General features: G+C 46.8%; 1 protein-coding gene and 1 pseudogene across 1 annotated transcript; both read left to right on the top strand.

The window, feature by feature from the left end:
* The first annotated feature begins 15731 nt into the window (after nucleotides 1-15731).
* On the top strand, nucleotides 15732-16604 carry LOC120848548 (annotated as a pseudogene).
* A 31654-nt stretch (nucleotides 16605-48258) lies between these two features.
* LOC120848552 lies at nucleotides 48259-49771 on the top strand. Its single transcript, XM_040504576.2, has one exon. It carries the CDS (start codon nucleotides 48291-48293, stop codon nucleotides 49485-49487), a length of 1197 nt encoding a protein of 398 aa, XP_040360510.1. The 5' UTR covers nucleotides 48259-48290; the 3' UTR covers nucleotides 49488-49771.
* The last annotated feature ends 22318 nt before the right edge of the window (nucleotides 49772-72089 follow it).

The raw sequence follows: 72089 nt of genomic DNA, 5'->3' as shown, positions 1-72089 counted from the left end.
TGACGTCACTGATGACGTCACCGGCATCCGCATCGTCATCATCATCACTGATGGCGTCATCAGTGACGCTACTGATGACGTCATCGGTATCGTCACGTGGCCCCAGGTCACGTGACCCCCCGACGTCACGTGACGCCCCAAGGTCACGTGACTCCCACAAGGTCACGTGACCCACAAGGTCACGTGACCCCCAAGGTCACGTGACCCCCCCCGCCCCCCGAGGTCACTTGACCCACCCCCCAGTACGCTTCCCTCCTCCTCCTCAAGAGCTGCGCTCTAATTCGGCGTTACAGGGAGTTGTAAACGGCTTTCATTTTTTCGAAGGAGAGATTGAATGAAAACACTCGGTTTTGTCCTCGAAATTACAGCGCAACAAAGGAGTTTCTTGGTCAGTGGCGGTGCGAGTATCCTTCAGTCCCACTAGTGCCACTAGTCCCGCTAGCTCGTGTAAAGTGAAAAACATTCCAATTGACTGTCATTGCACCTCCCCTTTAAGCTCCCGAATGAGAGAAATGAGGAGACTGCGTTAAACAGAAGACGTTGTTGAAGTGTGCACAACAGTGTATGCGGGGCTAAACGCACCTCCTGGAAATTTCAGACAGCATAACAACCAAGGCTCTATCTGCAATGTTAGAGGTTCGTTCAACACCGTCATCTGTGAACCCATGGACAATGTCGTGTGCAGGGTCATAAGTTACATTCTTTCTTTAAAACAATCTTATCGAAAATCAACATGCACACACATTCAAGTGCAGCCAGACAGCCCGGCAGAAACAACAGCGCGAGAAGCTGGAACCGATCGGCTCCACGAATTCACGCCGAGCATGCGAGCACGCGGGCGGCCATGCGTCACCTTGATTGATGCAAAGTCGACCGAACATGACGCAGCAGAAAGCACAGATGGACGGCACGCACGGCACAGACGAACGACGCAGGGACGAGCAGAGGCGACGGCGTGCAGGTAGGCAGCCATGGCAGGCGCCATTCATCACGTGGTTTTTGTGACGTAATCAATTTAAACTATTTAGTCGTTCTAAGTACTTTAAACAATTTTAACCAAATTACAGAAAAGCGCCACGTAGCGGAGGGTATTAAACGCACTATCTGGGCCGTGAATCGGCTCCTGTGTCCTCTCTTTACGTTTACTATATTACTCTATGCTCCGCTCGCCTTGCCGAATCCCTTATGTACCCTCGTGGGTTTCTGGATCGTTCGGCGAAGAAGGTTCGGCGCGTAGAACATTCTGACCTCGAACAAGCCCAACATGGTTCTCGAATTTACCAGAACATTACTTTACAGAGTCAACAAAAAATGCGCCTCCGCGGCCAGGAATCGAACCCTGGCTTTCAGCGTGGAAAGCACGCGCGATAATCGTTAGACCACGAGCGCGCTGCCTTCTTGGTCAGCTGCGCTCGCGGCAATATATTCCTGTGATGGTTTGGCCCTTACGGGCATAATTTGTCCTTAAAGGGCTACGGAAACGAAATTTTAGCGCCCATCTTTCTGCATAAATATGTTCGATGGACAGGCACCACCTCAAAAATATCAATATCGCGCTGTAAAACACAGGAGAACTAATTTTAAACCCAATTAAACGATTTCAAATTCACATCTGGTGGATGGTGGGATAGCTCTCGTGACATCACTTGTGGCATAGGAGCAGCTCCGTTCTGCGGCAATACGGCGTGCCGGCAGAATTAGCCTAGGCCTGAACGCGTTTGCAAAGCCTTGGCGGCGAGAGCCAAAGCGTAGTTGGCCACAGTGAGCTCGCTCTCGTTGCGGCTCTTTGCACGACACGACCCGAGCATGCTTCTGGCACGGCCGGTATTAGTTGCTGCGAGTCGCGAGCTGCGAGCTGACGTTAAAAAAGATAAGTTTGAACTACGAGAGTGTCAGCAAGAGCCACGCAAATTCCTGTTCACACTTGGAGCGGACGCGCGCGCGTTTAATCGAAGTGCTGGATTCGCTCTGTTAGACCGCGTTCCGGTAAGCGCTTCTGGACCGATCTTTTACAATTGCAACTCGATACTGACATGACACTCGGCAAAGAAAGGTTGGACCGACATCGCGTAGCTCCCACGAACTGCTATAGCTCGACAGTGACGTAGTGTCGTGTCAGAATAAAAATGGCATACTAATAACAAAGTGTACATACCGTGTTGCGAATGTAATCCGTATGGCGTTTATTTGAGCTCTACATCACACAAAACAAGGAGATAGAATCAATGAGAGTCCCTTTTCGACGACAACGTTCGTCACCGCTGCCTCGGAAAACAAGGAGATCGAGATGACAAGCGGAAAAGATTGACCTCTGAAATTTAGTTCAGGGATCAAACTACTCATCCGGGAAGGGTCCACAAGGGTAGCGCGGCCATATTCCATTCAGCAGGCCAGCCGGTCATGGGGAGACGGTCTTGGCCAAGGACCGCCGGAGCAACGGTGCGCCGAGTCGGTGTTGCTGCTAGGCCTACTATATTCTGCCGAGCTCGCTTGGTCGGTAGAATCGTGGCCGTTGTAGTCCTTCTCGGGTGTTTGTGGATCCTGCGTTCTTGATCGTCGTGGTCTGTTTCAAGTACTCCTTCCTTTTTTTCTTGCTGGCTGAAGTCGGGACGCACGAGAAGAGCACGTAGAAAAATAAATGTCCGTTGGCGTCGCTACCAAGTAACCGAGCGACGCTGTCGGCCATAATGATTTGGTCGTAAAAAGTGCGTAAGACAGCTGCGGAGCTGTCGTAGGATTTTGTCGTAACCTGCGCAAAAGTTACGACAATTTCGCTTCGAGAATACGGACTTTCTCCCAAATTTGTCGTATGCACTTTTTTCGTCGTAAGTTCGCTTTGAGAATCTGGCCTCAGACCTGGTTTTGTCAGTGGTGCCGTGGTTGCCGACTTGCCGTGGTGCAGCGTGCGTGCAGCCCTTGCACATCTCAAACGGCCACGTTGTCACAGGTCGTAAATCGTCGACGCGCCACCAAGTGGCAACGCTCGTAACCACAACATCCACGCCGTACCCTTTTCCGTCTGGCACAAGTGACGTCACGAATGCGCCCAATATCCCAAGACGTATCGCGCTCTCCGATGGCTGATTTTTGAGCGCGCGCCCAATCGGGCCCCTCAGGGTAAAAAATAAAGCCATCCGTTCAAAATACAAACGCTCGATTATGATTTACGGATATCATTGATCATATTAAACCTATTTCTGACCATCATAGGTGTATTTCAAGTTTCGCTTTAGTATCCCTTTAACATATCGCAGTAAAAAAAAAAAAAACAGAAAAAAAACGCTAATTATTACTTTTTGTAATAAAGCTCCATCTTCGCCTTTTTGGCAATGCTCAATCAGCGTGCTTCTACTGTTCGCTTTCTTCTTTCGCCTCGGGGTCGTAATAATGAGCACAGCCCTCATACATGGCAATCAAGCAATCAAAAGCCATAAACCTGACTCAGAAAAGCTGTACCATTACCCTTTTCGATGTCGTGTTTGAATGGGCTTGAGCAATCGCGAAATCCAGCGGGCACCGTGGGCTTGCGCAATGTGCAAGTCATTGAGCGTGTGCAAATATGTGGGCTGCGTATTGCGTATTAACGCAAAACTTCCTTGAAACTCAGATATAATATTGGTTAGTATGAATATGAAGTGAAAGATAAGTTGCAAAGGAAAGGAGGAGAACGACGTTTCGATCAAATGTTCTTCTTCAGGTAAAAGGGGAGATGACAGAACAGAATAAGAATACCATATATACAAAAGACATAAATAGCACGTGATAGATGTGACGTTGTGGAGAAAGAGAGGGGGGAGGAAAAGTCGTCAAGTACGGTGCGAGGTTTGAAGTCAACAAGGTGAGGAATGCGGGGGGGGAGGGGGGGGGAAAGCTTATAGCCCCCGCGTGACTGGTCAAATTATAAAAAAGGAAAAAAAAGGAAAGAGCGGGAGAAAGGGGAATGTTTGATAGCCGAAAGAAAGTTTCTTGTTCAGACCGGAAGGAAATTCCGTCTTTAAGTTAAAAATTAATCTGTTTTCTTCTTTTTCCCGTGAGGTGGGTGTATGGAAGCCTGATTTGATGACGCAAATTCGCATGTTACGTTCAGTGTGATTTGTGGTGTGGAGGACAAGTGTTTAGATACGTGTATGGAGAGGTCATGTTTGAGTTGGCCCGCTCTTTCCAGTGTGACGAGTCTGCGGTTTTCTCTGAAGCGTTCGTGGAGTCGGCGGTCAGTTTCGCCGATATAAAATAAGGTTGGACAGAGTGTGCAGGAAATGATGTATATCAGATTAGAAGATTTACAGGTGTGATTGTCAGGGATTCTCATTGGCAGGTTGGAAGGAGGGCCTGTGTGTTGGCACGTAAGGCATTTTGGGGCGCCGCACGGCGTGGTACCGGGAAGTAAAGTGTGATGTCTTATGGAACGGTTGCTGCGTACTAAAAGGGATCGTAAGTTGGGCTGTCGACAGTAAGTTAGCGCAGGTGCTTTAGAAAGAACTTTTGAACTCTATTCCCTTCTCACAATTTCTCCGCCTCCGTAGGATTTGCAGCGACGACATCGATTTCCGTCATCAGCCTAAGACGATGACCACCTTCTTTATTGAACGTGGTTACCCACTCGACCTTCTGCGCAATGCCAGCAGTCGCGTTTCTAACATTTCGCGTCTCGACGCCCAACTTTACTTCCCGGTACCATGCCGTGCGGCGCCCCAAAATGCCTTACGTGCCACCACACCGGCCCCCCTCCCAACCTGCCAATGAGAATCCCTCCCAGAATTCCTGCGCACTCTGTCCAACCTTATTTTATATCGGCGAAACTGACCGCCGACTCCACGAACGCTTCAGAGAACACCGCAGACTCGTCACACTGGAAAGAGCAGGCCAACTCAAACATGACCTCTCGGAACACGTATCTAAACACTTGTCCTCCTCACCACAAATCACACTGAACGTAACATGCGAATTTGCGTCATCAAATCAGGCTTCCATACACCCACCTCACGGAAAAAAGAAGAAAACAGATTAATTTTTAACTTAAAGACGGAATTTCCTTCCGGTCTGAACAAGAAACTTTCTTTCGGATATTAAACATTCCCCTTTCTCCAGCTCCTTCCTTTTTTTTTTCTTTTTATAATTTGACCAGTCACGCGGGGGCTGTAAGCTTCCCCCCCTCCCGCATTCCTCAGCTTGTTGACTTCAAACCTCGCACCCTACTTGACCACAGTTTCCCCCTCCCTCTCTTTCTCCAGAACGCCACATCTACCACGTGCTACCTATGCCTTTTTGTTTATATGGTATTCTTATTCTGTTCTGTCATCTCCCCTTTTACCTGAATAAGACCGTTTGGTCGATACGTCGTTCCCCTCCTTTCCTTTGGCACTTATCTTTCACTTCATATTCCTACTAATACACTAACAGTGCCCGGCAGAACCCCACATCTTCATAATATTGGTTGCTGACATGCGGAAAGATGTAATAAAAAAAAAAAAAACATTGAAGTACGTCTAAGAAGGGCGTGTCTAAATTCGAGCAAACGCGCAAACGTTTTCTTTTTTGTGCACGTACTTGTCTTTGCAGCTTCAAATTTTTGAAGACATTTTTTCAGCAAACTAAGAATGCAACCTTCTTGGGAGCTTGAGGTTAGCAGCCGAAATGTTTCTTAGACTTGACTTGCTTAGGATCCTAAAGGATATAGTTTTTACTTTATGTACGGCTGCAACCGAAAACAAATTAGCACAAGTCACCGATAACCGGAGCGGCAAAGTAGCGACACGCTGCGCTATCGTTTCCGAACGTGCCGATAGCCAGAGTGCCACGCACGCTCTATGCTGCAAAGTTGAGGTGGCCGGCAGAAAGTAGTCCATTCGAAAGCCCGCATTTCGAGTGCAATCTTATCCCTCACTTTTCAGCCGAGCGATGCGCCAACGTGTTACGCACCTCAAGCCCCGTTTATTTATTTGCTTGAATTTTTTTTTTTCGCGCTTGTTGTGAGCAGCGGTGTTTCCTTTATTGCTGTTTTCCCTTAAACCGACAATAGACTCCTTTCGAAAAATTCTCCTCTATTGGCAGCCGTGGAATCCCTGCACAATGACGAACTAAAACCGCAACGTTACGGCAAACTTTATGCGTTTGGTGGAATTAGAAGGCAAAAACACTCCCACATAAAAAGGTGATGAGCGCACTGACGTTTCACTTTCGACGCTATTTGATTGGCTTGTCGGCTCCTAACCAATCACAACGCCCGCTCAAAAAAAAAAGTAAATAAACGGACTTATGTGGGCAATAACGTGGAGGCATCGGTCGCCGGAAAAGTAAGGAACAAGATAGCTTTCATTTAGGAAAAACAGCGCGAATAACGCAGGGACAAAAATGGGAGAACACACAGGGCGAGGCACTGACTATCAACTATCTATTCAGAACACATACAGAGAAATTCACGCGAGGACGGCTTCTGCTTTTTCCTCTTCCACCAGTCATTCGCCATTAAGCACGCCACATTGAGAAACATATCAAATTAAAACACACCAGTACATAAAAGCACACCAGCACAGGTATAAGTCATCGCGTCTTCTTCCTCCCTTCTTTCTTCGATCTTCATTCTCGATCTTCAATTCTCTGGTCAACCCATGTCCAAAAAAACTATCTCACTGTCCATTAGGCTAATGGATAGTTGGCTCACGCACCCGGGTTTTCGTTTTGCTATATGGTAAGCTTCAACAACCTCCCTCGATAGCTGGTCTTTGTGCTTAAACAGCACTTTTATGTGACTAAATCTTGGCTCACATCCACAATCACGGCAGTGGACAGCTAAATGGGAGTACGCGTTACCTTTTAATGAACTGTAGTGTTCGCGTAGACGAATGTTGAGGCAACGTCCCGTCTGACCTATATATGAGTGACCGCGTGAGAAAGGTATTTCAGCAACGGTCCTCTGTTTACAGCACACGAACTTCATGCAATGCTTGACGCGACATCCAAAAAGTTCTGGCTCACTTTTCCTGTCAGCACGCTTATTGACCACATTTATAATCGTGGTGACAGGAAAAGTAAGCCAGAACTTTTTGGATGTCGCGTCAAGCATGGCATGAAGTTCGTGTCCTGTGCACAGAGGACCGTTTATGAAATACCTTTCTCACGCGGTCACTCATATATAGGTCAGACGGGACGCGAACACCACAGTTCATTAAAAGGTAACGCGTACTCCCATTTAGCTGTCCACTGCCGTGATTGTGGATATGAGCCAAAATTTAGTCACACAAAAGTGCTGTTTAAGCACAAAGACCAGCTATCGAGGGAGGTTGTTGAAGCATACCATATAGCAAAATGAAAACCCGGGTGCGTGAGCCAACCATCCATTAGCCTAGTGGACAGTGAGATAGTTTTTTTGGACATGGGTCGACCAGAGAATTGAAGATCGATATTGAAGATCGAAGAAAGAAGAAGGGAGGAAAAAGACGCGATAACTTATACCTGTGCTGGTGTTCTTTAATGTACTGGTGTGTTTTAATTTTATATGTTTCACAATGTGGCGTGCTTAATGGCGAATGACTGGTGGAAGTGGAAAAAGCAGAAGCCGTCCTCGCGTGAATTTCTCTGTATGTCTTCTGAATAGATAGTTGATAGTCAGCGCCTCGTCCTGTATGTTCTCTTATTTTTGTCCGTGCGTTATTCGCGCTTTTTTTTCAAAATGGATTCATACCAACTCGCCCAACTTTTCATTCTAGTTAGATAGCTTTCGATATGCAGGCTTTGTGATGGGCTGCTTTCTGCCGGCCACCCCCGTTTTGGAGCGGATGTATCTCAAAACGTCCTATTCGCATTTCAACCTAGCACATTTCGACCCATTCTCATTTGGTCCTTCTCATTTGAACCTCCTCATAAGATCCGAATCGTGTTTTTCTCAACTGGACTCATTCTCATATCGCCCGTTCGCGCTACGACCGAGTGGCACTAGTTCGGCATGGTTCTAACGTCGTTATGCCTCCGCGGCAATACTGATGAGCTTTACCTTGCTTGGGCCCCCAACCTACCATCAGATATATGTTATGTGTAGAGGTACGCGCTGAGAATCGTACATTGACGCCTGCTTTCTTTTCTCTAAGCAAATGAGAAAAAAAGCGACGAACATTTAATTTGGAAACTTCGTTTGAACAGAAATAGCATACACAATAGCAATGGTTCGCAACCTTTGATGTTTCGCGGACCCCTTGTAGAAAGGCGGAGATGATGGAGGACCCCGTTCGGGTTGAGGGGAATAGAAAGGTAGAGGTTTAACTCGGAATAGAGACAAAAAAACGAGAGAGATATCGGAGGCGTTTTTTATTTTGAAGTACGATCAGGGCAAGTGTGTCAGCGCTCCCTCAGTAAACCTGTATAGCTCTGAGGTGGCATATTTGAAATCATTCGAAAGAGTAAACAATTCATAGATTAACCTTAGATAGATGAAGCGGCATTATTGCCACTTGTCTTTTTGATGTCACGGTGTATATATGTGTACGTGTTTTCAGTAATAAACTTCAGTTGCAAGTTAGCGCTCTGTGGTGTTCGTCATTCTTCAACTTGTCCGTCGTTTTTTAGCGCTTTTACCTCCTATTCAGGTAGAGGTTAAATATAATAATGATTTAATAAATGGATATAACTAATTGATAGTGGGAAGTAGACTTATCTCATTGACATATGTGACAGTTGTAACAAGGGAGCTGCAGGTGAGTATACTTCGTTTCAGCTTCGGTCCAGACGCAGCCAAAGCTACAAGCGCGAGCTCCGGGCTTTCAGCATCTCTGCCAAGCACGCGCGCTCGTGCAGTGCAAGCACTGTTCTGGGCCACATGCTCGCGCTTGTAGCATCGGCTGCGTCTGGACCGAAGCTGAAACGAAGTATAGGGTGGTAGCCGCACGTGAAGGGACTAGCTGGTGTAGAGCCAGAAGAAGAGAAGAACGACGGGACTACGAGGGGCTTGGCAAGTGCTGTTGTTCCGGCGAGCTATAAACCATATTTTGTTATTGTAACAACTGGCGACGAAATTAAGACTACGAACCATGTTATTATAACAAGTACTTGACCGGATTCCGGCGAAATCTACCGCGAACATCATGCCAGAGTTGGAGCCGTTCACGGGGGAAGGTGGTCAGGAATGGGAAGAGTATGTCGAGATTGTGGATCAGTTCTTTATCGCGAACAACATCGTCGCAGTCAAGCAACGAGCCGTGTTTCTAAGCAGCTGTGGCAGCCCAACATACTCACTGCTGCGCAGGCTGCTGGACCCCATGAGACCTTCGGAAGCCCCTCTCGCCAGAAGTCTTGAGCTCCTGACAGAGCATTACTCCCCGCGACCGTCGGAGATTGTACAACGGTATCATTCTACTGCCGCACACAAGACATCGAGGAAACCGTGAAGGAGTTTGTCGCCGGCCTGCGCCAATTGGCCGACCGGTGCGAATTCGGGGCGGAGTTGGCAAACAACCTTCGGTACCTCATCGTGCACGGCATTAGGAATGACGTGATGCGGAGGAGGCTACTGGAAGAGCCTAACTCGACGTTGGATCGGGCGGTGGAGTTAATCACAAGCATGGAAGCCGCCGCAAGAGGTGCTGAACAGATCACCGACCGAACGAGCGGGAGAGCCGAGACAGCGGTGAACCGCGTGACAGCACCGTCGACATCGGCGCAGTCATCGGAAGAGCGACGCAGCTGTTTCCGTTGCGGCGGCAAGCACCGGGAATCAACGTGCAAGTTTGTAAATAGTGTTTGTTTCAAATGCCGGCAACGAGGTCATATATCAAGACTGTGCCAGAACAAGACAAGCCACGAAAGCAGAGTCAGCAGCAACGACAAACATCGCGAAGGAAAAACGACGCAGACGCTGAACTCGACTCAGACACCAGCAAACCGTTCGGTGCACGTCATGGAAGCTCAAGACAGTGAAGAGTCAGATTCGAGCGTCGTGGGGGACCTCTGGCCGTTAAACCCGAGCGAAACAATAGCGCTACTGGGAAACGGCCGAAAAGACGCACCAGAGTTCAAGGACCCGCCAATTGTTGCAGGAGTGACGATACAAGGAAAAACTGTACAAATGGAGCTGGACACCGGAGCTGTGTTTTCGGGTATCGATGAGACCGAGTTCGAAAGACGGTTTCTAGATACCGTCATCGAACCGTCAACCGTTAAACTGCGGGGCTACTTCGGTCAGCTGGCTGCCGTAGTCGGCAAGGCGACGGTCACGGCGGAGTTTGGCGGGAAAGCTGAGCTACTACCTTTGTTTGTTGTACGAGGTGGTTCCCGGGCTCTCCTGGGACGGAACTGGGCAAGGGCTTTCAACATGCCTCTAGAGCAGCTCGTCAATGTGCATCAGGTCAGCAGCACTGAAGAGTTGGCAGGCAGATTTCACTCCGTGTTTTCTGAAGGATTAGGGACGCTGAAAGGAATGAAAGCAACTATCAGCGTACCGGAGGGAACCAGACCCAGCTTTTTCCGACCGCGAACTGTACCTTTTGCGTTGCAAGACCTGGTAGCGCAAGAGTTGCAACGCTTACAGCGCGAGACGGGATTTTGACCCCCGTACGAACGTCAGAGTGGGCGGCGCCTATCGTGCCTGTACTAAAGAAGGATGGTAGGACACGAATTTGAGGCGACTTTAAACTCACAGTGAACCAAGTGGCTATTAAAGAAGTGTATCCGGTACCGAGACTGGAAGAGATGTGGGCGAAGCTAGATCTCCGCGATGCGTTCCAGCAGATTGAACTGGAACCGGCAGTTAAGAAGTTTGTCACAATTAACACGCAGAAAGGACTGTTTCAATAGACTACTTCCATAAATCCCTGCATGCAACACGGCGCGCGTTGCACTCTGGGAACTAGTTGGCCAGTGAGGAGAGTCGCATGGTTTCGGTTTCGATCGAAACGTCGACAAGAGATTATACACAGAGCGTGGACTATAAACGGCCATTATCTCATGTTTTCTGGTCTCGAAAGTGTCATTTGTTGTCTCTAAACTAACCTAGATGGCCAGACCTCGAAGCTTTAGCACAAACCCGAGACGTATAGCTTGTCTTGACGCATGCGTGTTATATTTTTGTACTTGAGCCTTTCTGTTAGCGTTTCGAGGTATGTGGAGGTGCCAGTGCTGGGAATCTCGACGCTGCGAAGCTCGGGGATCTTGCTTGTGTACGAATCAACAAGCTCGAGCTTGTTGATTCGTACACGTACACAGCTCGATGTATGCATACGCATTGCTTGCTACAGCTGTAGCAAGCAATACGTATGCATACATCGAGCTCGCGCCTTTACATTAGTGTTGTTTATCAGGGCCGTGTTCCAAAATTTACTCGATCTTAGTCCAGGGTAAGGGTTTTGTACCCTTGGCATTCTAAAAGCTACCCGCGTCCAGCGTTTTTCAATCTGTGCTGTCACGTACGTGATACGATCCGCCGGAGTAACTCAGATCCATTTGGGCAAGATTTGGAACACAGCCAGGAAGTATGTTTGTTTCGTGCGTCCATAGACGAAATGTAACTTTTTGCAATAACTGTTTTTTTTTAATACGCCTGAGTACGCGAGGTAAAACTTGGAGTCGCCATTGAAAAGTTCCATTTGAACACACTTTTTATCTCTTATGTGTACTGCCCCGCAGCACTGGACAAAGTGAAGTCCCCACCCGCTTGCATCCCACTAATATTCAACATCGTCTTTGCGCATAAAGTTACCGACAATCATATAGGCACATTCGCACATACAAACCGTTTTAAAAAAGCAAAAGGCGAGCACTTCTGTGAAGAATGTCGCACCTTTCGCCGAAGTGCGGCGGACGGGCATGAACCCCTGGTGCGTCAAACGAACGAAATTATTCAAAGCGCATTTGACGGTTGCTAATGGCCATAATATCTGTTAGGTGTTTGCTTTCTTTCTGACTGAGTATGCCGAGATAATTTCAGACGCACTGTTCAGGCACAGATCTTGGGCGTCAGTAAAAGCTCGTCCAAAAAGTCTTAGCGAGGAGTAGGGGACGCTTGTTAAGGGCCTCCGTCGTAGCTAGCCGATCTCAGCGTTTGCGAAAACTTCATCTTCTATCAGTATAAAATTTGAGTGTGAGATATGTGATGACACGAGGAAGACATCATAGGAACTTTTGTGCAGTAGTGAGGTCGAATTTATTGCGTTTCCTTAAAAGTGCATGCGCCAACGCTGGGCTCAACTTCGAGACTCCTGTGAGGATGCGGCTTGTTTTTCGCCCAATGAAGTAACAAAAAGCGGACGTTTGGCAAACAAAATACGTGTAGGGCTCATGGCGACCAAGTTTCAGTTGTAGTTCACTGGTACTAGACGAAACTATTGACATTGAGCTCAAAGATGTACTCCTGGGGTGAGGAGACTAAGCCACGTCTTACTACGTTTGCATACGCACGGACAATATCCAGTGTTTCGGGAACCAAGGAAAGTGCCCCGGTCTTCGTTTTGTATCACTCGAGAATGAGTGTATTGTACATTCGTAAAAAGTCAGATAATCGAAAACGCAAGCAGCGCGTTCGGTCGCGGCGTGATAGCATGAGATGAAGCTGCTCAATCGAAACCGAAACTGAGTGGCCAACTGGTTCCCAGAGTGCACTGCGTGGTATTTTGCCGCGATGGGGCGCGTCGGTTTTGGAAGAAGTCTATACAACAGGCTGCCTTTCGGAGTAGCGTCGGGTCCCGCCATATTTCAAAGAGAGATGGAAAATCTTCTACGAGATTGTAACGGCACCATTGTCTATTTTGATGACATCTTGGTCACAGGGGCAACAGAAAATGACCACTGCCAGAATCTGGAGGCAGTCTTAAAGAAGTTAAGTGAGGCCGGGTTGAAACTCAAACTGGCAAGGTGTTCACTTTTCCAAAGAAGTGTGGAATATTTGGGACACATTATTGACGCTGGAGGAGTTCACCCCGCACCCAAAAAAATCGAAGCGGTAATCGAGGCGCCAGAACCCTCGAATGTCAAAGAACTACAGAGCTACCTTGGATTACTAAACTTTTACCGAAAGTTTATGCCAAATTTGTCATCGGTGTTGCATCCCCTCCATAAACTGCTGAAAAAAGGGGAGGCCTGGAGTTGGGGTGCTGAGGAACTAGCGGCGTTCAATACAAGCAAAGCGATGTTGACGTCTGCATCAGTGCTAGTGTATTATGACCCGAGCCAGCCGGTGGTACTATGCTGCGATGCGTCACCATATGGTGTTGGTGCGGTATTGGCGCACAGAACAAGTTCCGGGGAAGAAAGGCCTATTGCTTTTGCATCCAGGCGTCTAACCGCAGCTGAAAAAAACTACCGCCAACTAGATAAAGAGGCCCTGGCCGTAATATACGGAGTGACAAAATTTAACCAATTCGTGTGGGGTCGACAATTCGACATTTGCACAGACCGCAAGCCATTGCTGGGTCTTCTAGGACATGATCGGGGAATCCCACAACAGTGATCTCCTCGAGTGCTTCGATGGGCGTTAACGTTGAGCGCTTACTGCTATCTACTGGTATATCGACCAGGGGTCAATCCATAAAATGCGGATGGGCTGAGTCGGCTGCCACTGCCTGGATCCTCGTTCAAGGACCACGTGGCTGGGGAAGTGTTCATGCTGGAAAAGGCGTTTCCGTCGTTGTTGTCGGCAGCAGCGGTAGCACAGGCTATAAATAAGGATCCCATAGTGTCGACAGTACGAGAGGCTTTGTGGTCTGGGAAGCGTCTGCCGGCATCTGCTGATTGGAGGACGTTCTCATGTCGACTAGAGGAATGTTCAGTGCAGGACGGCTGTGTATTGTGGGGTTGCCGAATAGTAGTACCAACATCACTAAGGCCCGCGGTGTTGAGCGTGCTACACGAGACAAATCCGGGTATTGAGAAAATGAAAATGGTCGCTCGGAGCCATGTTTGGTGGCCAGGCATAGACGAGGCTACTGAAAACAAAGTAAATGGTTGTACTATATGCCGAGTTCACCGGCGGGCACCGAGGTCGGTGCAACAAACACCATGGCCATTCCCGGAAAATGCATGGTCACGTCTACATGTTGACTTTGGAGAGCCGTTTCAGGGCATCTATTTCTTGGTGCTAGTTGATGCATTCTCTAAGTGGGTGGAAGTGCACCGGGTGCCCTCACCATCGGCTAAAGCCACAGTGGAGTGCTTGAGATCAATTTTTGCTACACACGGCCTACCTGATGTGGTTGTCAGTGATAACGGCCCGGCGTTCGTCAGTGCGGAATTCAAAGAATTCCTGGCAAGAAATGGAGTTCGTGCTATCACTATTCCACCGTATCACCCTGCCTCAAACGGCGCTGCAGAGAGGGTGGTCCAAACGATAAAAGAAGAGCTAAAGAAAGCTAAACCAGGATGTTTCGAAGTCAAGATTCCAAGAATTCTTTTTAATTACAGAACGACGCCACATAACCTGACCGGACGAACACCAGCAGAGTTGTTGATGGGGCGACGCCTGAAAACTGCCCTGGACCTGCTGCACCCAGATCTCCGAGTCAGAGTAGGGTTCAAGCAGCTACAGCAGAAGGAGCGAGCGGACAAATCTGCAAGAAGAGACGGATTACCACAGCCTGGTGATCGTGTCTGGGCTCGAAATTTCAGACCAGGAGATCGTTGGGTCCCTGCGATAGCTGAGCATCCCACCAGTGCATCGTCGGCACGAGTGATGCTGGAAGAGGGCGGCACCTGGAATCGCCACGGAGATCACCTGAGGCAACGAACACCAGCCCTACCACAGGAAACCTTGGATGTGCAGCAGCCATTACAGAGTGCACAAGACAACATGGATGTGCAGCCACCATTGGAGAGTGTAGTGAACATGCCTCTTGGACAACAAACTTTCATGCGGCCCGAAGACAGCGTATCTAGGCAGACACCATTAGGCAGTGTGGTAAACCTACCTAGTGAGCGTGTGCGTGACATGGGTGGTTCTTGTGTGTCTAGAGCCGATATACAGACTCCGAGTGCGGTGCGGGAACGCTCAGGACAGGATGTGCAGGCGGAACTTCCGAGAAATGACACTTTGAGACGTTCAACTAGACAGCGCGGACCTCCGATACGGTACTCTCCTTGATTGACACTGTGAGTTGAGTGGGAGGAGTGTGACAGTTGTAACAAGGGAGCTGCAGGTGACTAGGGCGGTAGCCGCACGTGAAGGGACTAGCTGGTGTAGAGCCAGAAGAAGAGAAGAACGACGGGACTACGAGGGGCTTGGCAAGTTGTAGTGATCTGTGATAAGTGATTTTGCCACCAGATGGCGCAACGTGTGTTCTGTTTAGTATGCTTTGATGGTGAGTTTATTGGGTTGTCTTATCTTGTTGTTATGTGTGTTTATGCATCTATGATGTCACGTGACATATGTTAATAAAAGAGCCGCCGTCCGTCAGCGACGTCAGAGAACTACGGGACACCCAGCAGGCAACATGTCTTTGTCTCATTCTTCGTAAGCCCCGAACGCGCGGGGCCGCGGCTTCCTACCCGGCCACATCATGTGAGTGCTGTTAGCGTCCTCTCCTTTCGTACCGCCGTGTAGAGGAGATTACTACAAATTTTGGCGACGAGGTGGTTAACCGTAGTTCTCTCCGCGTCTCGGTGCACTGGCCGTGAGAGCCGACACGATTTGTTTTTCTTCTTCGATCCATTTCGTTTCACTTGGAACACGTTCCATGGCTAGTCAGGATGGGCCCTGACAGCTGCTTCCCTTCAGCATGCGTCTCGTGACAACGTAAGATGTGAGCTTGCACTGTTTTTGCATCGTTTCCTACAACCTTCTACAACATATATATAATGGATAATGGAACACAGCCTCCTGTAGCTGCCGGCACGTCAGCGCTCGCGCCGGTTCCATCACCGCCCGACTTCTTGCCAGTTCCGGGCAAGCCCGAGCGTGCATGGCCCGCGTGGAAACGTGCTTTCTTGATGTTCCTTGAGGCGTCCGGCTTGGACAGTGTTGCGCCTAGTCGAAAAAAGGCGATCTTGTTTTCCATGCTTGGGGCTGAGGGCCAGAGAATTGTTGACGCTTTTCAGCTCGATGAGACTCCCGCTTCCGAGGAAGGCGATGTTTTTTAAGTCTTTTTGAGTGCTATCGAAAAGCACTTTGAGTTTTCTGGGTGTATCGCGCTGGAACGCCAAAAGCTTCGCGCTCGCGTCCAACGCCCGGGAGAAACCGTCTCGGAGTACTTGACCGCTCTGCGACGCCAAGGGTCTTTTTGTTCTTATGGAGACGCTTTGGAAGAGAGGCTTGCTGAGGTCTTTTTGGAGGGGTTGGACTCTAAGCGGGTCCAAGACCGCATCCTTCGAGAGTGTGTGGGGACGGGGGTACCCACTTTAACCCGTGTCGTTCAGCTCGCGCTGCAGTACGAGCAACTTGCGCGCACCACAGAAAGCTTCCACCTGCGAGCTCCCAGTGCTAGCGGTGCGGCGCCGGCCGCCGTTGAGCGCGTCTTTGCGCACGTGCCCATTGGAACGCCGGACGTCCAAGATGGAGGTCCATGGCCGGCTCCTTCCCGAAGTCGTTTGCAAGATGGCCGGTCCGGCGTCACTTCCAGTCACGTGCCCCGGACTTTACAACACCACCCACCCCAGCGTCTGCGCTACCCTCCTCCTTCAAGGCACGGAGATGAAGGAGTCGGTGTTCCCTGCAACTTCTGTGGTCGACGCGGCCACAACCGCAACGAGTGTCCAGCGTCTGGTGTGGCATGTTTTTTTTGTGGAAAGACAGGCCACTTTGCGGTGGTTTGTCGGAGTCGCCGCCCACCGTCGGCGGCCTTCGTCAGTGACCCGCGGCGAACGTCGTTCCCGAGCCGTGGCCTGGGGGGCTATGTTGCGCTTTTTGCACTCCCAGGAGACTTGGAAGAGGGAAGTGACGTCAACGACACAGCAAATGCAGATTGGATGTTGAAAGAAGAAAACGAAATCAACACCCAATCTGCGTTTGCTGTGTCGTTGACGTCACTTCCCTCTCCCTAGTCTCCTGGGAGTGCAAAAAGCGCAACATAGCCCCCCAGGGCTCCGGCCGTTACTTCGCTGCCCGACCGTTTTCACGGAATGTGCCGTCAGGAGGTAACGATCCTGTGAACATTGTTGGGCCATCCCTGGTGCCGGAGATGCTGCCGAGCGTCCCCGTTGAGTCGGCCGAGCAAGCATCAAGAGGTGTTTATCGTCGGGATGCCTTCATGGCCGACATCAAGGTAAATACAACCCCTCTTCATCTCCTTGCCGACACTGACCCTTTTGTGTCCATTCTGAATGAACGAGAGTTTAATGAAGTACAACGGAGTTCCGACATTCGACTATGTCCGCCCTCGAAAACTCTTGTTCACTACATGCAAGACACTATCCCTGTGCTTGGATGCTTCACCGCTCAAGTTGTTTTTAAAGATCGTTATGCACCGTTGGAGTTTTTTGTCACCCGGACTGGACGATCGCTACTTGGCGTCGACGCCGTCCGAGCGTTGCGCATGAGATTATCAGGAGATGAAAATGATTATGTTTGTTCGCATGTTGATGCAGCTCAGGGAGGAGGAGTTCCACGGCAGTATGTGAAGTCGGCGGTCCCCCTGCAGCGACGGCCGTTCACCATCACGTCCTGCCAAAACCGCCAACCGGCCGGATCCAGAGATGCAAGGTCCCGGTCATCTTCTTTTGTACCTTCGGGTGCCAACGTGTCTACATCGTCATCGGTCTCGGAAGAGACCACTCCGAAAGTTCCCGCAGACTTTGACCACGATTCGTCGACAGCCGCGATTCCGCGACGCCATCTTGAAAGCCATGGGCTCCATCAACCACATCTTCCTGAAAACACAAGTCCTGAGAATACAAGCCATGAAATCACAGCACAACTGCTACACCATGAAAATACAAATGCATCTCAAGTTTCAAGTCCTTTTCTTCCAGATCAGTCCAAGTTGCCCAAAGGCTTCGAAGAATTTGAACATCTCTTTAGTCCAGGTTTGGGTTTGGTCGAGAATTCCACCCATACTATCAAGCAGCGTTGCAACGTGCCACCGGTACAGTCCAAGGTGCGCCGTCTTCCGATGACCCTGAGGGATGCTGTCTCGGAAGAGATTTTCAGACTGGAGAGAGAAGGTGTGATCGAGAGAGTGGATGCCTCCGAGTGGGTTTCACCTATCGTCGTCGTTCGGCGGACTGACGGACGTATCCGGATGTGTGTTGACCTCCGTGCGCCAAATCAAGCGGTGGTCATCGATTCTTTCCCGCTACCCCACATCGATGAACTACTGGGTTCCTTGCGTGGTGCCAGTTGCTTCTCCAAGCTGGACCTGGCGTCCGCTTACCACCAAGTTCGTCTCGACCCGGTGAGTCGTGATCTCACTGCTTTTATCACGCATGAGGGACTGTTCAGATTCAAGCGCGTTTGTTTCGGGTTGGCTTCGGCACCTGCAGCGTTTCAAAACATCATGTCAAAAATCCTGAAGGATTGCAAAGGAGTCCAGTTTTACCTTGATGATATAATAGTCTACGGTGCTACGTAGGCAGAACACGACGAGAATCTGCGTCAGGTCCTCTCTTGTATCTCCCGAGCCGGAATGAAGCTAAATCGTAAAGGTGTTTTTCGAGTTACAGAACTTTCGTTTCTGGGACACCATCTTTCCGCGGAAGGACTAGCACCCCTTTCCGCTAAGGTAGATGCAGTCCTGAATTTTGAAACCCCTACCGAACCAGCAAAGCTGAAAGCATTTCTGGGACTTGTTGAATATTTCAGTAAATTTATCCCTCATTGCTCAACTGTCGTAGAGCCCATGCGCCGTCTTCTCCGTAAAGGAGTTCGCTTTCACTGGTCCCCGGAAGCCGAGGCCAGTTTCCAAAATGTAAAGGCTTCCATAAAAAGTGCTCCGATTTTGTCTATGGTCTTGGGGCTGTGTTACAACAACGGTACGGAAGTCAACTGCGTCCTGTCGCTTTCGCTTCGCGCTCGTTGACTGATGCCGAGCGGAGGTATTCAACAGGTGAAAAGGAGGCGCTGGCCTGTTTGTGGGCCTGTGAGAGGTGGCATGTGTATCTGTGGGGTCGGTCCTTTGTGATACGAACAGACCACCAAGCTCTAGTCGCCCTGCTTTCTAGCAAGGGGTCTGGGATCCGCCCTTTGAGGATCAGCCGGTGGACAGCCAGACTGCTTAATTATAATTTCACTATCGAATATCAGAAGGGATCTGCGAACCTGGTTGCCGATGCTTTTTCACGGCTACCCGTTAACGACACGGAGAATGGTATGGAATTTACCGAGGAGGTCGTTTCTCTTATCACAGTCCCCATGTCCAAACTCGCATTTCAACAGGCTACGGCTAATGACACTATCCTTCCATCTGTAATCCGGTACACTACCACGTCCTGGCCGGAGGGTAATGACATCCACACCGACTTGCGACCGTTCTTTCAAGTGCGTGAGCAGCTTTCACTGTATGAAGGTATCTTGTATCGTGGAGAAAGGCTCGTGCCGCTATCAACACTCCGTGACAACATCATCCATCTTGCACACGAGACACACCAAGGAATATCACGAACAACAAGCCTCATACGTGAACACTATTGGTGGCCCCGCATGAACCAGGAGATCAAAACAAAAGTAGAAAATTGTACGGTGTGTCATTCGACTGATAAACCTGTAAAGGCCGCACCCGCTCCGTTGCAGCCCATAAAGTTCCCCGACCAGCCTTGGGAAAAACTTGCTGTCGATATCGTAGGCCCTATCGACAGGGCGCCACAGAGTCAACGGTTTTTATTGTCTTGATAGATTATCATTCGAAGTGGCCTGAGGTGCAGTCTGCCGCAGCAGTAACGTCTTCAACTGTCATTTCCTTTTTGAGAAATGTGTTTCCTCATGAAGGACTTCCCTGTGAGCTTGTTACTGACAACGGGGTACAGTTTATGTCCAAAGAATTTCAAGACTTCCTTCGTGAAAATGGCATAAAACATTTGAAAATGTCCTTGTATCATCCACAATGTAACGGTCAGGTGGAGAGATTTAACCGTGTTCTCAAGACGTGCCTTCAGGCAGCTATAGTTCAAGGCCGTCCTCTTATAGACGCTGTTCGAGACCATCTCGAAGCGTACCGCCGTACGGTACATCCTGCGACGGGGTTTGCCCCTTCACTTTTATTGCATGGCCGGATCCACCGGTCTAAACTAAACCTCCAAGGGATGCCTACAAGGCAGGTTCCTGATTTCGTTTTACAACAACGTGCTCTTCTTCCCGAGAGGGTTCAAAGTTATCAACAAAACATGAAGTCATATTGGGATCACCGGAAGGCTGCCAAACGGCCACAGTTCTCCGCCGGTCAAGCCGTGCGCGTGTTCAAGCCCACACATCGTGGCAAACTTCAATCAAGGTATACACAGTCGAAAAGGGTTGAAGCCCAGCTGGGATCAGCCACGTACAGGCTCGATGATGGAAGGACCTGGAATGCCAGTAAATTGACGAAGGCGTCTGCACGGCCTCGTGAGAGAGATTCCGACATCTACTCGGACGAGGAAGATTTTCGTGAACTCTCCAATAGTATTCCTTCACTTCCACTTCCAAATGTCCTCGCACCATATATAGATCAAAATGATAGTATTCCACACAGTATACCTGAAAGTCATACAGTTCCTGATCCGGGGCCACTGCTCGTCCCCGGTGCTTTTGACCCTGGGCCTCCTCAATCTCCACTGGCTGGCTAGTCTGGGCCGACGCCTGGGCAACCTGGATGTTCCTGGTGGCCCGACACCGAGCCTCCGGCTGCGCTCGGAGATTCCGTGCAGCCTGCTTCCCCAGAGGAACCAAGTCCTGGCGAACCAAGTGGGGCTCCCCAGCAGGTGGAGGTACCCTGTGACCCAGTGGTTGTGCAGTGCGACCCTTCAAGCCGTGATTTTTTTTTCGTATCCCAGCCGTCAGTGACTTTGGCAACCCCATTGGCTACTAGTACTCCCCTACGACCACAACGAAAGAAACGTCTCCCAGCAAAGTTGAAAGACTATGTCATGTCTTTCATTTCTTCAGATGACTCAAATATGGAAAGTGAACAGAATTCATTTATCGACATTGTTTAACGCATAGTTGTTGTTTTGGAGACTGTTTGGAGTTCCCGTGTGGAGTGTAGTCTTCAGGTCCAAGAGCTTGTTTTTGGAGATGTCTTTCCATGTGTTTCTTATATTCCTCCAAATGTCTTCAATGAGTCTTTGTTTTGCATCCTTACATAGCACTATGTGATAGCATGTAATACTGAAAATGCTTTAGGTATCCTTGGCCAAGGTAAAAAGATGTCCATGACAAACACCAACTCTTGACAACACCTAACCACTAACAATTACTAACATACACTACACCTGTGTCATGGACATCAAAACAGGAAAACAAAGGCAAACAAACTTCAGTCCAAATCTGTAGCAACTCGAGGTAGGCTATAGGGAATCGGAGACTGTGTTTGTATCTGATGTAGAAACTGTCTATGGTTTTTGTCATACTGTGGTGACATGGATGAAAAGAGCTACGGTACTGCTCAGCGTCGACCAGACGATCTGCCGTCTCATTGCCAGGAACGCCGCTGTGAGCCGATACCCGGTTCCATATGTTACAATTTTTTTTAACAGACAAGGGGAGAGCGTTGTCTTTATTCTGGTGAAATTCGAATTGTGTTTTGTGCTTTGTTTCCCTCCGTTTCGTTTTAAAAATTTTAAAGGGACAATGAAGGCAATCTCGGATATTTTTTTGGCGATTGACCTGGGTTTCCGGCACGCCTCAGGCCACGTTGCCCAAATTTCAGCCAAAACCGGCGCTTGTGTGCCGCGCAAATCAATTAAACAGTCACGGTAATAATCGTACCGGGATCGATCGAGGCGACGCCCCGAGCGTTGCGGGAGAAACCAGCAGAAGCGGAGGTCACGTGACCCTGCGGGGCCTGGAAGCGTGACGTCACAAGAGACGTGTCAGCGATTGGTCGAAACGAGACACGTGCCCTCGGTCACGCTTTGGTTCGTGGTTTTGATGAACACTGTTCTAATTCCACTTGAATAACCATGAAAACTATAAATCGCACCGAAACTGATAACTGAACCGTAAACAAAACACCATAATTATTTTTCTCTTTGCTACACTGCACGCGAAACGGGCAACGAGCAACTATGGGCAAACAAAATATATAAAATACAGAACACAGCGCGGAGCACGCAAGAGTTTTTTGGTTCTGGTTTCAGATGTCGGTGCCGTGTTTACTTTAGGAACACGGCACTCGAGGGATTCTGCAAAGCGGTAGTAATGCCAAGTTTGTGCGCTGTTGAAGGATGTTCAAACGGTCGACTGAAGACCCGTGATCGTTCGGGCGACGCTAGTTTTCACCTACTCCCAAGCGATGAAGCATTGCAAAGTCTCTGGTTGAACTGCGTTGTCTTGCGCAGAGGTCTCGGCGATGGCGTCAGAATTTGTTCGCTACATTTTCGGTCAGGAGACTTTGAACAGGGCAAAAATCGCTGCATGTGAAACAGGCTTCAGGTTAGTCGGAGTCTGGGCGTTGGTGTGAGGCGAATTACTCTGGGTCGGCGGCAATTCTGGGGCGTCCTCGTAAAGAGGAATTCCAGAGTTCCGTGTCCTTCGCAGCATCTCCCGTTCTGTTGGTGTCAGGTCACTTAACGGGAGCCCGAATTCGTTCGCGAGAGCGGCATTGCCGTTCATGTTGGTCCGACGCCACCGCGGTAGCCAGAGTCTCGACGCCCTAAATGCTACCGGTACCGACAATTCACATGTGACGTCACTCCCTACGTCACCTCCGTTTTCGGAGGCCCAAAAACGAGAAACGCAGATAGTTCAGTTTCGGTTTCTTCAGTTCTTTCGTAGGTACAGAAATACCCGTCACAAATGTCTATAAAAAATTGCGCAGTATGCCAGGTTCCCAAGAAGCCTAAAAACATCATTTAAAAAAGTTTAATAAAATCGCCTTCATTGTCCCTTTAAGGCCACGGTCCCACTGAATGTGGCAGTTTAGGTACTTTTCGGCAGGCCATTACTCATCTCCTTTTAAATACTGTTTTGTGGGATTGATGTCATTTGAAAGGCAATGCAATCCTCTTTCATTTGATATTATGTATGTGTTGGTTTTTACTGTTCATGCGCATTTGTAGCGTTGCGAATATGATGGCGCGGACCCTCACATGCTCCGCTAGTTCATGTTTTATGAACGATCCATTAAAGATAGCACGGTTCCAATATAGCAGTTTTGTTAAGATGATGTCGGAGCAGAATCTAACGATCCACTTCTTTGATATTTGCACTACTTTGTTTTTTTCATCCCTCCAAATATTGCCCTAAAATTGACATTTTTCCGCACAAATATGTTTTTAATGACAAGAACTAGGGCAATGAACTTAGCTACACATGTAGTGCTTATAATTGGTAATATGCAGAAAAAAATTTAATGTTGTGTAAATTTTTTTTGTTTAGATATTTTATATCAAACGTAGCACTTTTTTGTGCTTCGTGTCATGGTAGTTCAAATGCCGCTGAAGAAATAATTAAACTATGATAAAATCTTTTATTACATTTAGAGCTACAATGGTTGCCCAAGAGGTGGACGATGGCTTTTTTTCATTTTCAAAGTCATAACGCTCCAGGAGCCCTTCAAACTTACCTGTTTTTGACGCATATCTGTTTTGGACATCAAACAGATTTATTGGCATTTAATAACATTTATTGTTTGGAATAGATATACATTGCGATGTATTAAATTTTCACAATGACATTGCTTTGGTTTCTTAATAGGTGTAGAGCTTAGCTAATTTTAAAAACAATTAAAAACTGTTTGGGTGTTTTGTTGCGCTACCTGGCGGATGGCAGACAAACTGCTGATTTCTAATGTTCAAAAAATTTCCGAGGGCGGCGTTGGCGTCTGTATCATCATCAATCTCCGTGTCTTTTTACCCTCACATTTAAAAAATATATTGGAAGATTTACTATCGATAACTGAATGGTTTAAGTACTGGGTCAGGCTAATAAATCTAAGACCAATATTTACACAAGCGTAGCGTGATATAATGTGTTCATTATTCGATATGATTGAAATCAATAAACAATGAAGACGAAGAGGAAAAGAATACACCCGAGTTCACTTTATGCCTAGAGTCACTAAATGAGCTTTAAAGTATCGGCACTCCGTTCTCCAAAATTGTTTTGGGCGCCGCCATTTTGGGTCTTGCTCAGAGCAAACGCAACTGCCGATCATCGTGATCTAAGAGTACGACTTCCTCAGCATTAGATGCGGTGTTAGGAAGCTGATGCAATATTGCAATGCTCTGTCGCGGGTTGTTTAAACATTTGTGAGGGAGGGAAAAGCGTTTCCAGTGATTTTAGATAAAGCTTCATATAACTGGCAACCATGATTTTAAGCCACAATATGGCCAAGTGTCGTTACTCTGAACCGTAGCTAATTTACTGGCACAAGCGGAAACAATGAAGAAGAGGCAGGTGTCAAAAGGTAGTGGCTTGTGGAATCCACGGGGCTTACGATATGGCCCCTCCAGGTATTACTGGGTGGAGCACTTCATGTGCCCTTTGCTTAGGGTGGAGCACGACATCTGGGCATTTTGTTCCCCTCTTTTATTTTTATTTTTTGTTCAGAAGCGCGTGAAAGAGCGTGTCCCTGCACGCGCTCGTGGCGCTGATTGTGCTATGGCGACATTTTGTTTTCGTCGATTTCTTTGTATTTTCCCCGTGAGCGCGTGCTGTCGGCATCGGGTACTACAGAGGGTGGCATCACCCTAAACAGAAGGACATTGAGGCACCCTAGGTATTACGAGCCTCTTGAACAAGAGCATGAATAGTGTTATTAAATAAGCTACGCTTCAGAGTAGCCACGCTTGGCCTTAGTATGGCTTAAAATTATGGTTGCCAGTTATTTGAAGCTTTATCTGAAATCACAAGAAACGCTTTTCCGTCCCCCACTTTAAACAGTTTGCGACAAAGCAAAGCAACATTACATGAGCTTCCTCACACCGAATCTAATGCTGACGATGTCGCACTTTTAAATCATGACGATCGGCAGTTGCGCCTGCTCTGCACAAACACCAAAATGGCGGCGTTCACAACACTGTCGGGGAAGAGAGTGCCGATACTCTAAGCGCAGCTCATTTATTGGCTCTAGTTGCCGCGAGACTCCTTTCCCTGACTGAAACTGAAAGTAAATATGAATAATACACCATTATTATAGCTTATTTAGTTATAACCAAATACACATAATGAGAGGAGGAAGCGGGCGGGTAGGAGAAACGCGGGTTTTATACGCGACCGTTCTAACCGTCTCAAAAGAGAGAACGCACGAGCTTGCGCTGGTTTAGAAAAAAAGGCATCCAAAGAAAAGAGGCGGCACACTGTGTTCTTTTTTATTATGCGTCTAATTGCAAATTGTTGTGTGTATGTTTATTCAGCCGGAAGTTAGTCTGCCTTAGTGGGCGTCTGGTGTCTCAGCTGTAGATGAGCAATTTAGCCAGTGCGGTACAACCGAAAACCTTGGGTCTTCAACGTGCGCCACGCAGTAGTGATGCACGACCGCACGCCGGTACGATGCTCTTCCAGATCGAAACGGGCAGGGGCGGAGTGGGTTCTGCAGCGCGAGCTTTCGCTCCCAGTGCTCCGAGCTGGTGTGCGCTAGACCATGCACTCGGCAACCAACCCCCCCTTGTGCGTCTAATTTATATACAGGTATAAGTATTTGAAGATCGACAATGGACGTCGATCGTCTCGAGGTAATGTAACGTAATAACATTATATAAATTATAAACTGGTTGAAGGACTGAACGACTTAATTTTTCAATTCTTGGATTGTAATCTGGCGGTAGCCTATTGTACTTACTGTTGATGAAGAGCAATATGAGGTGACGAGGTAATGATTAAATGATGAGGCTCTATAAGGACGACGACATTAATGGGTGTTGAACCACGACGTACAGTGCCAGACTTGTTTCAAGTATCGTGTACCCAAAGACTTTCTTCACCCGCAACAGTATATGGTAGAATCAATGAGGATGTTGCTTTACAACTATACGTGGAACAGGAAAACTGCACTGTGTAGAAGCGCGGCTTATTCGTTAATATGAGGGACGGATTTCTAGCAGCATTCCCTGATTGACTACTTGGAACAAATGGCCTCGTTGACGTAAAGTGTCCCCGTTCCAAAAGATTCTTGAAGCATACTTAAACTGCAAAGGAGTATGAGGCGAAAAATAAGAAAAAGGAGTCTGGTTTAAAAGGTCCAGATCACCACCGTAGCTTTTACTATCAAATACAAGGGCAGTTTCACAATACACAAAGAAAGGTTTGTGATTTAGTTATATTTACACTTAAGGGCATTGATATCCAACCTATTCAGAGAGATGACACCTCCTGGTCAACCAACATAGAGCCTTTTCTACTCAAGTTTTACATGGAAGGCCAGACTTCCGCTGAAATTCCTCACGTAGACGAGTTGTCCGACCGAATAAACTGCCATTACTCCCGATGTGGTTATTTCTCGATCTTTGTTCGTAAGCGATAGTATCATGAGATCGAGGGGTGTGGCTATTCTGCCGCCGAATATTGCTTCGGCGGGTTTTTTTCCGTGTAAGATGAGACCGACGCGTGCTGCCGGAACAAGAACCTGGCGATTCTTCACTGAACTGCTTCTTCCGTAAGCTTCAAAAGGGATTTTTTTTTTGTTTCGCACACCATCTGTTCTGCTTGCCCATTAGTTGCAGGATGGTATGGTGCACTAATGTGATGCCTGATGCCATTTTTTTTCCTTCAAAAACTTGTTTATTTTGTTTGAAGAAAGATTTGGCGCGTTATCAGAGAAAAGTATTTTCGGTAGGGCAAAAGTAGGTAAAAGAGACCGTAGAACGTCAATGACGTGTTTGGACGTCGTGGCAGACATCGTGTAAACTTCCAGCCACTTAGAGTACGCATCGTACATGACTCCGCAGATGTGGATACGTTTCGCCACCCACCGACTGAATAGTGGATCGTTTTCAGTTACTGTTCGAGTCTTTCCACAAAGTTAGCCCAGGTGCCAGGACTTCTGTGGAAAGCGGTAAGTGTTCGAAACGTCGACAACGTCGGTAGCCAGGTGTTGTGCTTGAAACTGGACACTTACCAATCGCTGAGAAGAAACTTGCTTGTTCGTCTGCCATGAGTCGTCCGATATCCGGTCATCACCACAACACCATCTCCCGACAAAACTGGTCTTCATTGTCCGCATGTCCATGGTTAGCAATCACGTCAACTTATAAATTTCCAAACGCTCATAACTTGCCGTCGCTAAACGCCGTTCATTCATAGCGTCTTCATTGCAAATAAACGTCTTCCTATTTCTTCTGATGGTTTCCCTAAGCTGTACTTACAACATAATCTGTGTCGGTACTTCCGAAAATATTGCAACGGCATTTGTTTTCCGGGAACTATAATATAACAACCTTTACAACATCTTCCGGACCCCGTGAAACACAATATTTCGTGACGTTATTTTAGTCGTCATTAAAATGGTGAGGTAAGTACCGTAAATCGCGAAGCGATTTACTTGACGTCCGCTTCCACTGGTTGAGTCTACTGAGCGTGCATTCCTGCAGAGGAAATTTTCATTGATAGAATATTGACACGTCAATCAACACTTGATTCCTTCTGGGTAAGGTTTATTGCGAAAGCACGTTACAACCGCCGACCGCATCTCCCTATATCAGAGAACAATTTATACCCAGCCTGACATTCTCGCATACATCCGTTTGCTGGGCCACGCTACTTGAGCTAGCTGAGCACAGCTGGCAGCGGCGCGAGCAAGGCCACGAGGGGAACGTGATGGTGCTCGAGCCATCCCACTGTGAACCAATGTTTCGGCCACCCCACGGGTGCGTGTCGCCATCTATTGGTTGAACTAACGCCTTGTTCAAGATGGCTGCCGTGGGACCGCAGCCTTAAGGAGGGAAGTGTGTAGTGATCTGTGATAAGTGATTTTTCCACCAGATGGCGCAACGTGTGTTCTGTTTAGTATGCTTTGATGGTGAATTTATCGGGTTGTCTTATCTTGTTGTTATGTGTGTTTATGCATCTATGATGTCACGTGACATATGTTAACAAAAGAGCCGCCGTCCGTCAGCGACGTCAGAGAACTACGGGACACCCAGCAGGCAACATGTCTTTGTCTCATTCTTCGTAAGCCCCGAACGCGCGGGGCCGCGGCTTCCTACCCGGCCACATCATGTGAGTGCTGTTAGCGTCCTCTCCTTTCGTACCGCCGTGTAGAGGAGATTACTACACAAGTGCTGTTGTTCCGGCGAGCTATAAACCATATTTTGTTATTGTAACAACATACACACGAGAGTACTGTCCCAAAAATTGGAACGTTTCTTCTCAACGTGAAGAAAGACAACTAACATTGCCGTGCCTGTCTGATGAGAGAGGGCTTCGCAGACCCCTAGGATGCCTTCTCGGACCCCCTTTTGAGAACCACTGCATTATAGAAGTGGTGGCGTTGTCCCAAGTCGAGAGACCTCAAACAACGTGACATTTCTGAATATGATCTGGCTGCGATAAATAGTTGGTCTGTTTTATTGTCAGCCAGTAGCTTTTTAAGACGCCCTCGACGCACTGCTAAAATGCTTAGCAGAGAGAGAGTATGCCTGTAGCGTGGCGCGCACACACACACAAATAAATTATATCAACGTATTTATTAATATTACCCTAAAAACGATTTTGGTATAGAAAGAGTCAAGTTCGACGGGTCAAAGCGAGATATTTTTGGGAATGGCTCTTTTAAAAGGGCCAGGGGAAAAGGGCGAAACGAGAACGGGTCCAAATGAGGAGGGTCGGAATGCGAAAGACGAAACGGGAAAGGACCAAATGCGACAGGTCCAAGAGAGAAGATCTTTTTGAGAATGGTTGTTTTGAGAAGGGCCAAGTGAGAAGGTCGAAACAAGAACGGGCTCAAATGATAACCATCCTTTCGAAACATGGAACGTGAGTGGCACTCTCGCTTTTTGCGCCCTCGGGAACAATATCGCCTTATGTCCCGATTTAGCCGCTTCGATCCACGATCATTTGTGCTAATCGTTTTTTTTTTTTCAGTTGCAGCTGTACTTGCTCTCAGTATTACAATAAAGTGCCGGTGTTGCTTCTAATTTATTTAATGCTATTCGAGGTGCTACGTTTTGTTTGAATGGTTTAAACTAATTAAACAACGTTATATTTCAGGCACTCCTTATATGAAATATCTGCGATTTGCAATGCACCAGCAGACGTACGAGATGTTTGATAATAATTTTAATCGGGTCTCACCTCCGGCCCGATACAGTCTTAAATCGGGACAACTTTATAACCTCCGAGGAATTCTGGCACAAAGATTGAATACCCTTCTTGCTGTGAATGACCATTTGAGCGATGTCTTCGATGCTGCTTTGAGAGCAGTTAAAAAGCCCGCGGGCTTGAGTGGTTAATGATATTGTTTCTCACTTTAGATACGTTCATACTCCTAACCAACCTTGAAGATCACTAAGTTTTGTACAATCGAAATAAATACGCAATGTTTTATTACAGAATTCTCAAATCGCTTCATTCTGTTGTCGCGGCGAATATGAAATACCGAATGCGACTCAGTTAACAAAAAGAAACCACCGGGATCTTTCATTGTTTGTGCACAGCTATAAAAAAGATGATTAATGCGATACATCGTCTGTGATGGTGCTCACGAAATGTCTGCCGTCCGGCAGATGCTTCGTGAGCATCGTCTGTGAGTGCTGCATACCCCTAGCGGCTTCCCGCGTTTCGATGGCTGAATCGTACAGCTTAAAGCGAGTGTTCTGCGCTGACTATCCCAACACGGACAAGAAAAAAAATTGAATATCAAAAACACTTTGGTAGCGTGAAGGATTTGGACATCGCTTTATTAAAGGAGCATATGCCAGAAGCAGCTTACCCCGTCCGAGGTGCCGACGTGTTGTGTGAGAACTGCTTGAGCCGCTGGAAGAAACTCGCCATGGAATCTCCAGAGGCATCTGAGCCTGGCGAAATTTTTGTTCCTCGGGAAGCAGCTGCCGAAGATCTCAACAGATTCATTTAGTCAACAGAAGTATCACCTCAGAAATCACGGACTGAGTTGAAATCGCATTGTCCGAAGCCTTACTCAATACGGAAACAGAGGGAGATCAAGAGCGTTTCCGTTAAGAAAAGTTTATCAAGCCTCACTGCAGCATATAAAGTCACGGAGGAGCCTGAAGCCTCGGTGCAGAGCTGCAAAATCTGTTCGGAGTTGTTCAGCAACCTGAGGGATGCGTTCGATTCTTCTGATTCGTACCAAGAACGATGCCGTCTCCCGACCTTGCTCCCGAGGAATCTCTCCCAACAACAGATACAAAATTTGTTCCTTCAGCAACTCGCCGCCTGGTCTTTTTTTTTAAAAGCAAGAAAGAACTACGAGACAGTCGGAGTGAGGTCAATTCCTGACAGCTACACAAGAATGAGGCTCAGCCAAGGATACGTTCAGGTGGCACTGAATTACTACACCAAAGATGAACTCAACTACTCCAGCAAAGCCCGAAGAAGAATGACGTTATTGGCATAATTTCAAAGGAACAAACAAAATGCGTGTCGAAATGTTTTATGACTACGTGTATTCGTGAAACTTTCCGGTTGTTTAGGGTGGCTCACGCTGACACGGCCATTGGGCTCACCATGTTCTACTCATTGAGGCCAAACGGGGTGCAGTGTACATCTTGGCACAAAGTTTTCGTGTGCACGTACTGCGCTAACATTAAGCTCAGTGTTTGTGCCTTAGAAAAGTCACTGGGAAACTGAACTGACTATATCGACCCTCCATCTAGGAAGTGTTTCCTCAGCCAGGGCAGCTTATGCCCAGCAGCTGAAACTTTTACTGCGCCTGGACTCCAAGATGTCCAAGATGGTGATAAAGTGCTATACTCAGCCTGGGAGGAAGGAGAGCTTACAAGAAAATAATTGAGTCCTGTTATGTTTGTGGAACACCTTCAAGAGTGATTGAGAAAATAAGTGCTCAAATAAAAAAATGCTCAAATAAAAAATAGTCAATATTTCTTCATTCATGCTTATTTTATGGTGTGCGGAAATTGATTTCAGATATGCAGATAACGGATATTTCGAAACATTTGGGGGGCGGGGGGGGGGGGGGGGGGGGGGGTGAGGGTTGGCATATTCAAGGCAAAGTATAACAAACTATCGTCACTGAAATACATAGTTAAATCAAAATGAATTGGGCATAATAACACGCACACATGGTGATTATATGAAACAATGTCAGTGTTGTAAGGAATATTGAAAAAAATTGTAAAAACAATTGCACTCTAAGCAACGGGTGACGCGGCGCTCACGCACGCATTGTGTACTGATCAGAATTACGTGCTTTCGACTAGAAATTACCGCTAATAAAAAAGTAACTGTGACTTCTTATTTATTTATGCCATTTTATTTATGCCAAGCGCCCACACATTAAGAGGCAGTCGCCTGCGGTCACAGCAAGAATATCCGTGGATGTCCACCGCTTGAGCTTCAATTTTGCGTTGAGCATTCAAAAGCTCTAGACCGAGCAGTCGCTTATTCAAAGTGGACGCTCTCAGGTATGTTTTCAAACGTCGTAGTGAAGAGAACGAGCGCTCAGCTTGTGCCGTTACACGAAGGGTCGCTATGATCTTGAGGAGTCGATAAACGTTTGAGAAGAGGTCCTTCGGAAAGAAGGCGACCGCCTGTGCCGCAGACGTAACGAGCGTTTCAGGTTTCTCACTTTTTCATTGGAAGCCTAAAAGTTCCTTATTATTGGCGAAGTTTTTCTCACTTCGTGAAATTTCCCTCCATCAAGACGAGCGTCTCGGTAGTCGCTCACGGATGCGATGAAATCTGTCTTGCTGTCTGCTTTTCATGTCGAGGTGGCATCCCATGCAATTCGTTATTAGATTAATCTTTTCGTTGCACGGAACATCAGAAACTCCGAAGAGCCTTCATATTTTCACTACACATATGCGCAAGGGTACTCAAGTTAAATTTCACGTTCGGCGTGTTGTTTGCGTGAAATTTGTGTGTGGTGTGTGAGGTCATTTCTCCGAGGGACGAAATGACGAGTTCGGACTGACGACTTCTCACCCGCCCCCCCCCCCCCCGAGGATATACCGCTGCTGCCTTTGAACCACACTGCAAGATAAAGCGGCCTAGCAAAAATAAGACTCTCTTTCCCTTTCCTTCGGCATCTTGTTCTGTAGCACGAAATGTATTAACAGATAATAGATTTTGGTTTTGTGATTGTTCTGGATTACCATCGCCCTATATACGGGCACCTATACACGAACTCATCTCTGTGACGTCACAGCGCGGTGGTGGCGCGTCGGTCGCACTTCCGGTCTGGGGCTGTAGGCAGAAGTCCCCATGCCAGACGTGTATTCCTGCGTTGTTTTGAAAGGAACCAGACAAAAACCTGCCTTCTCGTCAAAACGCCGCGACTGGGGCCGTACCAAAAGTGTCGAGAAAAGTTTGAAGGTCAGTTTTCACATGCTCGGTTCGTCCGAGAATCTGGATATGTGCCGTGAAAAGGGAAAAGCAGACGCCGTCGGACAACGATTGCTTGGGTGGGAAGCACTTTGGGTTGAATTCACGAATACTTGGGGTCATCAGATTTATTTGTTTTGTTCCAACATGAACGCCACAAAAATGTCAAGTTGTGCGGACCACCTGTGGAGTACGTTCAGTGCGACTTCAATTCAAACGGTCGCCTGATCGTTCGAACTGTCGTCTGCTCTTTCAAACGTTTCTGCTTGTTGTCTGCTCTCTTAGACGACGCCGGTCCGTAGACCAAATGTTGGCCCGGTACTTGCGATAAGAAGTGAGTGCAGGCCTCAAAAGACGTAAATTTGAAGGTTGGTAAGCAGGCTCGATGTAAACAGTAGATACAAGGAGATGCTGGTCATTGTTACCAGTGACCAACACCGACTTGTTGTTATGCCTAATTCAGTCGGTCCGATTCTGCTTGCGATTTTCAGTATCGTCGTCGACCATCTCAGCTACGGTTCACGCTTTTGCAGCCCGAGCGGCGTCGCGACTGAAAATTCCGAGCGAAATCTCATGCGAATCAGGCTTTAGCGTACAATCTGCGGCGTCCTCGCGGAATGAATCGCCGCATGTCACATTATTCACGCGAAGTTTTGCGGTGTAACGATCCTCGGTAATTCCGCTGACGCCGCTCAAGATAGTCAGACATCGCCAGGAAGACGTAGAACCAACAATTCGAACGCGAAAAAGGGCAGGGGGACTCACACCGACGCCGACAACATCGCATTTCAATGGTTTGTTTATGGGCGACGGCGAGTTCTTGCCCACACCCCCATCGCGCATGCGCGGCGCCGGTGGCGTCCGCTAGGGGCGCTCCGGGCGCTCCGGTTTGTTTGTAAGCATGAGCTGGTGTATAGTGTTTGTGCGAGGATGGTTGCTCTGATTTTTCAGCGTCGATATTTTTTTTGTATTGGTTTTTGCTGCTTAATTTTTTTGTGACACTATAGCCTCCCGGTAACAGCCAGGCGGCGCCAGTAGACTGAGAACCCAAGGTTATACCCTGCCTCGGTGTAACTTGGCAGAGGGTGAACGATAAGCCCCCCATCGCGTGCCGACGGCTTCGATATCCGCTACGTATACGAGCGCAACGCACAGATATTGGATCATGACGCAGCGTAAAGCCTGAAACTTCTTCGCAGCAAAGGCGCACTCCGATGATACTCACGCTCCGACTGGCCTGCCGGGCCGCAGCGTCCGCCGCACTTGCATGTTCTGCGATCACGGCTTCCTGGCCTACCCAGTATTTCTTGCTTCAGGCACTAGGCTATAGCTGCGCCACCAGAGTAATAGCTTACGTTTGAATAAAGCAGCTGCCACTCCCAGGCATGCCCAATGTTTCTTGCTTCAGTCGCTAGATAGCTCCACACCAAACAACATTGCAGGGGACCTAGACACCAGTGTCCAAGATCCTAGCCTCCAGCGATAAAATTGTGAAATGATCTGAAGCGCAGGCCTTTGTGAAAAGAGCGGCTGCGCATAAAACAAGCTTTTTCTCTTTATAACACTTTTGGCAATGGCGTTGGTCTTGGAGCTTCGTGACATTGCCTTTCCGACGTTCTTGCACTACGATATGTGCAAAATCTTCTAAAAAAAGAAAAACGGAGTTTGGCAAAAAGCGCAGCCTCCCTCCCCCCCTTTTTTTTACTGTGATCGTGTCAGCATAAACAAACATGGCGGTGCCCATGGAACAGAGCAGACACTGGTCTATGGCTATCCTTGTGTTTCGTCTGGCCTTCACGCTTTGGTAATGCAGTGCTATCTCAAAACGCGAGGTGTGTGCTGTGAAAAAGCTTTTGAAGTTGGTGGGCCGCAACAACGCGGCAGTAGAACTGTGAGCCCCACGCCCGTATTGCTGCAAATGAAGCCTGCTTCGTTTTCAAAAATGACAATGCAGCTTTACCGTTTTAGCTTAACAGCGCCTCGCTGATCGTTGCGTGAGCGTCCGTACTGCTGCTGAGCTCACATTGCTTCGTCATTGGGGGGGGGGGGGGATTCATGCCATTGGATCCCCCCCCCTCCCCTTTCCTGAAATAAAATCCGGGCTACGCCACTGCCGGAAACCCTTCAATATTTATCTTCTCTTCGCGTTTTACGGCCTGTGGGTACGTGTTCAAAGCTAAGGACGATAAACGCAGTCCACCTCTGTGATGTGAAACGGTTCTGAGTTTTTATTATTCGTCTGAAGGCGGACTGGCTCACGGTGGGAAGAAACCTGACCCTCGGGTCCGGACGGCCGCGCCCCGCTGTTTACACCAACGCACACCGGACAGCCAGGTGGAGCGCGTTAGGGCGCTTCGACGTCTTTTTGTTTAGTGTTACGCCATCCTTTGTAATATACGATGCCTACAGCACGCGCTCACAGTAAAAATACAAAGAAATCGCCGAAAAGAAGATGCCGTCAATGTCAAGAGCTCGTACAGGGAAGGGAGACGCTGTTTCTTGCGTTCCAGAACAAAACAAATATACACAAAAGCGTCGGGAACAAACTGGTCAGTTGTCATCATACTATGCAAAGCGCATACTTAGTGTGGTGCGCGCTGTCTGCCGCTCGCCTCAGGGACGCCTGCCGGGAGGTTCGGTCGCGTTCCGCAGGCACACCGCGGCAGCGGCTCCAATGCCGTGAGGAGGAGCGCCGGTTCCGCCACGCACTTTCATGTTATCGCCAAGAAAAGGCTGAGACAAACATGTATTAAAGGGACCATGAAACGATTCTGAAATCGAATTTCATCCACCGATCGTCGTAAAAGCTGTGAAAAGCAACACAAAAATAGGGAGCCAAAAATATTCTTCGCTATAGAAGTTTTAAAAGAAAACTGGCCTCTTTTGCGCCTTCTTTCCTTCGAAAGCTCTCTGCCTCTTCACTGCGATGCATCCGCGGAACCGCAGCATGTCAGCCGAATCCACGTCGCCTATTGGGTAAACGCCTATCTCACCAGCACCGCGATCATAAACAATAAATAGGCGGCGAATGTTTCCTAAAAGTTTTGTTAAATATTATTCAGATCCACATTTTGTACCATAATAGACCGATCTCACCAAGCGTTCCACGCATGCGTGACGCCGCCATAACTGTAGTTCGTAGGAGGCAGACGCCACGTCACGAGAGATCGCATGCCGCCTCGTGCTCTGCTCGCGTAGACCTCCAGCAGGGTTGTCGCGCGTGCAGAAAGACTACAGCTCCCACGATACATGTGGGCAGCGGTGGCGTACTCAACCTTGCTGTGAGGTCGGTCGATTAGAGATGTGACGAAAATTGCGAAATTTGATAATGCTGAGAGCCAAGCGCCATCTATCGTGTGGTAAACGAAGGAACTACTGCGCTTGCGCAGTAGGGCCGACAGCGTCGCTCAGTTACTTGGTCGCAACGTTTGACTACGTGTTCTTCTCGCGCGTCCCGACTTGAAGCAGAAAGACAAAAGCACTTGAAACAGACCACGACGAACAAGAACGCTGGATCCACAAACACCCGAGAAAAGTTACTACGGCCACGAATCCATCGACCCCGACCAAGCGAGCTCGGCCGCTCGGAAGCCATGACTTCATATGCTGCAGTGAGGCTTGATGATATTTTCTCAAAGAGAATTAGCGCTCTCGGTCTCTCTCTGTCTCATTTTTACCTAAGGCTTCCGACTATGCGATTTCAACTGTCTATAATTTCAGAGGTGATATTTCTGTTGACTGAACGAATCTGTTGAGATCCTCGATGGATGCTTCGTTGTTGCGCCATGCGACGCGGGACGCGTTGGCTGCTAAAATGTCCTCCCCCCCCCCCCCCCTCCCCTCCGGATGCAGGAGCTGTGAGAGAAGAGGTTGAAACGCACGCGGGAAATAGGGAATAACTAACTAGGTACAAATCGACTTGCTTCGCGTCCAAGCAGGAAAACAGTTGCCGAACAGCCGGATCCGACAGTTCTTGCCCCATGGGATCTCCAGCGCCCGCCATGCTCGCATTAGTTCCATACGCCATTTTTCAAACGATGGGGAGGACGTGGGGATTGCGACGGCCATTAGGGGGTTGGGAAGCGTGGGGAGGCTCACGGGAAGACAGGTTTTCCGTTTCCGGCTTACGTTCGGGGCGCTCCAAAAATGCGAGAGGATCTGCCGCTGGTAAATTTGGAGCGTGTCCCATGGAGCGGATTTTCTGCTCTCTCGCGCATTTTAAAAACCGATACGGATCTACCACTGGAATTCACCATCAGTGGCTTGTCTGGAGCATACGAGTCGCGAAACGGCGACCCATGTTAATCGGATAGGCTCATAGGTCACAAAATTGTCTTCGGTGTCTAATCGTTGAGAACTATCGTCGGGGTAGAGCAATTTGTGCCTCCTTCGTGCCTGCCCCGTGAGGCACGAGAATAGGTGGGCCGGCGGGGACTTTGCGACAGCACCGGGAGAACGTCTCCGTCTTGATGATTCTGCCCTTGGTCCAGGGACTTTGTGGACCTTCCTCCTCACCCGGGCCAGCCATCAGAAGGCTTTTCTGGGGAACAGTGCGGCCCAGCTCGGGCGGCTCGGCACCCGTGCTACGACCGTCCAGTTGGCAGCACCACGAGCGCTATGACACCCGATCAAGAAGACAGTCGGCAGCAGCGTGGAGACTGGCGACCAAGGTCGGCCTCTCGGGGACGGTCTGACGCTCCCGGGATCCGGCCGTCCCGGAGAAGGTTCATGGGCCTGCGGTCCGAGCGTTGCCGCCGCGGCCTCGCTCGGACCGAGGTTACCGCCGCGGTCTGAGCGGCGGTCATGGTGAGTCACGGACCAAAGGGTCGCCGAGGGCGGCCAAGTCGTCCAGGATCATCACTACCTGGTCGTCGCAATTTGTGGTACGTCTGACTCTTCTGTACGAGCTACGCTGTGCAGCAAACGAACGGACCCGCCGCGGCGGTTGATACGTGAGTACGCTGCGTGGTGGGAGTTGGAACACGGGGCTTTCTGTGAGCCCGACTGGTAGCTGGAATCCCCACAATTTGACGCCCAACGTGCAACGTAAGCCGAGCAACACCACCGAGCATTGGCGTTCCCAGTGAGTGGCGCTCTGTGTCGCGGAAGAACCGCCTGTCGCACCCTTTGATCGCCCGACATCGGGGGACTTTCCTCGACTTCGTTCGACGGCATTCAGAGCGCATCGCGAGCCAGTGCGTCGTGAACTCCGATATGCTGAACATTTACGGCAGCGGTTCCGGGGGCTGCCGGGGTCCCTGACTCAAGATGTTTGCATCTGTGAGCACGACTGGCATCCGTGCTGTCAGCGTGAAGGTCTCGTGATTTGGGGGTTTGAGAGCCGGCGCCCCTTTCCCTGAATGGGTGCCAAATGTTTTAGGAGGAGGGAAACCTGTGGAAACCATTGGCTTCCCTCCCCCGAGAAGGCGCAAGCAGCGGACGTTCCAGCTGAAGTCGTCTGGCTTCGAGCCTGCTCGTTCCGTATCGTGTCGTGTAGAGTGCAGCACACTGCTGGCCAACTCTCTCGCACTCCTCCGCGCGACTCGTTTTCGAAGGACCCGCGACAAATCGCGCTGGACAGTGGGGCGTCCCCTCCTTCGAGTGGACGGCCGCCTGGCGAGGAGTCCTGGATTGGGCTCCAGGCGGCGTATTTCTAGCGCGCAGGCGGACGTTGCACGCGCCCCGACAGTACGTTCCCCTGCTTTTGAGCGCGCCGCGCGCCTCGAACGCGCGGCGCGCTCAAAAGCAGGGGAACGTACTGTCGGGGCGCGTGCAACGTCTACTTTCCTGCAAGGCACTTGATCCGGCTCCTCACGTGATAGCGCAACTCTGGCTCCCGTAGGGAGCCTATGCAGGAGCTCTACCCACCCCCTTCCCGCTGCGCCACCTGCTGTTAGGCTGGCTCCTTGAAACTACGACGCCGTTGCTATGGTGCCACATGACGCTTCGCAGCCAATGGGAATTTAGGTGTCGTTTTTCGCTGGTACAGACAACGCCGGCTTCGCTCCATAGGACATTTAATGGCTTCGCCTCATCGTGGCGGACTTGTGCTGAGAAAACAAAAGAGAAGAGAATACTGTAAAACCCTTTATTTTCGCGGCCTATGTTTCGCCCGACTCGGTCACGGAGAGGACATATTCGTGGCCATTAAATTTCGCTAATTCCAGACGCCTGCATTGAAACTCTTAAGGCGGCGGTCCCACGGCCCCAACCATGATACCGGTGGCAGCTGTGCTAACGCTCCCACCTGCGGTGCAAATGTGGTGTCTGTGCGCGTGCCACGTATTTCGTGTTTTTTTTTTGTTTTTTTACAAATAAATTTTTAATTTGTCATCACTGTTTTAGTGCAAAATGTGATTTACATTTTTCAGAACGTAACGCACAATAAAAAAACAAAAAGTGCAAGTTTTGATATTTTAAAAGACGTATGCATTTCATGTTTCTAGACTTGTAATGCATCCAAGCAGCATTATTGTTTGATTTAATAGATGAAGAACTCGTCTAGTTTTGTGTAAACGTCTTTTTCTTAATTAGAACACTCACAGTTTTTAATACTTACTTAAAAATAGCCTTTTTTTTATGCGATTTTGAAGTCTCGTAACCCAGTTTCACGTCATAACGCAGCAACGACATTTAAGGGCATGCCCCTGGAAAACATGGGAACTCAGCATACAAAATATTATAAGTGCAACACCAGCAGTTTTTTTGCAAACACAACTTGATTGTGATAAAATTTCAAAGAATTCCCTTCACGCGTTCTTGGTTTTCTCAGGCAGCATTCTGGCATCTGATGAAATGTTCTTTAATTGTATGCTGGACGAACAGAGGTGGTTCACTGTAAGCGGGATTTTTTTTTTTTTGTATTCTTATTCATATTTGTTTAAAATAATTTTAAATCATGAGACTATTTTGAATCTCGACGTTGTATGCAAGAAACCGGTTTCATAAAAGAGGACAATTATTTAAACAACGATTCTTTAATTAGAGCTATTCTTGTTTTAATTGAAATTACTTTCTATAATTGTAATTTTTAAAGCATACTAATTGTCCTAAATAATAAAAAAGAACCTATGTTGTAGCAGACGACGCGCTCTTGTGCCATCTTTTGAAAGGTGGCTGAAATTCGAGGTTAAGAAGTTCAGGAAAAGTGGCGATGATTCTGTCCCTGACGCAGAGGATTCTTCTCTCAAATATTTCCTCGCGCTGGTTCCTCGTTCTTGCAATGAGTCACAGTTAATCTCGCAAAAAAGAAAAAAAAACGAGAATCGCGTCACAAGAATTACGAGGGTCACGAGGAAGTTCTCGAAAACACCTAGTTCCTAAAAATAAGCTATTCAATGCCGCCCGCCATGTTCCGACACCATGAAAGGTGTCGGAACAGAATAAACGAGAACTTTCTAGAGGTTCGTGATCGAGCGTTGCTTTCTCAGCCCTGCGCGCGGTTATATTGAGCTACACATGATGGCGACTGCGAAAGGGAATTTCATTCCCTTCACTCCAATAATTTTAACAGACTTTTTTTTTCTTTAAGGTTTCAGCTTTTTATCTGCGCTGGTTCTGTTTTTTTCCCCATCGTGCAGGGATTTGAGATTTTAAGTTTTAACGACAGGGCCTCACGGTAAGGATACAAATAGCCAGTCATCGTGGTTCAAATCTGATGCTAAGGAAAAGGGTCTAACACCCTTTCCATGAAGTGCCCCATGTGCGAAACCCATACTAGGTCGTCTTTCTTTGGATTAATTTTTATTTTATTTATTCAAATAAGAATAATATCAGACGATCAACTTTCTCGGTGTTGGTTTAATAATGCAGCGACCCCAAGCTTCCACTTTGCGCTTTACACCAACCATGACTCCTGCCCTTTGCAACTAAGGATAAGCTGCCAGATCCGCCTTGCTCGAAAGAGCGTCTCACCTGAGTGTGTGGGAAAGAAAGCAAATGCCAAAGGCCAGAGGGACTCAAGCCATGTCTCCAGACAGTCGCGCGGCTCACCCCTTTGCACTGCTTTCATTCACTCAGTCTCAGCTGAGACGCTGTTCTAGCAAGCCGGCTCAGGATCACAACTCGTGAAGTTTCCTCGCGCTTCTCTTTAGTTGTTCAGAGTCCTCGCAATGAGTGCATCGAAATGAAATCAAGCGAGATGCTCAGTGCTGCCCTGCCATGTTCTTTCATGACCAGGCTGAGAGAGGTTTCCTTGTGGCCTCTACTCTCGCCGTGTAGCAACGGAACCTCTTTTGCCGCGTAGGGGTACGACCTCACTGTGGTATGAAATGACCTGCCACCTACTGAGCAGCACGCCTACCTGCTGGTGGTAGACGACGAGATTAAAGACTCTTATACGTGGCACTCTGGCCTGCGATAGCATCTCGTTCTTTCTCCGCCAACCTAACATGATGTCAGAAGTGGGATCACGGCCGGAAATCAAGAACCGCTACCAGCACTGACTTCCGAGGCACCCAAGGAAGCGACCCTGCGCTGGAAGAAATGGCAACCACCGCAGCGGGCACATCGTTCGTGATACAGCCACCGGAGCCATTTTCTTTCTCGTCTCCGAACGAATGGCCGAAATGGAAGAAGCGCTTCCAACGCTTCCATACTGCTTCGGGACTCAGCACAAAGCCTGGAGAACACCAAATCGACGCTCTCCTTTACATTATGGGGGATCAAGCCGAGGACATCTTCAGCACGTTCCAGCTAACCGAAGCAGAAGCTAAGAAGTTCGATACCATCATGGGCCACTTCGACGCGTATTTCATACCGCGAACAAACGTCATTTTTGAGTGAGCTCGATCCAACTCCCGGGTCCAACAAGAAGGCGAGTCCATCGAAGAGTTTGCCACGTCACTGCACACCTTGTCCAAGTACTGCGACTACGGCCCAATGCAAGACCAGTTCGTACGAGATCGGCTAGTCGTTGGCATCCGTGACAAAAAGCTCTCCGCAAAACTCCAGCTTGACGCCGACTTAACACTTCAAAAGGCCCTAGAGTCAGCGAGGCAAGTTGAAAACGTCCGTCAGCAGCAAGTCGAGCTGAACCAAGACATCAAAGCCGGCAGCAGCGTCAACAAGCTTGACATAAGGAGAACTTCAATTAGCCGCTTCTCTGGATCTAGCACCAAATCACCAGGCAGGCTAGAACACAAAGAGTCTGTTCATCCAAGAGAAACAGCCAAGAATGACCTTGGTGTGGACGAGCACGCCATCCCAGAAAGTCCTGTCCAGCTCGACACGAGACTTGTAAGAGTTGCCATAAGAAAGGTCATTTCTCCGGAGTCTGCCTTTCCAAGAAAGTCCGCTTCGTTGGACCATCTCAAGACGAGGATGACGAGGTTGGCTTTATTGGAGGAGTGGCACATCCTCAAGCTGACAAGTGGGAAGTGACGGTGATGCTTCAAGGGGAAACCGTAAAGTTTAAATTGGACACGGGCGCCGACGAAACAGTCATCTCGCCCTCCATCTTCCGGAAGCTCTCCCCACGACCGCGCCTGGTAGCACCACCTCGTCAGCTTCACGGACCAGACGGAACCCTTTTGGCAACACAGGGGGCAGCTCGGCTCAACATCACGTACAGAGACCGCACTTCGGTGCAAGACGTTTACATCTTGGAAGACCTCCCTACGCCATTACTAGGAAAGCCTGCTATACAAGCTTTGCAATTGGTATCGGTGGTCAACGAGGTCAGCCCAAGCTCCCATATTCTTGACGGATCTAAAGTCGACGCAAGAGCAGAGTTCCCTGCGCTCTTCAAAGGGCACGGCAAGCTCCCTGAAGCATACCCCGTGCAACTCCAAGACGGCGCCAAACCGTTCGCACTAACTTCTCCACGGCGAATGCCGATCCCGCTCTACGAAAAGACGAAAGCAGAGCTTCAAAGAATGGAGAGAATGGGAGTAATATCACCCGTCGAGGAGCCAACTCCTTGGTGTGCGCCGATGGTAGTTGTTCCAAAGCCAAGCGGTGCAGTGAGAATATGCGTTGATTTCACAGAACTCAATCGCTACGTACTCAGAGAAAGGCACCCTATACCGTCCGTCGAACATACCTTAGGACTCCTTCAAAATGCAAAGTACTTATCAAAACTCGATGCAAACTCCGGTTTTTGGCAAATTCCACTAAGCGGAGACAGCAAGCAGCTCACGACTTTCATTTCGCCGTTTGGACGGTTTTGCTTCAACCGGCTCCCTTTCGGAATTTCTTCAGCTCCGGAGCACTTCCAGAAACAGCTCTCGAGTATCCTACAGGGAGCAAGTGGTGTCGTAGGCCATATGGATGACATTCTCATCTGGGGCTCCACTCCCGCAGGACATAACACCAGACTCCGCACCGTTTTGCAGCGACTCTGCAACGCAGGTCTGACGCTCAACGAGGACGAATGCTCCTTCAACGTCCAAGAATTAACGTTCCTGGGCCACAAAAACAACGAGCATGGCATCCGTCCAGACGATTCCAAGGTTGAAGCCGTCAAGGCCATGGACCCGCCTACCTCTAAGCCAGAGCTGCAGAGGGTGCTGGGAATGGCACGTACCTGGCTAGAATTGTTCCGAATCTAGCAACCATCCTTCAACCACTCAACTCTATGCTTAGCACTAAGCAAGAGTTTGTTTGGGGATTCGCTCAACAAGACGCGTTTGACAAGTGGAAGGCGATTTTATCGTCACATCCAGTCCTTGGAGTCTACGACCCTAGAAAAGAGACTGTAGTGACAGCCGATGCGTCTTCTTACGGAGTAGGCGCCGTATTGAGACAAAAGCAAGAGGGAAACACATATAAAGTCATCACGTACGCTTCCAGACTGCTGAGCAACACCGAAAAAAGGTACGCTCAAATTGAAAAAGAGGGTCTAGCGCTCGTCTGGGCTTGTGAGAAGTTCAGCGATTACCTAGTCGGCAAGTTCTTCAACCTCGAGACTGACCACAAGCCTCTGGTGCCGCTTTTCTCAAGCAAGGCTCTAGACGACCTCACTCCGAAACTGCAGCGTTTGCGCATGCGTATGATGAGGTACAACTACAACATCACATACGTACCAGGAAAAGAACTTCTCGCCGCAGACATGCTATCAAGGGCACCTCTCAGAAACACTTTCCCTCTAGACCTAGAGAGAGACGTTGGCACTTTTGTCCAACCTATCAGGTCCACATTGACATTCAAAGACACATGTCTTCAGTGGATTATTGACCACCGAAAAACAGACCTAGTCTGCCAAGCCTTGAGGAAATACTCTCAACGAACTTGGCCCTGCCGGCGAGACCTTGACAACGACGTGAAGCCCTACTATCAATATCGGCATCAATTCACTGTTGAGGAGGACCTACTTCTCTACGCCTCAAGGGCAGTGATCCCAGTAAAGTGCCGACCCAAACTCCTGAGACTTCTGCATGAAGGTCACTTCGGCATTGTAAAGACTCAAGCCAGAGCGGCAGGCTCTGTATGGTGGCCAGGTCTACAAAAGGGTGTGGAAAACACAGTAAAAACATGCCATCCCTGCATTGAAAAGTCAAAGAACAGGAAAATACCTCTGCTTCCGACTGAATTTCCCGACAGACCATGGCAGAGGGTGGCAATGGACCTCTTTTACCATGAAGGTCACTGTTGGTTAATTGTGACCGATTATTTTTCTCGGTACCCAGAAATCGCACGACTACAAAGTCTGACTACACAGGCAGTTGTCACACACTGCAAGTCAATATTTTCCCGACTCGGTACACCAGAGGTCGTTGTTTCCGACAACGGACCCCAGTTTTCTCGTGTAGCGACGTCTGCGTTTTCTACATTTGCAAGATAAAATGGATTTAAACATGTGACATCCAGCCCTCGCTATCCACAAAGCAATGGGTTAGCGGAGGCTGCAGTTAAAATAATCAAAACTTCGATGTCAAAAACGGGAGACCCCTACAAGACACTTCTCTCGTACCGAACGACACCTCTAAAGAACGGATATAGCCCTCCGGAACTCCTCATGGGAAGGTGGCTTCGAACAAACGTGCCTACAGCTACCAAGATGTTACTTCCCGTCAGCCCCGACATTAATCGACTAAAGAAGTTTGAGAAAGAAATTCGGGAACAACAAAAGGCATACAATCGCCGCCACGGAGTTCGCGACCTGGTGGACATCGTGGATGGTACCGATGTCTGGGTTGTAGACCTCAAAAGAAGAGGTACTGTACAGCAGCCAGCCCAGGAGCCAAGGTCCTTCATCTTAGAAACGGATGAAGGCACCGTTCGGAGGAACAGGACCCATCTTGTTCCCTACACCGATCAAACCCCGGCGCCCGACTCCTCACACGAATGCCAAGAGTGGCCGCTGCCTAAAACAACCTAGGCGGTACTCTCCTTAAGAAAGGGAGATGTGGTATGAAATGACCTGCCACGTACTGAGCAGCACGCCTACCTGCTGGTGGTACACGACGAGATTAAAGATTCTTATACGTGGCACTCTGGCTTGCGGTAGCATCTCGTTCTTTCTCCGCCAACCTAACACTCACAACCATGCCCAACTCCGCCTGAGCCATACTGAACAACTGTTAGCCGACCACAGCGGTTGAAAATGTGTGCAATTATACTTGCTTGAAATAACTGTAGGGAGGCGATTGAAATACGTTTCGGCTTACAATAATTAAATGCTTGCCTATACAAACTTAGTAAAACATATAAAATAGCGCAAAAAAGACAAGGACAAGAAGTGTATAGGACATGCACACGACAGGCAAAGCAGCACCACGTAAAAGTTTATTAATGTTTTACCCGATCATTCAAAAACGGAAATGTATTACTATGAAGTACAATAGAAGTGTCGCTGACACATGCCGTCTCGTATGTATGTATGTATGTATTTCTAGCGGCAATTGCCCTTTTTAACGAGCGTCTATAAAATAGACATGCCATTAAAGAAAAGAAGATAAAGAGAAAGATAATGAAAAGGAACTAGAAAAGTCTGAGAAATGGTTCGTAGGCACTCTGAAGTATCACGAGTGGACTTTCCACCATGCCTCGAGCCTTCTCTTTGAGCACATCACATGTTTGTTCTCCTCCGTAAAACCGAGGGCCTGCTCAATGCGGGTGCCGACGTCTGTCGCAGGTACGATTGCCGGACACTCAAGGAGCAAATGTTGGATAGTTTCTTCTACCTCACCACATGCACTGCACACGGTTTCGGTCACGTTCACATCGTACCGATGCCTGTAGATGCGGGTGCGTAAGGCACCACCGCGGGCCTCGGCAAGGAGTCGGCTGCCCAGTGTGTTTCCACACCAGCGGACGGCAGCGATGTTGGTCTTGAAAGTCGCGTATAGGTGCATGCTGGAATGTTCTTCCATGTCGGCTCTCCACCGATTCGTTTCGGCGGTGTTAATTTGTCCTCTCACCTTCGCAACCCAATCTTTCTTTGTAGAGGGCTCGTCGCTCATCGAGAAGGCGCCGTACTTTGTCCCAAGTCGATTGGTACGCCTCCCCCTTTCTTGTTTTTGATAAAGAATGCTTCCAGTAGCTCTCGAGCGACCGCATCTCGGCTTGTCTCCAGTATCCTTATCTGCCGAAGTCGCGGAACACAGCCACACGTGTTGCAATGCAATGGCAAATGCGAGCCATATTATTTTTTTTTACTGAAAATGGGTGCTCCCGTGCTCGGTTATTGATGCACCGCCCCGTCCCCTGGCCGATGTATACCTTTCCACAACTCAGTGGGATTTCGTAGGCCACACCAACTGTGCAGTCCACGTTAGGGGTGACGTGTTTCTTATCACATGGTGCTTTTGCCTTCTCATCAGAAATGCGGGAGCACAACCCAGCCAACGTCTTTGGGTCAGAGAACACAACGGGAACATCGAACTTGCTTGCAACTTTGTTCAGATTGTGGGCAACCTTGGGGATGTACGGAATAACTTCTGGTCTTTTTCTTCTCTGCCTCGTTGGGACCTTTCTTTTCAACCCCTTAATTTTTTGTAGGGCGGTCTCCGCCACAGAGACCAAGACCGAACACAGCCAATTCCAGTCTAGAAATCTTATATTTAAAACTAGCATCCGCCTGATGGTCACAAGACCAGCAATGCAGACTGCAGGCACGAAGTTGCAATAGCTTTCTTAACCGTCTTCGAATGAGCTGAATCAAAAGGAAGTAACTCTTTACGCGCGCGAGGTCGATACATCTAACACGCACGTCGCTTGCTGATGTGATATATATATCTAAAAACTGCAAATGGTTATTATCAGGGAGCTCATGAATAAAACGTAAACCTTTCCCATGTTGTTCAATACCTGACAGAACACTTTGTACTGTATCAAAGTGTGTCACAGAGGTGTTAGTTTTTAAAAGTACAAGAAAATCGTCCACGTATCTAATACCTTAAGAACATTGTCGGCGTTTAAAACACGATTCAATTAACGATCAATCGCGGACAAAAAAAAAATGTTACAAATCAACGGTGTGACGCAGGACCCAATACAAATGCCCTTGTGCTGTATAAACAGCTTGTCATCGAACGACACAAACGTGTTACCTAGATAAAATTACAGTAATGTCATGAAGCTGTCCAGAGGAATACCAAAAGCATTCTGGAAAGCCACCACGCCACTTGCTTCGATACACCCGATGACAGAACGGTACATTTCTTCATGCGGCATACAGGACTAGCGCCTGTCCGGTATACTTCTTGCCCCTGTCTTTTTTGCGCTGTTTTATGTTTTACTAAGATGAACCAACTAGCCCAACAACGTACCCTACGAAACTATAGAAACGTGTTTCTTAAGGAAGCTGTGCAACGATTTTAACGTTGAAAGAATTAGAATCTTCTGCTTTTGATATTGTTCACCTTGTCACAAATGACAGCAAACACACCTCCTTTCATCGAAATGTTACGATTCCGCCGCGTAATAGCGAGGTAAAACTTAGAATATTCCCCGACCTGCAGCCCCGAGCGGCGGCCATGAGAAACACGCGGCATGACGTCAATGGGGAATCTTGTAGAAAGATAGCAAGTTGTGCGAATACCTGCTCGATAAAAGGTAACTTTTCTATAAATCTTGTCGTCCCAACATATATATAAATGCGTCAAAAACCTGGTATCATCAACAAAACTTTTATTATACGGAGTTTTAGTGGCGCCATCTATCCTAGGTCCACAAAACCGTCAGCTCTCTTTGCTACCGCGAACAGACGCCAGAAGTCAATGGGGAAGAGGGACAGGGCCGGACGGGTATGGCCGGACCCGGATGAGACTTTCCTCCTTTCGCCACATTGTTTGCGCGGCGCCCGCCAGCACGTGGTCACGCGGTCGAGAGCGGATGAGTTCTCGCTCCTCGGCTGCGTATTTTCGGCACCGATTTGAAGTGCAGGGGGCGCGGGCAATGACGTCACAGACGTCCAATATATATTTGGAGTTCTTTGACATAAACACGTTTTATTTTGGATTCCGCCGACTGCATTTTGAAACGTCGGTTGGCCGGCGAGTGTGTGCGCGTGGTCGGGTGCTCGGCGACACGGCGGTGTACTCGCTGGTGTGTGTCGACGTGCCGTCTGTGCTCGTCGCGTATCGATTTCCGACATCCAGAAACAGTGTTTTTCATTTTCGCTCGCCCCGGGCCGTCGGTCACTTCTGTTGCAAACGAAGATTCGAAGTGACTACAGTACCGTGACCGTCCGACGGCACTTTTGCAGAGCGTTCAAGTGACCTCCGACGATACTCCACCGACGGTACATACTTCGCGTTAAAAGTCCCGTATAAAATGAATTGTCAAAACGGCTTTTTCGAACAGTGTAGCTTAGGGGAGTTCGCTTCCGGCTTTCGACGAGAGCGGACGGACGATGATTCGCTCCGATAACGGCGCGTTATCGGCCCACGCGGGCCGAGGAAGCATCGACGCTGCAGCCAGCAGTAGCGATGAGTATCGTGTGGTGTTGCCCCGTTTCCCAGATGGAAAAATGTGTCTGAATTCCGTGTTTTTGCACGCGGACCTGATGGGAAGACCGTACCGTGCTGTGGATTTTCGAGACGGACTGAAGGACATCGTGGACATGACGGACGTGGTTTCAATTGGACAATTCCAAATGAGCCACATATGGATGATCACTCTCGCAAGCATGGCTGCCACAGAAAAGATGAAAAGGATTGGACAACTCACGGTCAAGGGGCGGAAGTGTCTGGTGCTGGACCCCAACGCAAAGGACATTAGGGTAAGGCTACTTTGGCTCCCAACGTATCTGGAAGACAGACGTGTGGTGGAAGCTCTCGAGCCTTACGGTAAAGTTCGTAACATCGTTAGGGAGAAATGGCGAGTCCCGGGAATGGAACACTTGGAAACCATGAACAGAGAAGTCAGCATGACGCTGCATGACGCCGTCAGCTCTTCCGACCTGCCCCATATGATCAGGGTATATGGGGTGCAATCCCTTGTCATTGTGCCTGGAAGACCACCGCTTTGCCTACGATGCAAAAAAGTAGGCCATATCCGGAAACAGTGCCGTGCACCAAAATGTACCAAGTGCAACAAATTTGGTCACGAAGACAACGAGTGCTACGCGACCTACGCCACGGTGCTGAGGCGCGGGGACGAGGATGCCGAATCGAATCTCGACCAGTTCATGGACGTGTCCGAAGTAGTGGGAGCCAACGGCGAAGTGGGGGCGTCCACGGGCGGCCCTGCAAACAGTCTTCCCTCCGTACCAGGCGAGACCGGCGCCATCAACGACCACCAGCCACAAGACCCAGGAGCCATACCTGTGTCCTCGCAGACTGGGGATGATCCTTCCATGGAGCAAGGCAGTAACTGCGGCAGTGCTGCTACACCTTCGGAGCTGGACGACCGAGACCAAGGTGAAACCAAGCAAGCAGGTCCCTTTCCCGAGGGTCAAGGGAACGGAGTGGACACAAACTCTGCTCTGGGAACTGGTGTCAGTGACGTCAAGCGAAAGAAATTGGAACCGGGGGCCACATACGCAAGTAAGCGCATAAACGTGTCGAAGCCGCTTGCGCGGCAAGCCCAGGAAAAGCCACCCCCTTAAGCAGCGATGGGCGGTTTCCGCTTCGCCAGCTTAAATGTACGCGGTTTTCATTCGAGGAAAAAGCAGAATCAGCTACACCGTCTACTCGAAGAAAAGGAGATTGACTTTTTAGCAGTACAAGAGACAAAGCTAGAGAATGAGGAAGAGGTTGACCGCGCTTTACCACTTTTTTTGAGAAAATACGAGGTATGTGTCAGCCATGCTGCCGGTCTTTCGGGAGGGTGTTTCTTGTTTATAAAAAAGTCAGTTCAGTTAAGCGAACTAGCTCTGACGGTTGACTTGCAGGGCCGCTTTGTTATGTGTGATTTCCGGGTGCAGGAATGCAAGTGGCGGGTGATTTGTGTGTATGCACCAAACGATGTGAATTCTCGAGTTCAGTTTTTCAATCACTTGCGCTCATACTTGGTGTGTGATAGACTAGTTGTACTCCTTGGAGACTTCAATTGTGTTTGCGACTTAAATGACCGAACGCCGACCAGGCCCCATCTTGATAGAAGTGAACAACTATTGCTCGAAGTAGTCGAAGAGGGAGGCTTGTTAGACGTAGCCAACTTTCAAACAGGAACCAAACTCATACAGTTCACGCACTTTCAACGGGCGTCGCATGCCCGACTAGACAGGTTGTATTGTTCTATTGAACTAATACAACTTTTAAATGCTTATACTGTGGAACCTGTGTTATTCACAGATCACTGCATGGTTGCGATAACGATTGGACAAAAACGGAGGAAGCATAAGCGCATCAATTGGAAACTTTGGAAGCTAAATTCTCAGCTACTTAAAGATGAGTTTTTCGTGTCCGAAACGCGAAAATTACTTAGACAAGCAGGTCAAAACGGGGAAAACATTTTTGCGAGGTGGGAAACCTTTAAGCAAGACGCAAAACAATTGGCAATCGAAAGAGCAAGCACGCTTAATTATTACAAGCACGAAAAAGAAAAGCAACTCCAGCGTGACTTGCATCTTTTATACGAGCTGGAATGCAAAAATCCTGGCTACGGAACAAAAGACATAGAGTACATAAAAGCTCAGCTTGACAGTCTTTATCAGGAACGGTACGCGGGCGCGGTCGTGCGGTCGAGGGCAGAAAAGTTTCTCTTGGGAGAGCAACCCACAAAGAAGGCGTTGGAAGACGAAAAGAGGCACGCACTGAGTAAGGAAATACTAGAGATAGAGCACAGAAACAGAATCGTCACTGATAAGGAGGAGATCGAACGCGTCTTTCTTGATCACTATCGAGCACTGCTGAGCTGTCCCGCATTCGCAGACGATACCAAGGGTCTTGCAAAATTGATAACGTCACTACCGCGACTGAGTGAAGACTTTGCTGAAACCCTTGAAGAACCGATTAGTGTGCAAGAAATTGTAAATGCTGTGGACGCTCTCCCACAGGGAAAAACACCGGGACCCGACGGGATAATCGCTGAGTTTTATAAAGTGCACAAGAACGAGATTTGTCTCGTGCTGCATGAAGTTTTTCAAGAGGCCTACAAGGCAAACGCGCTCCCGCCTTCGTTTCTACGGGCACACACGGTGTTTATTCCAAAAGAAATGGACAACAACCAACGACGCTGCGTGAAAGGGTACCGCCCGATAACATTGTGTAATGTGGACTACAAGATATTCGCAAAAGTACTGGCAAACAGAATGCAATCTATTATTTGTGAAGTAGTCGGGGAACATCAAACATGTGGGATAAGGGGTAGAGCAATCCAGAGCAATATTCACGTGGCCCGAAGTGTGTTAGATTGTGTGTCTGGAAGAGGCGACCAAGTTGCAATGTTGCAAATTGATTTAGAGAAAGCGTTTGACCGCGTTCAGCATGATGTCCTTTTCAAAATACTGGCGCATGTAGGCGTTGGGAAGATAATATTACAAGGCGTTAAGATGTCGTACACCAACTGCTATACGAGTTTGGTGCTTAACAATAACGTGACGGAAAGTATACCAGTCCATTCTTCTGTGAGGCAAGGGTGCCCGCTGTCCCCCTTACTTTTTTCTTTGTACCTCGAACCACTGTGTCAGAGCATAATCCAAAGTTCAAATGTCCGAGGATATATCCTGCACAGCGTTGAAACCAAAGTCTTGGCTTATGCGGATGACGTTGCGTTTTTCTGCACCGATAAAACGAGTGTAAGCCACGCCCTGCGGTTGACGCACACTTTCTGCAAAGCCACGGGTGCCTCGGTGAACCTGCAAAAGTGCAGGGGCTTCTGGCACGGAACGTGGGCGAGCACGCCCGAAGTTTTCGAGGACATCCATTGGAGCTGCACTCCATGCAACTACCTCGGTGTGCCACTGGAGAGCCACAGAAACAGCACGACCTATTGGTCAACTGTAGCAGCAGATATCGACAAGCGCTCCAAGCGCTGGATCCACCGAGATCTGTCGATTTTTACGAGAGCAACTATATGCAACGTTTTTTTGATTGCCAAGCTTTGGTATGTGCTACAAGTTCTACACTGTGCAAGGAGCAATATACAAAAGTTTCACCGTGTCTTTGCGGTTTTCATATGGACTTCAACTTGGGAGCCTATGCGACGGGAAAACCTTTTCCGTAGTGTCGCAGACGGGGGTGTGGGCCTGCCCCACTTATTCGTTAGACAGTTGGTATCACGATTTCTTTTTTTAAGAGACCAGGAAGTCCCTTTTATTCGCGAAGTCATCCAAAACCAGCTGGCATCCTTTATCCCCACTTTTGTTGTGTCAACCGTTGAATATCACCCGCCAAGACTGGTGGGATACCTGAAAGAGGTTGTTGACGCCTTTAATTTTCTAGCAGTCCGTTTTTCTCGGGAGTACCTCGCAACTGTCTCGAGGAAAAAACTAACACGGGATCTTGTTGATATTCTCTTCCCAACGCCAATATACCGAGTCTTGTACAAAAATCACCCTGGGCAGGATGTGCTGTGTCGTGTAAAAAAGATGGGAATTCCTCCTAGGATCAAAACATTCTTTTTCAAATTACATTGTTCTATTTTACCCACCAAGGTATGGTTGCAGGAGAAGGGTATCTTTGTTCCATGGACTGTAAACTGCTTATTGTGTAAGGAGCCCGAAACTGTTGAGCACATTTTTATCAACTGCTGGGACGCAAATTTTTTTTGGGACGTGTTGCAGCGAACTTTGCGCAAAAGCCTAGATATTACACCGCATTCCATTCGTTTTCTGCCCGTAACGCCAGGGGACACCGTTCCGTATGACCTCATTATGCTCCTTAGTTTATACAGCATGTGGAATTCCCGAATGGACGTGCGAAATGCCGTTCAGACCCCGAAGTCTGTGCATTGTTATTTCATTCAACTGGTAGCACAAGTCACCAGTGTGTACGAAGGTCGCGACACAAAGCCCGATTGGGTACCATTGTTTAACAAATTGTTACAGATGAAAGAACTGTAGTGATAAATGAGGGACCTATTTTTGTAGTGCGATATTTTTGTGTGCTCTGACTCTCCGTTTTTGTTTCCCATGAAATAAAGAAAAAAAAAAAACAGTGTAGCTTAGTAGTTAAGACGTCTGCTTCCTACGCAAGCGGTCGTGGGTTCGATCCGCGGTGGCGGTATAGTTTTTTTTTTTTTTTCGAACATTTTGTTTTGTTGGGGCATTTGGCGATATTTACATTTCTTTTTTACGATTAACACTGAAAAGAAAAAAATGTTGTCGACGGCAGTGCTAAAAACGCGAGCTATACTCTGTTTCACCTTGTGTTGTACCGCAGGAAAGGCTACAAGCACGAGGTCCTTGCTCTAGGGCACATCTCCGCGGCACAAGCTCTCGTGCACCAAGGGCAGCTGCCAACGCTATGAGCTCGCGCTTCTAGCCTTCGCTGCGGTACAACATAAGGTGAAACGGAGTATAGTTCCTTTAGATCACACGGCACGAGCGCTCCTACAGCGGGTACAATCATGCCAGCCAAGGCTACTCGCTCGCCGCTTGCACGGCCTTCGTAGCCCTGTTGGAAAATCTCGATGTTGGAAAGATGACCGAAAAGGCTCATACAAGCATAACCGTAATATGGGACATCCTATACAAGCGAAAAGCGGCTCCAGTACAGTGGATTAAGGCGGAACGATACAGGTGGGCGGAACCATACAAGCGTGTCGTATTATGCGACATCCTATACCAGCGTAGTGGATTACGGCGGAACTAAGGCGGACGGAACCATACATGCATAACGTAATATGGGACATCCTATACCAGCGAAAAGGCGATACCAGCATGGTGGAGCCATATGGCTCTACCAAGTATGGTATCGCCTTTCCATTGTTGTAGAGGGCGATTTAGATTTAAGCTTTACATATATGTTTAGAAAGGTCGTGAAAGCTAAATTAATGTGGTTTGTGCAGGCGAGTTGTACGGCCAGGGGTACGTAGTATAGGGACCTAACCGTAACAATCAGTCGGATAATTAAATACAATTTGTTAATTAACTCCTTAATTACTAAAAACGAACAGATGGTTTCAATTGGAAACTTGCCGAGAGTCATCGAAAACCACTAAATCAACTCTTTTTAGAAGGATATAACGCAGGGGTAGCATTTTATGCGTTCTGTAAAAACGATTTATTTGAATTCGTTTTTAGGTTTTGGTTTCTTATCGGAGGGCATCTCTGTGCCCACGGTCCTGTTCTCCAAGAGTTTAGTTGTGCAACACACGTGCGCCTTGCTTCCCTCCATCCTACGAGGGAGGCGAGGGTGTGGCTTTGCACTGCGGCCAACGGGCAGCAGGATCGCAGGCGCAAAGATGCGCTCTGGTAAGAAATCGACATCTGGAAACGCGTCCAAATTGACTATTTTTTTAAAACGCCGTAAAATGCTGCTCTTGTCTTATATCTTCACAAATAAAGTTGATTTTGTGTGTTTTGATGATACTTAGCAAGTTTCTAATTGAAACCTTGAATCTATTTTCACAAATTGAAATTTTAAGAAACATATTATACTTAAAGGGAAGCTGAAGCGGTTTTTCATTTGAGGAAACACATTAAAATATTCCTTTTGACCTCCAGGATATCAAATATCAAAATTATTTCTCAATTTGGTTAATCGAGGCTGCATAGAATCATTTTTAAAGTACTGCTGGAGGCACTTCCCTGGAGAGCGACGTCACAAAAGCAGCTTTCGAAATCTTTGCTCACGCATCTTCAGCGCCTATCAAAGCTATGCACGCACATCTATTTTTTTAAAATGGCAGAAAAATATGTCACGACTGGTGCCAGTGCAGGAGAAAATACCTAGAAAACTTGCGACTGGACGCGCGGCCCTTAAGCGACACACACTTGGTGGCTGAAAGGTCTTCTTACGATGTCACTATTGGTAGGATGTTTTTTTGTGTTTTCTCACGTTTAGTTATATCTTTGTGGAAAACAAACAAGATATTCAGATTCGCGGGATAAAACTACGCTAGAATGAACCTCCATCTAGTTTTCTGAAAGAAGTTTGGCACTTCTCTGTAATAAGCCGACTGATCATTACGAATCAAAATTAACTGTTGGGCTAGTTGGCTACACATTGTATAAAAATTCAAAAGCGCAAACACCAAGGAAAAGAAGAGGGGGCAGGACAGAGCGCTCTGTCCTGTCCCCTCTTCTTTTCCTTGGTGTTTGCACTTTTGAATTTTTATACAATGATCATTACGAATTAGCCTTTTATACTATATGCTGCCCTGGCCATATAACTCACGTGCACAGATCCCGTAAATGTAGATTTAATGGCTTTTTTAAAAAAAAATCTGTAAAACATACAAAAAAACACCCTGTAGAATGTCCCCCAATACGATACGATTGTATGGTTCCTTCCCCGCTTGTATCGTTCAAGAAGGACTTGCAGACATCCAGCCTTTTATTGGAATGCTGGATGTCAGCGAGTCTCTACACCAGTGAATGGTTTCAAACAAGCATGATGTTTGCACACTAGTAAGCTCTTATCCGAGGCCCTCCAGGAGCACTAAAAGCAGAGGCGAAATGTAGTGAACTGGTAAATTTGGTTGCAGGTATTTATTTTTAGAAGAATTGCATGCAGCAAAGTTTAAGTTTGCTCAAAAGGAGATAATTATAAATTCAATACTGAACAATGGTGTCCCTTGAGCTGTCAGACCGAACTCCCACTCTTGCCACTCAGGAGTTCCTAACTTGTGCGTAGAGGATCAGCACAACCCAGATTTGTGCTGCGAGCGCACCTGCAATATAAAAGTTCAATAAACATGAGATGAAAAATGAGACGTTTACAATTCTCTCTAATGTGAAATTAGAGCACAGATCTTGAAAAGGAAGATGGGAGGGTATGGCCCCTCCTCGCCCTCTCCTCCTCCTCTTCTGCTCCCTCCCATTTAGCGGGAAAATTTCCCCACTAAATTTAGCGGGTTAAGTTTCCCACTAAATTTAGCGCGGAAATTGATGTCACGTGACCTCAACACCAATGTAGTTTTCCCGCTAAAAGTAGCGGGGAAAATGACGTCGCATGATCGTGTCACGTCATCCATAAAACAATTCAGTTTCTCAGCTAGACTTAGCGGAAATATTAACGTCACATGACCTCAACATTAATTCAATTTCCTGCCAAGTTTAGAGGGGAGGGCGGTTACACCGACAGCGACGCCGCGAAATGCAAAAACAGGTGCCTAAGAGCTGCGCTCAAAAAAACTAAATGCCTCAGGTGAAATAAAGCAAAAATTAGAGACAAGACAAAGAAAAGAGAATCTAAGATGCCGTTCTCAGATCCTTCCTTTTGTCCGTTCTCAAATGTTTTGATTTCAAGAAATGTTTATCTCTTTATTCATACCCAGGAAACCTCTCCCAGTTTCAGGATGAATGCAATAAATCAATGCAGACTAGACCTTGTGAACTATAATGCACATGAAAATGAATGTTTGCCACGTAGTCATGCATGAGTCGGTGGCTCAGATCTCTAAGTACATTTGTAGTGAGGAACATTCTTGAATAAAACTTCTAACCTTCGAATTCAACAGTTTGAACTTCCATAAGCGACACTGTATGGCAGATTTTTTTTTTTGTGACACATCAGAAACGGTACAGCATTCTCATCCTTGCATACCTAACAAGAATTTGCATTTTTCAGCATGGCATGTGCTATTCTAATACCCATACAGCCCCATTTAAAAAAAATTCCTTCGTAGAACTTTTTATTGGTTCTTACTTAACTCGCACAACAGATTCGGTACCTTGAATTCTCACTCGGCATCAACAGTTTTATATATAGATGTAATAGCGAAAGGCAAGATGTATGAGCTTGAGTACGGCTGAACAAGCACAGCTGTTTGAAAAAAAGTACTGTCGAAAACTGAAATGTCAAAATAAAAATTAGGTAGAATGTGGATACAATTATGGATATGGTCATGAATACAGTTAGCAGATTCAATATGAAGAATATGTGTTAGACGCACGCTCAAAGAAACCTGTTGCATCTATATTCATTCAAATTACTTCGCAGAACCCAGAGCTGTAGTCTCAGGTGGGAGTTCGCTGAATAAGTCTACCGAAAATGAGTGTAGACGGAAAGAGCAGTTTGATCTGCGACAATGAGCATTACATAAGTGACATGTCATTATTACTGTTACAGTGCCGAATGCTTCAAACTGTCAGTCGCATCATTCTGTGAGTTCCCTCCGTACATTACAGGGTTTGGCCCTCTCGAATGCTTTGCGAGAAAAATGATGAACTGGAAATATCTAGAGTAGTTCTAGAAAAACTATTTCCAGAATCTTATCTCAGCATCGTAAATAATATAAAAAGTTTCTAAAGACAAGGTTAGTGCAGGAGTTGAATAAACTAAATACTTCGTTTTGCGAAACCATCTTGCCGTAGTAAACGTATAAGGTTCCCCTAGGTAGAGCTAGTCATTACAAATGATTGTGCCGATTGCGTACCATAAAAATTTAATTTGCGACCTACACTATTTACAGACTCAACCAACTCTGAATAAGTGGACCACTTGGCATTAAAGATTGGCCTCACCATGACTGTCTGCCAACATCTATACATAATAATTTTCATGAACCTATGTATTCCCAGAAAATATTTGGTGCGAGCTCCTTAAAACACAAAAGCACTTTTTAACAAGTGCTGTTGTTGGACAAGTTGGTATGGTACATTAGAAAACATGATTGCGCTTTGAAGACGGGGACATAGGAAGGACAGACACCACAAAGTGCTAACTTGAAACTGATTTAATTCAAGAACCTCAGCGTAGAAACACACTGTGTCACCGCACCACATCTCAACCAATCCGTGGCGCTGCAACGGGCCGCAAGTACGCCAACTCCTTATCCGCCAAATCAATTGACTCCACACTGACACAACACGTGCCGAAACTATTTATAGCGTCAGCCTCCATAATCTCTCTAACAGTCCTATCCTTGTGCCTAGCAAGAACAGTAGACGAAGCAAATAATGGTTTGCACCCGCAGTCATGATCTGTCGAGTCACTGTCATGACTGCGGGTGCAAAACATTATTTGCTTCGTCTACTGTTCTTGCTAGGCACAAAGATAGGACTGTTAGCGAGATTATGGAGGCTGACGCTATAAATAGTTCCGGCACGTGTTTTGTCAGTGTGGCGTCAATTGACTCGGCGGATAAGGAGTTAGCGTACTTGCGGTCCGTGGCAAGAACTATTAAGACAACAGCTAAAAAAAAAAAGGTAAAACCAACAATCGAATTCACCTGCTCTCCAGTAGCAGAACATCTATGGCAGGCAGACCTGCAGAATGAGCAAGCAGTTTAAAAAAACAGAGTATGTCCTATGTATATATTTTTTTCATGCTGCAAAGCAAGCGCTGGAAGGAGGTTTCACAACATTAACGAAATTTCTTGCAATCAGTTGAGAACAAGTTAGAGCAGTGAACTTGTCCTTGTCCCTGGCATAACGTTTTAGTGTTGAAACTCATATAAATTTGTAAATAAAAACAAAAAAAGACTAACCTTCATAAAAAAAATCTGTAACTTTGGCAAAGAAAAGTTAACTTGAACAAAATATGTGCGATACAGTTGTACAGCGTCCATTTAAAGTGCTTAACCAATTTCGAGGCAAATCGGCGACAATGAAAACAAGACGTTTGAGTACAATTAAGGGAAAGACAAAAAGGATGCATACCCACTGCAAAAAAAAAATTTAGAACGACCACGGGCAGGGAACTCTGGTGAGGCTCTCGGAGCGACTCCCTGCAATGGGCCTGCGCAGACCAGAGAACAAGATCGGTCAGAGCTTGCAGCCATAAGGTGCTTCATACCATGAAGTTACAGAAGCGGGTGCAATTGGAAGCAAAGTACATTTCATTTCTCTGCAGAACGAAGTTTAGTAGCTAGTGTGCATTCATAAGGTGATACACCCTGTTGGAAAATATCGATGATGGAAAGATGATGGAAAAGGCTCATACAAGCGTAACCGTAATATGGGACATCCTATACAAGCGAAAAGGCAGCTCCAGTATAGTGGATTACGGCGGAACGATACAGGTAGGCGGAACCATACAAGCGTGTCGTATTATGGGACGTCCTATACCGGCACAGTGGATTATGGCGGAACCACGTAGGCGGACGGAACCATACATGGATAACGTAATATGGGACATCCTATACCAGCGAAAAGGCGATACCGGCGTGTTGGAGCCATATGGCTCCAACATGGTGGTTTCGCCTTTTCACTGTTGTACACGGCAATTTAGTTTTAAGCTTTACATATATGTTTAGAAAGGTCGTGAAAGCTAAATTAATGCGATTTGTGCAGGCGAGTTATATGGCCAGGCGTACGTAGTATAGGGACCTAGTTGTAACGATCAGTCAGATAATTAAATACAATTTGTTAATCAACTTTTTAATTAGTGAAAATGAAACTATGGTTTCTATTGGAAACTTGCTGAGTCACTGAAAACCACAAAATCAACTCTTTTTAGAAGGATATAATGCAGGGGTAGCATTTTACGCGTTCTGTAAAAATGCTTTATTTGGACGAGTTTCTAGGTTTCAGTTTCTTATCAGAGCTCATCTTTGCGCCCACGGTCCTGTTCCCCAGGGGCTTAGACGAGCAACACACGTGCGCCTTGCTTCCCTCCATCCTACGAGGGAGGCGAGGGGGCGGCTTCGCACTGCGGCCACCGGGCAGCAGGACCGTAGGTGCAAAGATGCGCTCTGGTAAGAAACCGAAGTCTGGAAACGCGTCCAAGTTGACCATTTTTTTAGAACACCATAAAATGCTGCTCTTGTCTTATATCTTCACAAAGAAAATTGATTTAGTGTGTTTTGATGATGCTTAGAAGTTTCTAATTGGAACCATGGGTCTATTTTCACTGATTAAAAATTTCAGGAACATACTATACTTAGAGAGAGGCTGAAGCGGTTTTGTATTTGAGAAAACACTTTTAAATCTTCTTCATTTGACCTCCAGAATCTCAAATATCAAAATTATTTGCCAATTTAATTAATCGAGGCTGCATAGAGTCATTTTTAAAGCGCTTTGAAAGCACTTCCCTAGAGAGCGACGTCACAAGAGCAGCTTTTAAAATCTTTGTTCACGCATCTTCAGCGCCTATGAAAGCTATGCACGCACATGCTATTTTTTAAAGGGGCAGAAAAATGTGTCACGACTGGTGCCAATGCGGGAGAATATACCTAGAAAACTTGCGACTGGACACGCGGCCCTTAAGCGACACACACTTGGCGGCTGAAAGGTCTTCTTACGATGTCACTATTGGTAGGATGTTTTTTTTGTGTTTTCTCACGTTCTTTGTGGAAAACGAACGGGATATTCAGATTCGCGGGATAAAACCACGCGAGAATGAACCTCCATTTAGTTTTCTGAAAGAAGTCTGGCACATCTCTGTAATAAGCCGACTGATCATTACAAATTAGCCTTTTATACCATGCCGCCCTGGCCATATAACTCACATGTACAGACTGCGTAAATGTAGCTTTTACAGCTTTTTTTTTTTAAATCTGTAAAATATACAAAAAAAAACACTCTGTAGAATGTCCCCCAATACAATATGATTGTATGCTTCCTTTCTTGCTTGCATTGTTCAAGAAAGACTTGTGGATATCCAGCGTTTCATTGGAATGCCGGATGTCAATGAGTCTCTACATCAGTGAGTGGTTTCAAACAATTATGATGTTTGCACACCAGTAAGCTCTTATCTGAGGCTCACCAGGAGCACTAAGAGCAGAGGCAAAATGTCGTGACCTGGTAAATTTGGTTGCAGGTATTTATTTTTAGAAGAACTGCATGCAGCAAAGCTTAACTTTGCTCAAAAGAAGATAATTAAAAATTCAATACTGAACAATGGTGTCCCTTGAGCTGTCAGACCAAACTCCCACTCTTGTCACTCAGGAGTTCCTAACTTGTGCGTAGAGGATCAGCACAACCCAGATTTGTGCTGCAAGAGCACCTGCAATATAAAGGTTGAAAAAACATGAGATGAAATATGAGACGTTTACAATTCTCTGTAATGAGAAAATACAGTACAGCTCTCGAAGAGGAAGATGGGAGGGTATGCCCCTCCTTCCCCTCCCCTCCTCCTCTTCTGCTCCCTCCGATTTAGGGGAAAATTTCCCCACTAAATTTAGCGGGTTAAGTTTCCCAATAAATTTAGCGCGGAAATTGATGTCACATAACCTCAACACAAATGCAGTTTTTCCGCTAAAAGTAGCGGGGAAAATGACGTCGCATGACCGTGTCACGTCATCCATAAAAACATTCAGTTTCTCAACTAGACTTAGCGGAAATATTAACGTCACATCACCACAACATTAATTCAATTTCCTGCCAAGTTTAGTTAAACGGTTACGCCGACAGCGACGCCGCGAAACGCGGAAACGGGTGCTAACAGCTGCGCTAAAAACTAAATGCATCAGGTGAAATAAAGTGAACATTAGATATACTGTAAGAAAAAGAAGAGAATCTAAGATACCGTTCTCAGGTCCTTCCTTTTGTCCGTTCTCAAATGTTTTGATATCAAGAAATGTTTATCTCTTTATTCATACCCAGAGAACCCGTCCCAGTTTCAGCATGAATGCAATAAATCAATGCAGACTAGACCTAGTAAACTATAATGCACATAAAAATGAATGTTTGCCACATAGTCATGTATCAGTCAGTGGCTCAGATCTCAAAATACATTTGTATTGAGGAACATTCTTGAATAAAACTTCTGGGCTTCGAATTCAACAGTTTGTACTTCCATAAGGAACACTGTATGGCACTGTAGGAACACTGTATGGCACTATGACACATCAGAAACAGGACAACACTGTCATCCTTGCATACCTAACAAGAATTTGTATTTTTTTTTTAGCATGGCATGTGCTATTCTAATGCCCATACAGCCTCCTTTAACAAAATTTCCTTTGTATAGCTTTTTATTGGTTCTTATTTAGCTCGCACGACAGATTCGGTACCTTGAATTCTCACTCGGCATCAACAGTTTTATATATTAATGTAATAGCGAAAGACAAGATGTATGGACTTGAGTACGGTTCAACAAGCACAGATGTTGAGAAAAGTACTGAGGAAAACTCAAATGTCAAAATAAAAATAAGCTGGAATGTGGATACAATTATGGACATGGTCATGAATACAGTTAGCAGATTCAATATAAAGAATATGTGTTAGACGCACGCTCAAAGAAACCTGTTGCATCATTATTCATTCAAATTACTTTGCAGAACCCAGCGCTGCAGTCTCAGGTGGAAGTTCGCTGGATGAGTCTACTGAAAATGAGTGTAGACGGAAAAAGCAGTTTGATCTGCGATAATGAGCATTACATAAGTGACATGTCATTATTACTGTTACAGTGCCGAATGTTCCAAACTGTCAGTCGCATCATTCTGTGAATTCCCTCCGTACATTACAGGGTTTGGCTCTTTCGAATGCTTTGCGAGAAAAATGATGAACTGGAAATATCTAGAGTAGTTCTAGAAAAACTATTTCCAGAATCTTATCTCAGCATCGCAAAGAATATAAAAGGTTTCTAAAGACAAGGTTAGTGCAGGAGTTGAATAAACTAAATACTTTGTTTTTCGAAACCATCTTGCCGTAGTAAACGTATGAAGTTCCCCTAGGTAGAGCTAATCATTACGGATGATTGTGCCCATTGCATACCATAAAAATTTAATTTGCGACCTACAATATTTACAAACTCAATTAACTCTGAATAAGTGGACCACTTGGCATTAAAGATTGGCCTCACCATGACTGTCTGCCAACATCTACATAATAATTTTCATGAACCTATGTATTTCAAGAAAATATTTGGTGCGAGCTGCTTAAAACACAATAGCACTTTTTAACGAGTGCTGATTGTTGGGCAAGTTGGTACGGTACGTTAGAAAACATAATTGCGCTTTGAAGACGGGGACATAGGAAGGACAGACACCACCGAGTGCTAACTTTCAACTGATTTAATTCAAGAACCTCAGCGTAAAAACACACTGCGTCACCGCACCACATCTCAACCAATCCGTGGCCCTGCCACGGACCGCAAGTACGCCAACTCCTTATCCGCCAAGTCAATTGACGCCACACTGACACAACACGTGCCAGAACTATTTATAGCATCAGCGTCCATAATCTCTCTAACAGTCATATCTCTGTGCCTAGCAAGAACAGTAGACAAAGCAAATAATGGTTTGCACTCGCAGTGATGATCTGTCGTGTCACTGTCATGACTGAGGGTGCAAACAATTATTTGCTTCGTCTACTGTTCTTGAGAGGCACAAAGATAGGACTGTTAGCGAGATTATGGAGGCTGACACTATAAATAGTTCCGGCACAAGTTGTGTCAGTATGGCGTCAATTGACTTGGCGGATAAGGAGTTGGCATACTTGCGGTCCGTGGCAGAACGGATTGGTTGAGATGTGGTGCGGTGACAAAGTTCGTTTCTACGCTGAGGTTCTTGAATTAAATCAGTTGAATGTTAGCGCTCTGTTGTGTCTGTCCTTCCTATGTCCCCATCTTCCAAGCGCAATCATGTTTTCTATCACACTTTTTAACACTAATAGAAAGCCTGTAGTGGGCCACAACTTAAGCAGTTTTCACTTCATTATGAAGAGCAATTACACATATGTGAACCATGAATATAGGCCTGCACTGAATTTTTTTCTTAAGCTGAACGTGCAAGTTCCTGTTTTTTTATATTTCACATGTCCCGACTGCTGGGGGTGGTAGGGACATAAGATTGATGACACCAACGAAACACAATGATTATTTTAAGAATTTGTTTGGGTAAAGCACGAACAAGGCGATCTGCGGGAAGTTATTTCTGTGACACCGTCGAACCTACATCCGCGGGCTTTAAGTTCACATGTTAATCATGTCTGCAGACTCCTTTTTGTAATTGGAACTCCATCCAACCCAATATTTGAATATGTTTTTTTGCATTTTAGGCTTAGTAGTGCTTTTGCTGTTCTAGTAATAGGTAAGAAAAATGCTTATTTCAAGTGGCATACCTAACACCTGGTGGCACGAGGACTCCCCTGTCGTGACGCTGATCGAAAGTCATAGGCAGGGAGATACTGCGATGCTCTTGTTGCTGGGATTATCTCCCCCATGGTCCTGGCCAGACCACAGAAAAAGATTGAGTCCAAGCTTGTGGCCACTAGGATCTCCAGATCTTGAGGCACCCAAGTAGCTGAAAATAAAAACAAATCACAATCAAGTACTTGGCAGAGCTACATTAGAATGGCTAGCATATTCTTTCGTGATCAGCACATAGATCCTCTTATTTTAGTCACAGTCACCCCCCAGGACAAGGCCACGTAGGCGTTAAAATGATGGGCACCGAATTAAGGCGAATGATCAAATGCATTCATTTAACCCTCTTTCGCCCCAACCTGAGAGACTTCTGTCAAATATTCACATTAAACTGTAAAGACTACAAATAAAACTACTACTGCAATGCAGAGCCGTATAGTCTGTTCTCAAATGTTTTGATTTTAAGAAATGTTTATATCTTTATTCATACCCAGAGAACCCCTCCCAGTTTCAGCATGAATGCAATAAATCAATGCAGACTAGACCTTGTAAACTATAATGCACATGAAAATGAATGTTCGCCACATAGTCATGTATGAGTCAGTGGCTCAGATCTCTAAATACATTTGTATTGAGGAACATTCTTGAATAAAACTTCTGGGCTTTGAATTCGACAGTTTGTACTTCCATAAGGAACACTGTATGGCACTGATTTTTTTTGTGACACATCAGAAACAGCACAGCAGTGTCATCCTTGCATACCTAACAAGAATTTGTATTTTTTTTTTTAGCATGGCATGTGCTATTTTAATGCTTATACAGCCTCCTTTAACAAAATTTCCTTTGTAGAGCTTTCTATTGGTTCTTATTTAACTCGCACGACAGATTCGGTACCTTGAATTCTCACTCGGCATCAACAGTTTTATATATTAATGTAATAGGGAAAGACAAGATGTATGGTCTTGAGTACGGCTCAACAAGCACAGATGTTGAGAAAAGTACTGAAGAAAACTCAAACGTCAAAATAAAAATAAGCTGGAATGTGGATACATTTAAGGACACGGTCATAAATACAGTAGCAGATTCAATGTGAAGAATACGTGTTAGACGCACACTCAAAGAAACCTGTTGCATCTATATTCATTCAAATTACTTCGCAGAACCCAGCGCTGCAGTCTCGGGTGCGAGTTCGCTGAATGAGTCCACTGAAAATGAGTGCAGACGGAAAAAGCAGTTTGATCTGCGAAAATGAGCATTACATAGGCAAGTGACATGGCATTATTACTGTTACAGTGCTGAATGTTTCAAACTGCCAGTCGCATCATTCTGGAACTCCATCCGTATATTATAGGGTTTGGCTCTCTCGAATGCTTTGCGAGAAAAATTATCAACTGGAAATGTCTAGCGTAGTTCTAGAAAAACTACTTCCAGAATCCTAACTCAGCATCGTAAAGAATATAAAACGTTTCTAGAGATAAGGTTAGTGCAGGAGTTGAATAAACTAAATACTTAGTTTTGCGAAACCATCTTGCCGTAGTAAACGTATAAAGTTCCCCTAGGTAGAGCTAGTCATTACGTATGATTGTGCCCATTGCATACCATAAAAATTTAATTTGCGACCTACTATATTTACAGACTCAACCAACTCTGAATAAGTGGAACACTTGGCACTAAAGATTGGTCTCACCATGACTGTCTGCAAACATCCACATAATAATTTCCATAAACCTATGCATTTCTAGAAAATATTTGGAGCGAGCTGTTTAAACTGCCATAACACTTTTTAACACTAATAGAAAGCCTGTAGTGGGCCACAACTTCAGCAGTTCTTACTTCATTATGAAGGGCAGTAACAAATATGTGAACCTTAAAACTAGGCCTGCACTGAATTGCTTTCTTAAGTTGAACGTGCTATGCTCGGTTCAATATATTATCTTTGCAGAGCTGACAATGTGCAAGTTCCCATTTTTTTATATTTAAATCTCCCGACTGCTGGGTGGGGTAGGTACATAAGATTGATGACACCAACGTAACACAATGATTATTTTAAGAATTTGTTTGGGTATAGCACTAGCGAAGCCATCTGCGGGAAGTTATTTCTGTGACTCCGTCGAACCTACATCCGTGGGCTTTAAGTTCACATGTGAATCATGTCTGCAGACGCCTTTTTGTAATTGGAACTCCATCCAACCCGAGATTTGAATGTTCTTTGCATTTTAGGCTTAGCAGTGCTTTTGCTGTTTCACTTCAAGAATAGGTAAGAATGCTTATTTCGAGTAGCATACCTAACACTTGGTGGCATGAGCACGCCCTTGTCGTGATGCTAATCGAAAGTCACAGGCAGGGAGATACTGTGATGCTCTTGTTGCTGGGATTACCTCCCCCATGGTCCTGGCCGGACCACAGAAGAAGATTGAGTCCAAGCTTGTGGCCACTAGGATCCCCAGATCTTGAGGCAACCAAGTAGCTGGAAATAAAAACAAATCACAATCAAGTACTTGGCAGAGCTACATTAGAATGGCTAGCATATTCTTTCGTGATCAGCACATAGATCCTTTTGCTTTTATACTTTGTACTTGTACCTATTAAAAAACTGCTCCTTCACAGCCACGGTCATAGACACACCCCAGGACAAGGCCACACAGGCCTTGAAATGATGGGTACTGAATTAAGGCGAATGATCAAATGCATTCATTTAACCCTCTTTCACCCCAACCTGGGAGATTTCTGTCAAATATTCACATTTAACTCTAAAGACTATAAAAAAAAACTACTATTGCAATGCAGAGCCGTATAGTGGGAGAGTTTAGCCAGTGGGTGTGGTGACAAAGGTGGCGGAAAGGAGGAAAGGGAGGAGAGCGCCGAAGGAGGGAGAGAGAAGGCAGCAAAAAGGAGACGACCACTATTTTGACGCAACGCTGTTGGCGCGGAGCACTGTTGAGGCTATGTGTTGTCTGCTACTGGCTTAATTCATTTTTGCCTTTATAAAACTTTGCGTTTAAACATGGAGAAACTTCTTTCTTTAGGTTTTTAAGCCACCGAGGAATAACACTATATTATTTTATTGCCAGAGCCTGCCAAATAAAAGCAAAGGGCAGGTGTCTGGATAGAAAGAGTTTAGTTGGCGCACCAAGAGGCTAACCAATAAAAATGGGTACCACTCTGCGCAAAATGCCTAAAAAGCGTGCATCTCAACTTGACACTAACAGCGGCATACACTATCTATTTTACTGACTAAAGGGTACTAGATCATTATTTCCAGCTAACTAGTCAAACTAGATATTCTTGCCGACTTGATTTTTAGGAAAATTTTTAAATTTACAAGAACTATTAAGACAACAGCTAAAAAAAAGCAATGGCAAAACCAACAATCGAATTCGCCTGCTCTCCAGTAGCACGACATCTATAGAAGGCAGACCTGCAGAATGAGCAAGCAGTCTAAAAAAGAGTATGTCCCATGTATAATTTGTTTCCATGCTGCAAAGCAAGTGCTGGAAAGAGGTTTCACGACATTAACAAAATTTCTTGCAATCAGTTGAGAACAAGTTAGAGCAGCGAACTTGTCCTTGCCCTTGGCATAACGTCTTAGTGTTGCCCATGGAAACTCAAATAAATTTGTAAATAAAAACAAAAAAAACAAACCTTCATAAAAAAAGCAAAGAAAAGTTATCTTGAACAAAATATGCGGGATACGGTTGTACAGCATCCATTTCTGTGCTGAACCAATTTTGAGGCAAATCTGCGACAATGAAAAGAAAACGCCCGAGTACATTAGGGAAAGACAGAAAGGATGCATACCTACAAGAAAAAAATTTAGAACGACCACGGGCAGGAACCTCTGGTGAGGCTCTCGGAGTGACTCCCTGCAATGGGCCTGCGCAGACCAGAGAACAAGATCGGTCAGAGCTTGCAGCCATAAGGTGCTTCATACCATGAAGTTCCAGAAGTAGCTGCAATTGGAAGCAAAGTGCATTTCATTTCTCTGCAGAGTGGAGAGTTTAATAGCTAGTATGCATTCATAAGGTGATACAGTCACGAATGCAGATTTTTCAATGCAGCACTATATCACCAAATTGTTAACCGTGCCGGGCAACACTAAAAACCGAGAGCATTATTCCAAACTATCTCAGTTTAAAGTTAACCACGGCAGAAGCTGCAAGCCATGTGACCTTCAAGTTGGACGCCATGGTACGTCGAGCTTATAATCATGTGTCACACTGTTTTTGCTGCAATGGCTTGTAGTGTAAAAAGTGGTCCAGCTTAAAGAGATGCAAAGTATAGACGTTTGTGAGTGGGGCCCTGACCTAGTCTTGAGCTACATTGCGAGGAAGGACGTTTCAACCGGGATGTTTGCTGCCTGTATCCACACAACCAGCTTGTGGACAGCGATTGCTCGAGCCGAGTACATGTCCTCGACAGTGCCATTATTTGACAAGCAGTTTTATGAATGTTAAACATGACTGGCTTACAGAGAGACTGCATCTCAACGACTAATGACTTGGGATACCTAGCTGAATACTGATATATTAACTGAATGCAAAACAAATTACCTGGCAGGCATTAAATTTATCAACAAGGTGGATCGACTCCGCATTAAGTTGGAGTCGATGCGTCAGGCACGTAGCCAGGATTTTGTTTCGGGGGGGGCCCACTCATAACAAAATGCTGTATGAGGGGGAGGGGGGACAGGAGGACCCATGCAAAATGGAAGATATCGGGGGGGGGGGGGGGGGGGCGGGCCTCATAAGCCTCCCCCTGGCTACGTGCCTGCGATACGTAATAGGACAATACAAACAAAGATATGCCTTACAATTCCTCTTGCACCCCCAAAATGATGTGTTTTTGAAGGTAAGATACACAATGTTCTTGATTCAGAAAGTGCCTCAGCTGTACAAACGCATATGCAGTAAGGGCACTCGCCAAGCCTATTCTCCTCAGCTCTGTGCAGGTTAAGCTAAGTAAGAGTATAGAGGTACACGCTCACTGACAGCATGAGGAAGGCAGGGAGAAGTCTCCGTTGTTCCACCACCAGCCCGTCTGCTACCTTCGATGACGTTTCAGCGCCTCATGAGCCTGGAGCGAGCACATCTGTCCAAAGTGGGGTAAAAAGCACAAGCACGTGCTGGAGGACGCCCAGCCATTCTCTTTTTGTCATCCATCGGCTATTCTACATATTTTAGTATGACATATTTTTAAGTGAGAAAAAGTATTGCAAATATGCAGTCCAACTTTGACCATAATACAGAAGTCTGATAAAGATAACAGTTGCCATTCACCATTTTCCAAATAAGTGGTCCCATGTATTGGAACATCTACACATGTGGTGCGTGAGTGGGTTCAGGACTGAGACGCTAGAAAACGAAGCGCTCACAAGGCTTGTCTGGCCCTTCCAACCATGCGGGTACATTCATCGCAAAATCCCCGATTTTTAGACAAAATGATTTAGAATGAGCAAATCTTGTCTACGCCCGAGGTAGAACATTGAATTGTGATTCCCCCATATTGTGCCAACCATCCTTCAACCTGCGGTACCACCTGCAAATGAACTATGTTGCGCTGCGGCACGCGTCCATGCTGCCTACTTCAGGGAAAACCACTGCTCGTGTTGAAGACGACATCCCACAGTGTACAGGCAACAATGTTTAACGAACTAAAACAAAATTGATATCATTCAATAGACACAGATAGGCTCACAAAGTGTCGACACCATGATTGTTGTTGTTGGTTTTACTCTTGCATACAAACAAAAGTGACTTCCTCTTTCCTCCGATGTACAGTAAAACCCCCTTATCTTCGTGGCCCCTATTTCTTCTCGAATCGGTCACAGAGCACATAATCGCAGCCACTGAATTCTGCAAAATTAAAGGCCGCGAAAATTAAAGGTTCGCCAACATTAAAGAGTTTACTGTTCTTCCGTGTGTCACATGATGTTAACATTTCAAGGAGGCTGAAGGTATTGGTTTAAGAAAAAATTGACTTATAAAAAAAATGCCCTTCTCCAGGTTAGGCACGCGAGGTTCTTTTGCACTACCTATAAGGCGGCAAGTTTGTTTCGGCAGAGCTTTTGGTTAAACGGAGTCACAAAAGTAGCTATACTTGGAGTCAACTATTTTGTGCTGCATTATAAAGCTAGAGTAAATTCCACTGTGCTTCTGCACAGCACTGCTTGTTGCGAGAGCATATGTGGTTTAGTGTTGCATCCCATTTGCATGATCTAGAGAAACTAGCACTAGCAGAGTTGGAGCACTCAAAAAAAAAAAAAAAACACACAGCCGACTGTGGAAACATTGAGAGATGCACACATGCGAACTGTGCATTTCTTAAAAGTGGATTCCAGCAAAGGTAAAGACAATATGTATACTTACGGCGGCCATACTTGCCTTTCCCAGGCATGACCACTTTTCCCTCGGTAGCACCATCCAGTAAGCAACAGCAACACGCCCATGAGACGCCGCCGACTCATGGATTGAATGACGACCCGCCTGAGGTCTTGGAAGGAGATCCGGAACACTGCTTTAGGCCAGATGTGGTATCTGGAGGGGGCAGGGACTAAAAGTAAAAATTAACAAATTTATCTGAAGCGCTACATTCCTATAGCATAAACTCTAGGATAGCAGTATCATTTTTTTTGAGGTCAGTGATGCATTTTAATTAAACACAAATGGTTGGTTTATATGATGAACCAGCAGCCCATATTTTCCTTAAGTGTAACGGAGTGTCTAACGTTACGTCCGACGGAACCCGAAATAAAAATTAAAGTTACGCCCAACGTAACTGTCAAGCATTCGAGTTGCGTCCGACGTAAACCAAAATAAAAATTAAAGTTACCGTATTTACTCGAAAATAGGTCGAACCCTATTTACTGGGTCCATAGAGAATAAAAAAAAAGTAATTCAAATATAGGTCGACTTTTTTTTACTTTTAAGAACAGGGGAAATTTTGGGCAAAAGAAAGAAACAAACCTTTATTTACATCACTCTCAGCTAAATCACGGCGCGATGCCAAAAACTTCATCACCGTCAGAACTTCTGGACATGTCATCGTCGTCCGAAGCTTCTTCAGCTGGGTAGACATCCTCGCGTATTCGCAGCAATACTTCACTGACACCGTTGTAAAATGACGACAGGAAACGAAAGAAGGTGCGAAGCGACGGAAGACAAACTACAAAGACGCAAGCAAAGCCGCCGTGTCGCCATGAGCAACACGCGAGCCGAGCCGCCTCAAGCAACTAACAAAAGTAACTTTTTTTTTTTTTTTTTTTTTTTGTGTGCGCGTTTGCAATGATGGAGGGTAAAGTGCGTGGCGCATCGCGTTCCTCTCCTTCCCCGTTGCCCAGCAAGGGGAACGCTAGAGGCGCGATGTCGACATCCGACGCCCGAGGAGCGGCACGGGCCACCGCGGGCGGCGAGCCATTTCGGTTACCAAAAGCTTTTTGAAACAAGAAGCGGCGCGGCTCTACGGCAACGCCGGCTCGGTGACTCCATAGCTTCATGCCTCCGGTAGGGTCGCAAAATTTGGTCGCGAATACAGGTGTCGAAATTCTTTAGTCACAATTTCCGAAAAAAAAAAAAAAGAAAAAAAAAAGGTCGACTTATATTCGAATAAACACGGCCGCGCGACGACACACACATTATGAAAGCGATTGGTGCGAGCGACCAAGGCGATGAGCGACGTTTTCTAGAAGCCCAAGAACCGAGCGGCGCAAGCAGCGGGAGTGAGAAATCTTCGTCGCTCGGCGCCGGCACTCGTAGCTTCTCGCCGTCGCTCGTCTCGTTGATCGCTATATTGCTTACATGCCGTTCAGAAAGGCGCTCTAAGTGCTTAACATTGCATTGGGACCAGCCTCGCATCCAACCGTAACCAGTCTTGACTTTCTTTAAAGCCGCACAGGTAGAAGTTAACATCGTACATACATCGTTTTCAAGCATGGCTCCTCGTTCATTGCTCGATTTACTCCTCGTTCATTGCTCGATTTACATTTGCGGTAAATGACAAACCGCAATGAAGCACAATTATTCTAGTTCAAAATTGTCACGAACACTTGGCACGCATGCTTACACAGTAGCGCACCAAACGTAATTTAAAAGCAGAACGAAAACGGGACGAGATTCGCTTACCGTTTCACG

Source organism: Ixodes scapularis, unplaced genomic scaffold, assembly GCF_016920785.2.
Source record: "Ixodes scapularis isolate PalLabHiFi unplaced genomic scaffold, ASM1692078v2 ptg000658l_1__unscaffolded, whole genome shotgun sequence".
In the NCBI taxonomy this organism is placed as follows: Eukaryota; Metazoa; Arthropoda; class Arachnida; order Ixodida; family Ixodidae; genus Ixodes; species Ixodes scapularis.
This window is presented reverse-complemented; position numbering and strand designations above follow the sequence as displayed.

Coding starts and splice junctions, on each gene's coding strand:
- LOC120848552 (XM_040504576.2), top strand. CDS start 48,291: ATGATTCGCTCCGATAACGGCGCGTTATCGGCCCACGCGGGCCGAGGA.